The following is a 71,832-nucleotide window of genomic DNA, read 5'->3' as shown; positions in this document are numbered from 1 at the left end:
CCCTCAACCTCCATTTTCCCCCCACCCCTCCCGTACTCAGGCTATTTTTCAGTGGCTTCTGGGGTCACAGTCAATTTGCAAACACTACTTTGTGGCAATAGAATGAGCTGGTTACAAGGGTAGAGATACACAGACTAAGGATAAAGGGATAAAAAAAGATATTTCATGCAATAAAAGCAAAAACAAAACCAAAAAGGCTGGTATAGTAATTTTAGCATCTAAAATAATAGACTTTAAAATAAAGACTATAGGAAGAGACAAAGAAAAACACTACATACTCATTAAAGAACACAAGGAAACTATAAACAACCTATCAGAACAATAAGAAGAGAAAAAAAAATAAAAAGAAAACCACTTCTGGCCAAGATGGAGGCATAGGTAGACACGTTTTGCCTCCCTCCACATCATAAGAAGGAATGCAACGACCTCAAAACTAAAAGCAACCAGAACTACCAGAAAATCAGACTGCATGGAAGTCCAACAAACAAAGATATAAAGAAGTAATACTCATCCAGAGAGGTAGGAGGGGCAGAGCTGGGGTGAGAAGCCTCAGTGGCAGCAGTGGTGGCAGTGGCGGTGGCGGCAGCAAGGCAGTGACTGTGGCCGGCCAGTGGAGAGTGCCGTCACACATTACAAAAGTTGGAAGGGACACCTGGGAGCGATCCCAGCCCCGGACCAGATTGCTCAGCTCATGGTTCCAGCACTTGCGAAAGTAAAGCTTCAGTGCTTCTGACTGTGCAAACCAGTGGAACTTGGGGTGGCAGAAGAAACTGCCAGTCTCATAGCAGAGTCCATTTGTTAGGGGGCCCCCATGATCCTGGAACATCCGCAAACACATCCACCCTGGGAACCACAACCAGGGCAACAGCTAGAGAGGTGCCAGACCCATTTGGGAAGTGGGAGAAGTGACTGAAAAAGAGGCGAGTGCTGAACAAGTGGCATTGTTCTCTCTCTGACCCCTCCCCCAATTACAGGACCAGAAGTAAGTGAAATGTGTCAGCTGCACTGATGAAAACCTAAGGCTCTGCCCCTCACAATATAACAGGTGCAACAGCTCTACCTAACACACAGAAGCAATCAGAGGAGGCTGTCAAGTTGAGGAAACAGAGAAGTATGGCCAAAAGAGGGAGAAGATCCAGGTTGCAGTGGGAGAACTAAGCAATGAGGAGACAGCCATCCTAACAGACAAGGAGACAGTCAACCTAACAGACACAGAGTTGAAAACGCTGATGATAACAACGCTAACAGACTTGACAGACATGCTTGAGTATGGCAAATGTGAAAGGGAAAAACTGAAGGCTAAACTAAGTGAAACAAAGGAAAATCCACACAAAATTGATGGTGAAGAGAAGGAAGCTCGGGATCAAATTAATGATTTGGATCATATGAAAGAATTAAACACTCAACCAGTACAGAATAAAGAAATACGAATTGAGAAAAATGAGGAGAGGCTTAGGAACCTCTGGGACAACTCTAAACATACCAACATTTGAATCAGAGAGGTGCCAGAAGGAGAAAAGGGAGAGCAAGTAACTGGTAACTTATTTGAAAAACTAATGAAGGAAAACTTTCCTAATTTGGCAAAGGAAATAGACATACAAGTCCAGGAAGCACAGAGAGTCCCAAACAAGCTAGACCCAAGGAGGACCACACCAAAAAGCATCATAATTAAAATGCCAAAGCTTAAAGATAAAGAGAGAACCTTAAAAACAGCAAGAGAAAAGAAGAGTGTTATCTACAAAGGGGTTTCTATAAGACTATCAGTTGATGTCTCAAAAGAAAACTTACAGGTAAGAAGGGACTGGCTAGAAGTATTCAAAGTAATGAAAAGCAAGGACTTACAACCAAGATTAATCTACCCAGAAAAAGCTATCATTTAGGATGGAAGGGCAGATCAAGTGCTTCCCAGACAAGGTAAAGCTAAAGGAGTTTATCATCACCAAGCCATTATTATATGAAATGTTAAATGGACTTATTTAAGAAAAAGAATATCAAAATTATGAACATTAAAATGACAACAAACTGACAACTATCAACACCTGAATCTAAAAATAAAATAAAAACAAAATCTAACTAAGCAAACAATAATAGGAGCAGAATCATAGGTATGGGGATCATTTGGAGGGTTATCAGCTGGGAGGGGGAAGGGGGAGAAATAGGGAAACAGTGCAGGGATTAAGAAGCATAACTGGTTGGTACAAAATAACAGGAGGAAGTTAAGAACAATATAGGAAAGAGTGAAGTCAAAGAACTCATATGCACGACCCATGGACATGAATTAAGGGGTGGTGGGATGGCTGGAGGGAAGGAGTTGCTGGGAAGAGGGGAGCAAAGGGAAAAAAATGGGACAACTGTAACAACATAATATACAAAGCATACTTAAAATGGCAATAAATACATATTTATCTACAATTGAATATGAAAAAATGTACTAAGGAAAGTAGAAAAACAGAGAGTCATAAAATGTGCAGAGTGTTTTGACAGTTGCCAGATGGGAGGGGGCTGTGGGAAAATGGGTGAAGAGGTGAGGGGATTAAGAAGTACAAATAGGTAATTACAGAATAGCCACGGGGATGTAAAGTACAGCATAGGAAATGGAGCAGCCAAGGAACCTATATTCATGATCCATGGACACAAACAGTGGTGGAGACATTGCATGAGGGAATGAGGGTTGCTGGGTGAGAGGAAAAAGGAGGAAAAATTGGGACAACTGTGATAGCATAATCAATAAAATATAATTTTAAAAAAACAAGAATAATGTGAGGAGCCTCTGGGTCAACTCCAAGCATTCCAACACACATGTATTAGGGGTGCCAGAAGGAGAAAAGAAAGACAAGGAATTGGAAATCTATTTGAATACATAATAAAAGAAAACTTTCCTAATTTGGTGAAGGAAATAGACATGCAAATCCAGGAAGCACACAGAGTCTCAAAATTTATTTTATTTTTATTTATTTTATTTTTTTTTTACTTTTTATTTTTTGGTTTTTCAATTACAGTTGTCCCATTTCCTCCCCATTTCTCTCCCCCACCCTGCCCACCCCTTCTCCCGCAATCATATCCCTCCCCATTGTCCGTGTCCATGAGTCATTAATACACGTTCTTTGACTAAACCTTTCCCTTCCTTATCCCCCTTCTCTCCCTCCCCCCTCCCCCCTATTGACTGCTATTCTGCTCTTTGTTCTATTTAGTTCTTTTGTGTGTGTTGTTCTTCAGTTTCCTATATTAGGTGATATCATATGGTATTTTTCTTTCTTTGCCTGGCTTATTTCACTAAGCATAAACTCAAGATGGATCAAAGACTTAAATGTAAGCCATGACACCATAAAAGTCCTAGAGGAAAACATGGACAGGAAAATTTCAGATATCTCACATAACAATATCTTCACGGGTATATCTCCTAAGGCAAGAGAAATAAAGGAAAAAATAAACAAATGGGACTACATCAAACTAAAGAGTTTCTGCTCAGCAAAAGAAAACATCAGCAAGATGAAAAGGAAACCAACCATATGGGAAAACATATTTTCCAATGACATCACAGACAGGGGACTGATTTCCAAAATACATAAAGAGCTTATACGACTCAAAAAATTTAAGAAGATTGAAATAATATAGCTTTTTCTCTGATAATGACATCTCCCTGGTATAGAAACAAAGTCTTCTCTGTAAGACATTCTTTGAGGCTACTTACTAATATTTTTACTTTTATGCATTATGCAATAAGGTCTTCCTTCTTGAAAGATGAGGACTCAGCTGCTTTTATTCTCATCACCAACACACACACACATCCAAACTTTCCATTCTGTCTTCCCAATATTTTTTAAAGACCAATATTTAGTGTAGAGTGTATTGTGTCTCTTTAATGTTATTCACACTTGAGTCAACTAACTGATTTCTTTCCATTTGAATCTCTGAAGTACATCAGAGTTAAAGAACCTCCCTTCTGTGAGCTACGAAGATGAGGGTGAAGTTGTTCTGCTCATTAGACACCTGTAATGACACAAATAGAGTAGGAAAAGCCCAAAACTCCTCCAATCCCTTTACGTTTCCTCCTGGTTACCTTGCATTGGTGCCACCTTCTGGTGCTCCCATTATAAATTGTTCCTCCCAATAGGGTCCAACTATTGTTTCCAACCCAGGGTCATTTTTAGGAGCCAAATGAGAAAAAGTCAGTGTCACGGTAAAATGCAGGGTTCCCAGTTGAAAAGTCGTTAAGAATTTCAAGATGGCAAAAGCAGAGCATTAAACCTAACACAGGCCCTCCTAAGTGACTGCACAGATTGCAAGCCCATGAAGCTGGCCCTCCCCAGCAGGGCAACTGAAGTTGTTTATCTTCCAAATCAATTCCAGGTCAATCCAAGTCATAAGTTCCCTGTAGACTTACTACTAGTGTCATTGTTAATGGTTGAACTATAGACTTTCTTGCCAAAAATGGCAAGTTCTTTAATTGTCTTAGAAAGACACATGTGCTTTGAAGGATGGGAGTGGACACCTGCTAATGTTGATGCTCTCAGACAATGACATCAGTGATGACAGTGATACCAGAGATAAGATCAGCTCTGACCATGGGAAGTTTAAGTAAACATGAGCTGTGGGGACATTCACATCTGTGACCACTCAGGAATCTGCCACATCTGTGAGGCTTTTATGACTTCAACAGTCTTGGCTATTTCTGGATGTATCCATCAGAGTAAAAAGACAAATTGCTTCTTGTACCTCCATCTAATCAATGTTGGAAGTATAAAAGCTGCTTTTTGAAGCCTCTGGTGAGACTTAATAAGAGAATTACTTGCAGACTTCCAGGGCTTGGGGTGAGGCCTTGCCTTCTACAGCAATAGTACAATAGCTCTTGACCAGTTTCTAATCCTTAGGAGACAGAGGGTCTGAACATGGGCTGTCATGTGATCCGGTAGCCAGAACTCCTCATCATGATCAGGGCTCTATCACACCCACCAATGTATGGTCAGGTGGGGAGAGCAGCATCCAACACAACTAAAAGTGACAGATCCTGGATTAGACAAGGACAGGTGGCCCAGACCATTGGCATCTACTGCTTCAGCACTGTGACCTGTCACATACCTTTTACCATAGAATCATAGAAAGTTCACTGTGACTAGTCAGCAAAGAAGGTAAATGCTCCACTCACTCCAAATTCACCCAGCCCTCAATTCCACCCCCATGCCACACACCGTCAGCCACTTCTTTTCTCTCCCCAGGCACATAGTCAGCCTTACTCACTGACACACCAGCCACCTGGCCCATGGCTAACTGGTTGACTCAGCTGAGGCAGGTTTCATGGTATGGGGCTGAGTTGTAGCTGTTCACAGCTCTCCCAGGCCATGTGGACACTGCAGCCCTCAGACCACACTTTGAGAGCCTGCTGCACATGCTTCCACTGGGTAGGAATAAAGACTGGACCCCTCTGGCCTTCAGTCTGGTCCTCACCCTAAAGCCTGCCCTGCACTCCCCACCTTTCTCAGGCTTCCATCCCAACCATTCAGCTACTCTGACTACCCCATACTCCAACAGCCTTTCTGACTAAATCTTCTTTATTCTTGGTGTCCCCAATCTTATAAACCTTCATCACTCTCAGATTCCTCCCTCCCAATGAGATGTTCATCCTCTTGTTTCTTATTTCATGTCCTTTGTTTCATAAATTCTGCTTCCTGGTATGCTTGGTTTTTCATCTTTTTCTAATCTTAGAACACTAATCTTAGTTTTCAAGACATCCTCTTTGCCAGCCCTGTGTCTCTCCCCACATGACCATCCAAACCTGGGAGAAGGGCTTCCCTTTCTTAATTGCACAAGCTTCAGTGGCTTCTCCCTCAACACTTAGGTCAGCACCATAACAACACCCTCCTGCATGGCTTTCGTAGCTCACTTTGAATCAACGACAGTGCCTAATACCCGAGACACATAAGATTTGTCATTTTTCGTTCTGACTCTGACCAGACCCCATTCCTTTTTGTACCCCCTGTATGCACACCTCTGCTTACCCACAATCCACCTTTGACCAATTCTTCAAGGATTTTAGCCAAATACCTCAGAAGCCACAGGAGCATTAAAAAACATAATCAGCAAAAAGATTTATTCAATTTATCGAGTTTGATTGTATACCTATAAATACAGGCACATGGATTTTTTAAAGACAACTGAGAAATCAAAGAACAAGGACACTGATATCTGACTTGAGTTCCAAGTCACAGGAGGCACAAAACAGGGTCTCCCAGTGCAGGCCTGTGGGGGCTGATGTGACAGGAACCTGCATGTTTACTAGAGTTTCTGGGTTTCATCACAGAATAGTTGTCAAATCCCTGTAAACCTGCTCCGTGAAGGTGACTGAGGTGCAGTAGCAGGAGAGCACTGTTGATGGTGGGGCCGCTGCAGAGAGGCAGTGTCACAGCTGCACTTGCTACCAGACTCAGGACCAAGGCCACCTCCAGGCAACCCAGTCACCAGAAGTATCTGGGCTTTAGGTCATCTCTTGCTGTGGATGCCAATTCAGAAGGGAGGCAGGACAACTGGAATTTTTACTTGGAAAATTGCAGCAAGATTTTATAAAATTGGAAGATGTGAAAATATGGTAAGGATGGGCACTGTGAGGAAGATGACAGGGTCAGCTCACTACAAGCAGGTGATGGCAGAGTGAAGCATGCCTCACACACATTTAAAGACGGCAGAAAGACTTTCTGAAAGACCATGCATTCGTGGAGTGAGCCAGAACTAAAGTGGAAGGCTGTGGAGATTTTAAGAACAGGGGCAAGAATTATAGGAATCTCTGTTTGATAATTGACTATACAAGAAATTATAGTAAAATATTTCATAAAATTTTCACAGGAGATCTGTTTACATCATGACTTAAAGGTCCTCACCCAGGCTAGGCTTCTACCCTCCCACAAGGACTGAGACACAGAGACACCAGGAGGGTTAAATTGAAGGGATGGGCACAGGCCCTTGTGACATATTCCCTCTGAATCATAACACTGGGAAGAAAAATTTAAGGAGACTTATGTATATTTCTAAAGGACAGAAAAAAGAATCTAGAATTACAAATTGCAATTACAATTCTGAAGAAAATGCTCTGAGAAAATGGAGGTCAGAGGCCTGCAATCAGGAAGAACCTGTCTAAATGTTAGTGACTCTGAGGGAACATTAAAGCCTCTGAGTCATAACAAAAATGCTTTCTTCAGAGTGGAGGGAAACACATCTGCTATGTCTCTTTCAGCCAAGACACATTTTGTATCTACCAGGTCCTGCAATTTATAAATAGGTGAAAAATAACTAAGAGTCTCTGAACAGAGCCAGGATCTGATCTCTGAGAATGCTGTGCTTCTGGAGCTTTTCATTCAGACATTTTTTTTTCCTTTTCAGACACCTTCCCTTTCATTAAATGTAATCCAAAAGGAAGAAGTGTATTATTGATCCTGCAACATGGCTGGTGTCACTCGATTAGTTACCTAAGTGCAGAGGAGCTGACATTCATCACATAGTTCACCCTGATGGAGGTTTTTCTATAATAAATTAGATGGGAGATAATAGATTCTTGAAGCTAGGAAGCTTCACCCACACACTTCCCCTCAGTCTCTCTAGCTTTGGGTGAAGTCCACTTCTCCAAGAGATTTCAAAAGGCCCATCAGATCCTACTTAACTTCATAAAGGGTGAGGTCATCTCTAACTCCATGGGCATCAGTCTGAACTAGAATATTTGAGCTAAAGTCTTGGTTTTATTACCAAAGTTGTCAATTATATCTTATTAACAAAAGAAGAGAAATGTACTGAACTTATGCAAATAAATTTATTGCCATATAAATAAGATAACTCAAGAGAGTTTAGAAATATTTTGAGAGATATCAAAGAGAAAGACAAAGATCACTGTTTCTACCCACATGGTGTCCTCTTGTCCACTGCCCTTGTCTACAACAGTGTCCAGGTGCCTTCCACAGGTTTGTCTGCAGAAGGAACAGAGTTCAGATTCTGTGAACTCACCACCTGCTCCCATTGATCATCACACGACCACCGCTCATCCTCTCAGGGACACAATGTCACCTCCACTGTGGACATGGTAGAAATGAGACCAAATCAAGGCACGGTTTGGTCTGAAATGTGACCTTAAGTCAACAATAATGACAATGGCAGTTCACATTTTTGAGCGTTTGTTGACTCAATGCAAATCTTTTAAGGAATATTCTCCTTCAGAATGAATACAATATAATAATGCAAAAAACTTTAGAGTGTAATAATAACATAGAGAATGGGAGGAGGGTCACTTAAGATTCACATGCAGCTTAACAAACCAACTTTCAAAAGAACTGATGGGGTTGTAGACTTCACACTGGTAATACCCAGAATCTTCCCACTTGACGGGGTCTATGGTGAGACTTTTGCGGTCCTCGGACAGCTTCATCCTCTCATTGAGGTGCAGCTTCCAGCCATTGTACAACCACTGGAAGGAGACCGCATCTGTGTGGCAGGTCAGGACCACAGCAGTTGTATTCTCTGTGACGGTGGTGTTGCTGACTAGGAGGGTGGGCTTTGTCACAGGCTCTGTGTAGAAACAGAGGATGTGACAGACTGAGAATGGGCTTGAGACACGGAGCCATGCTGCTTCCTCAGAGATGACAGCCCCTCACAGCCCACAGTGAACTCTGTAAAGGTCACCCTTGTCTGCCAATGTGGTAGGTAGCAATGAGATAAAAACTTGGAAAAACTTAATATTCTTGTATATGTGAAAATTATTAATAATACCTCAAGGTTAAGACCAATTACAGGAAAGATTATTTTATTAAAGGGCAGAAAAGGGTCTGAGACATGGGTCTTAGTCCCTGGAGGCACAGAGAGCCTGTCCCCTATGGCCAGAAATCCAAAGAGTCTGCATACAGATTCCAGGCTCTGAAAAGATTTTTGATCTTTCATTCATTCGTTAATTCATTCATTAAATTACCATTTATTTCTCCAAATTTATCAAAAGCAACTGAGTGTGTTACGTGTTCGTTCCTGAGCTGGTTTCAGGAGTAGAGTAGGGGAGAGAAAAAGACATTTTTTTTTTCCTTTATACATCAGTGGGACTGACGGTAACACATCAAGAAACAAATAAATGATTTCAAGTCCAGCACAGGGAGGTGTGGACGGGCCACCCGAGGGGAGCCTGGGGATTCCCAGCACTGACTCTGACTGTTACTGCAGGTAATTTGGTCTTGGAGTAAAAACATATTAATTCTTCATTTCCTTTCAATCCTCAAAACAGAATGTATTCCTCTGAGCTGAGGATGCCTAAGAGAAAGGGATCTGAGCCAGAGGTTGGTTTAGGAATCCAGAGACCCCCCATGAGCCCCCAGGGTGGAAGAGAGGATGAGACCACAAATGACTGTGACCAGCTGCTCATGGTCTGTGTGACTCTGCTTCAGTGACTGTGTCCCCCTGTATCTCAGTTTATTCTCAGTGAAGGAGGATAAATATTTGGCTGCCAAGTTGTCAGTGTATTAACTGTAAAATATTGACAGTGTCTGGCCCAAATCTTAGGAGAGAAGAGCTGTGCAAGTAAGAGGCATGTGCTGCTGACCATCTCCAGGAGAGAGTCCCCAGAGTGACCCTGGTGGACAAGGAGCTGCCAGAAGCATTTTATCCTCCGCGTTTTGCTGGGGGTGCTGACTTTTTTCTGAACTTTGCTAAGTCCCCCAGGACAGTGAGCTAATAATAAAAAACATGGTCCAACTGTGCTTTGCACACACAGTCTCAGGTGTTAAACTAAATTCTATTTCTGCCAAGATGTGGCTCTTGGGCCTAAGCCCTGGATGGTGACCACATAAGGAAGCTGTGATTGGGCACCCATTGAACCCTTATCCAATTAGCCTCATAGGAGGTCAACCCCAACCTGACTTAGGCTTCCAGAGGTCCCTGGAGTCAAGATCCATGGGACAGAGTTCTGGGGAGGGGCTCTTGAGATGAGCTCAGTGAGAATTGAGGTAGGCTTCTCAGACCAGGCTTCGGCAGAGCCCTGCTGGGCCGTGTTCAGGGTCAAAATCACAGCGTGGGCCTCAGGGGGCTCCACTGAGATGGGTCTCTCTCCGCTGAGTTATGCCATCAGACTGTTCCTACTGCCTTCAGAGACTGCAGCACTGGACTTAGGGATGGGAACTGAGGTCTTAGGAAGTTTTTGTCCAACGTGTATTCTGTATTAAATGTGAAAACCCAACCTGGGAAGTGATGCAGAGGGGAAGGAAGGCAGAGTCTTGGGCTGTCATTCCTATGTGTGAAATAGAATTCACCCCACCAGACACCTAGAGGTCAGAGAACAATCACTCACCATATACTTTAAGCCATCCAAATCCTATTTCTTCCTCTGAATCTCGAGGGTGAGCCTCTACGTAGTAGAGTCCTGTGTCCTTCAGGGAGGCATTATTCACCAGCAAGGATCCATCATTGAGTATTTTCTGTCTTCCATTGTATGCAGGCCCTGCGGTACGTAGTCCTTGGCTGAAATCAAGAGTTGTAATTTTCTTATAGATATTTTCCCCTTCCTCCTTGTACCATATGAAGCTTTCAACATTTGGAGGTGTACTGCAGAGACGTAGGCGCACGTTTGTCCCTTTGACAGCAGTGACTGACACAATAGTAAATTTGGAGGTGGTGGGCATGCACCAGTGGTTTAATAGTGAGACTAGGGAAAAAAAAGATATTGATTAATATTTGTATCTATGCATTGAAATGGAAAGATGAGGGCCTGGATCCTGAGCAATCTCTTCAAGTTTTGAGGTGTGTGTGTGTGTGTGTGTGTGTGCGCGTGCGTGTCTCCCATGGTCAAGGCCAACAGCATGGCCATCATTACTTCAGCACCTCTGAACCTGCTATATTTTCAGTTTCAACTACTCTTCTCTATATGTGTCTGCCTGGCTCACCCCTCACTGTCCTCAGACCCCTGCTGACCCTGAGGGTGTCTTAGAAAGACACCTGTGCTGACCTCCTTCTCTGAAGATTCTCTGCCTTCACTTTCTGACCTGCCCCTGCTCTGTTCCTTCACGGCACCTATGGGTACCTGACATCACACCCAGATCCTCCCTTGTCCCTCTCTCTTGCATAGAATGTGAGCTCCAGATGCCCAGGGTCTTGTCTGACCTTGTACCTCCAGTGACTGCAAGACGCTACAAATAGCTGTGGGTGAGTAACTGTTGTCCCAGCGTCCTGTTTCTCGTGGGGTTTATTAAACGTATCTGAGGTTGGCGGTAAGACAATGTCTAGTGGTTCTGCTTATGTTTTTGTTTGTTTTTTTTCTGGTGTAACCTGACATAAATATTTATTGTTATCAGTTTTTCTACTTCAATCCTCAATGATTAATAACTTAGGAAAAGAACAGCATGAGGCTTTCCTGCCTCTCACCACTTCCAGGTTATGAGACCCTCCCCATGCTGGGTCCCCTTCCCCATCCTACTCTGCTCCTTTGTCCTCTACCCTCAGGTCCAAACAGAAGCCTTCCCTCTTTGCTCAGAGCCCTGGTCTCTTCAGGAGATCCCAGCCAGCCTCTGTGTCAGATCCTTTGTTACCCCAAGGGACTGTCTCCTACTCACCAACCAGCAGGAGTCCTGGCCAGTGGACCAGCCCTCTGGGGGTAGAGACTGAAAGGGATCCCATGGTGTCTGCCACCTGCTCTGTGGCTCCCGCTTTGAGAAAAGCTTGAGGTTCAGTAAGGCTCCCAGGAACCTCTGTGCTGATGGTGCAATCTGCTGTGAGTCCTACCTGTGCGCTGAGCTTTATTCTGGGGCAAGGTGACCGTTCTTGTCATGTGGGATGGGGGCAGGGTCTGTGCCCAGGACCCGCCCATTCCCTGCCTTCATTTATGCAACCCCTGTGCCTTCTTACCAGCGTATTAACTTCAATATTTGGTTGTTCTGGAAACAGCTGAGGCTTCTGAACACCACACACACACACAAGTACACACTCTCACGGTGTGTTTGGAGTAGCACAAGCCCGGGGTGTCTGGGATCCAGGCATCCCCCACAGCTCCCTGTCAGGTGCGCTGCAGCCTCTCCCACAGCCTCTCTTTCACATTTGACTTCTCCCTTCAGAGCAGGAATTCTTGAGCTACCCTAGGAAATCCTGTCTCAAGGATGTCCCCCCTGCTGTGCATCGGATCACACAGGAAACTGTAAATATTCTGATGCCCAGTTGACAGTTTCACAGGGTTTCTTCAGCAGCTGTCTAGCTAAGGTGATGTCCATTCAAAATGAGACCCCTTCATGTGAAGGCAGAACCATTTCTCCTGCTCTGCTGTGCACAGGGAAAGCCTCCAGATCCTGTTAAACTGCAGACTCAGATCAGCAGGGGTGCCGTGGGTCAGAGACCATGCATCTGCAAGGACTCAGGAAAGGTTGATTTTACTGGCCTGTGGGTACACTTGCAAAAGCAAGGCTGACGGGGGCACATGTACCCCTGAGAGGGTGACCCACTCACCTCAGCCTAGCCTCTGCTGTGCCTGGACTTGGGTCTGTAAGCACCACACAGAGAGCCCCTGGTGGCTTCAACAGTGGGGATTATTTCTGTTTCTGACACAGAAACTGAGCTGGGAATCCAGTCTGCTTCGTCTTCTCAAATGCCCTGAGAAGGTTTTATTTCCTCCCAGCAGAGATGAGAAGGGGTCAAGCTGGTTGGTAATTCCACGGAGACTATTCTTTTATGTCAGGGTGTCACTATCTTAGCTTTTGCTCCAAGACACCGAGACCCAGGACCAGAAGCCTTTTGGAACCTACAGTTTTGGATGCGAAAGGGGAGATGTCCTGTGTCCCTGGAGGAAAGGACTGGGGTGAATGTCAGGGGCCTGTGCGGTTCCTGGTCCTTGAGGGACAGTTTCAGGGAGAGCATCCCTCTCCATGTCTGATTGTTGGGCCTGTCCTTGTGCTCCCTGGCTGTTGGGACAACCCCTGGTTGCTGCCTGGGAGGCTTTCATGTGATCACCAAGACTTGCCCATGGGCGGTGCCAGGCATAAAGTAGAGAGTTGCAGAGAGACCTCTAGAGAGGAGGTGCTTCTAGGCCCTGTGAATGTAAGAGAGTGCAAACCTGTAGAGCAATTTAATGAATGTGTATGAGCCAAACTGAGTTCATATGACTTTGAGAAAGGTCTCACATCCTGTCAAGAATGGCAATTTGGGATATTATTTTATACATTTTAATCAAAGGAGAAGATCAAAAAAACTGCATGAAATACATTAAAGGGTGAGAGAAAGCATAGCAGGGCAATCTTTAGAATGCGATAAAAATCAAAATGGAGAAATACACACACACACACACACACACACATATATATTTTAGATGAGTGAGAACATAAAAGTAAAAATCAACATTTACAGGACATAGAGAGGGTGTTTAGGGGACCAGATAACATGAAGTGTTCTGGGGTCTAACACGCTGGTCCCAGAGTCTGTGCCTTTGAATGGTCTAGCAAAGAAAATCACTCTGATGTGTCAAAGTTATGCTCTTTAAGATGCATAAAAACAGGGATCAGAACTCACTTAAGGTAAAGATTGACTTTGCTAAGGAAGTTTACTGGCCTGGGATGTGATGACCTGCCGTCACCTGCCCAGTTAGAAATTTCTGATAAGAATATAGTGTTAGGTTACATGTGGTCACTGAGCTGTCAGGTGATTGCACAACCCCTGTTTGTTAACAGTCTCTAGAAGTAGCAGGTGGGGCAAAGCTGGCAGGAGGGAGGGCCCGAGAAAGTTGAAGCAGGGGGTGAAAATCAGGCTCCTCTGTCTTCTTAGCCAAAGCCAAGGTCACAGGTCTATTTCCTGTGTGTCTCAATGTTGACCCCTGGAGGACAAATGTAGACCTGCAGCCAATGTCAGGTGCCGCACAGGGGTGCTGACCAGTGCAGGGTAAGACCAGTGAGAAGTCAGGCACTGTCCACAGTGCTGTGAGTCCAGTGTCAGGGGAACTGTCCCACCAGGGGGATGTGCTCTTTCAGACACAGCTCTCTGCTTTCAAGGGTTCAAAGGAAGGGCCTGAAAACATTTTCCTTAGGTTTTAGGGGGAGGCTGCTGGCCTTCAGGGTTGATCTCCAGAATGTGCTGTGTGTCCTGCATCACTGCATTTGGCATAGCAGCTAAGTCATCTGTGTCCCTGCCTGTAATCTGCTCCAGGCCTCCTCCCAGGGCCCAGGATCTGGAGCAGCTCCACGTGAAGACTCAGTCAGGGGCCCTATGGGTTCTCCTCTTAGGGGAAGGGGGGCTCTTGTAGGACCCTCAGTGGTTCTGAGATGGAAGCAACCACATGTTCTGGTTCTCCTGTCCCATCCTGCACAGGGAGAGTCCCTTGTTCCCCAGGACATCAGGAACTAGAGATGTCTCAAAAACAGTGGGCACATATCTCATAAACCAGGAACTAATAAAGACTCATCCCTGATTCTAATAAGGTCAGGGTGTGTGTGCGTCTTCCTCCCTTGGTAGTAGCTCTACCAGGGGTTGAGGGTTCTGAATTGCTGTCCATCAGGTGTCTACGAGAAGAGGAAAAGCACAGCCTAGGGTGATGGGACATAACTCACAAGGTGGGATCGTGGAAGGCTGTGATTTTGGGGGAAATAAACGGTGGCCCAACTCCTCCCTGTTAGGAGGTGACTTTTCTTCCTTCTGAGGAGTAAAGACCTGACCCCGGATGTCCCCAAGCATGTGGTGGCCTCCTCTCATGTTGGCACCAATTTATTTGTGTCTATAAGAAACATAACTTGACTACAAGTGTCACACAGGGCAACTTCCATTGTGTCATTTACTTATCGATTTAATGAGTCTTTACCGGACATCTGTGATGTGTCAGGCTCTTATCTGGGCCCTGGAAACTCCAAAGTAACGAGACATATGTGGGCCTCTGCTTATTGAGTTCACCTTGTAACAGAGACAGGCTCTCAGATGAACCACGGCTCTAGGGACTTAGTTATAACAGCAAGAGAAAAGAAGAGTGTTACCTACAAAGGAGTTCCTATAAGACTATCAGCTGATCTCTCAAAAGAAACTTTGCAGGTAAGAAGAGACTGGCTAGAAGTATTCAAAGTAATACAACCACGATTTCTCTATCCAGAAAAGCTTTCATTTAGAATGAAAGGACAGGTAAAGTGCTTCCCAGACAAAGTAAAGCTAAAGGAGTTCATCATCACCAAACCTTATTATATGAAATGTTAGAGGTATTTATTTAAGAAACAAAAGATCAAAACAACTATGCGCATTAAAGTGACAACAAACTCACAACGATCAACAACAGAATCTAAAAATAAATACAAAAACAAACCAAGCAAACAACCGGAATAGGAGCAGAATCATAGGTATGGGGATCATTGGAGGGTTATCAGATGGGAGGGGGAAGGGGAAGAAATGGGGAAATGGTGCAGGCTTTAAGAAGCATAATTGGCAGGTACGAAATATACAGGGGGATGTCAAGAACAGTATAGGAAAAGGTGAAGCCTAACAACTTACATGCACGACCCATGGACATGAACTAAGGGGGGTGGGATTGCTGTAGGGACGGGGGTGCTGGAAAAAGGGGAGCAAAGGGAAAAAATTGGGACAACTGTAACAACATAATAAAACATGCTTAGAAATAAATACATATTTATCTACAATTCAATCTGAAAATGTACTAAGGAAACAAGGAAAGCATAGACAGAATCATGGATGTGCAGAGCGTTTTGACAGTTGCCAGATTGCGGGGGGGCTGTGGGAGAATGGGTGAAGAGGCGAGGGAATTAAGAAGTACAAATAGGTAATTACAGAATAGCCATGGGGATGTAAAGTACAGTATAGGAAATGGAGTAACCAAAGAACCTATATTCATGATCCATGGACACAAAACAGTGGTGGAGACATTGCATGAGGGAATGAGGGTTGCTGGGTGAGAGGAAAAAGTGGGGAAAATTGGGACAACTGTGATAGCATAATCAATAAAATGTAATTAAAAAAACAAAAACAAAAACAAGAGTAGTGTGAGAAACCTCTGGGTCAACTTCAAGCATTCCAACATTCATGTGTTAGGGGTGCCAGAAGGAGAAAAGAAAGACAAGAAATTGGAAATTATTTGAAAACATAATAAAAGAAAACTTCCCTAATTTGGTGAAGGAAATAGACATGCAAATCCAGGAAGCACACAGAGTCTCAAAAAATTTAAAAAGTTTGAAATCATATAGCATGTTCTCTGATGAAAATAATATGAAACTAGAAATTAACTGTAATTAGAAAATGAAAAAAGCACAAAATTATGGAGGCTAAATGTCATGTTACTAAACAACAAAATGAGATTAGGAAAGAAATCAAAAGTTACATTGGAACGAATGGAAATGGGAACACAACCCAAAACTTATGTTACAAAGCAAAAGCAGTCCTAAGAGGGGAATACATAACATTACAGGCTTACTTCACAAACAAGCCCTAGCTGGTGTGGCTCAGTGGACTGAGTGCCGGTCTGTGAACCAAAGGGTCCCCACTTTGATTCCCCATCAGGGCACATGCCTGGGTTGCAGGCCTGGTCCCCTGTTGGGGGCATGTGAGAGGCACCCACACATGGATGTTTCTCTCCCTCTCTTTCTCCTTCCCTTCCCCTCTCTGTAAAAATAAATAAATAAAATCTAAGCATAAAAACAAGACAAAACTCTAATAAACAATTTAAAATTTTACTTAAATAAACTGGAAAAAATTAACAAACAATGCACAAAATAATTAGAAGGAAAGCAATAATAAAGATTAGAGCAGAAGTTAAAAATATAGTCTAAAAAATAATACAAATACCATTGAAATCAAGTGTTGATTTTTTAAGAAGATAAATAAAATTGATAAACCTTTAACTAGAGTCATCAAAAGTAAATGAGAGGAGACTCACATAAATAAAATCAGAAATAAAAAAGAAGTAAAAACAAACATCACAAAAATACAAATAACTGCAAGAAAATATCATGAATGAGTATATGCCAACAAATTGGACATCCTGGAAGAAATGGGAAAAATTTAAAAAACGTAATACCTATTCTTCTCAATGTATTCTAAAAAGTTTAAGAGAAGGGAAAACTTCCAAGCTCATTTTATGAGGTAAGCATTATCTTAATTCCAAAATCTGATGAAGACACTACAAAGAAAGGAAATGATACATCAATCTCTTTGATGAATACAGCTGCAAATTGAGTCTGCTTCCCATACATAAAAATTAATTTAAATAAGTTGTACTTTTCTACAAAATGAAGGCAGATCACTCATGCGCTGGTTCACAAACTGAGGGTCATAATTTTTATAAATTCTATGCTTCAGATATTTTAGAAAACACAGAGAACATGTCCCTGCCCATCATTTCATTTGGATCAAGTGCCAACATGTTTGGGCTTCTTGAACACACCTTAATCAGCATGAAAGGCCCAGAGAGGGCATATTTTTTATGTGAGCACCTACAACTGTAAGTAGATTTTGACTCACACATCATTTGAAACATAAAGTCAATATTTCATGTTTGTATTCACACTGTGAGTGAAGCCAGCTCCCAGTTCCCTCCTGTTAAATGCCCTTTCTTGTGTTTGTGACAACACTGGATGTTGCCGTACAATCCTTGTGTCTCTGTGTGTTCTGCTCAGAGTAACCAGAGAATGAATGTTCTGGCTTCTCTGTCTGGGACCCGCTTAAAACACCTGCCACAATAATGACATCTCCTCGGTATAGAAACAAAGTCTTCTCTGTAAGACATTCTTTGAGGCTACTTACTAATTTTTTACTTTTATGCATTATGCAATAAGGTCTTCCTCCTTAAAAGATGAGGACTCAGTCTCTTTTTTTCTCATAACCAATGCAAACACACACACACATCCAAACACACACACACACACACACACAAACTTCCCATCCTGTCTTTCCGATATACTTTTTATTAAATGTTTTTTTTAATTATTTATTTTTTGTTTTGTTTGTTTGTTTTTTATTTTATTTTTAGAGAGAGGAGAAAGGAGAAAAATAGGGAGAGAAACATCACTGTGTGACTGCCTCTCACTAGTGCCCAATATTTTTTTAAAGGTCAATATTTAGTGTAAAGTTTATTGTGTCTGTTTAATGCCATTCACATTTGAGCTTACTAACTATGATTTCTTTCCATCTGAATCTCCGAAGTATATCAGAGTTAAAGAACCTCCCTTCTGTGAGCTACAGAGGTGAGGGTGAAGTCTTTCTGCTCGTTAGACACCTGTAATGACACAAATAGAGCAGGGAAAGCCCCACACTCCTCAAATCCCCTTACTTTTCCTCCTGGTTACCTTGCGTTGGTGCCGCCCTCTGGTGGTCATATTTCAAATTGCCCCATCCCATTAAGGTCATACTAATTTTTCCAAACCAGGGTCATTCCTAAAGCCAAACGAAAAATGTCACTGTCACGATAAAATGCAGGGCTCTCTGTTGAAGTCACTAAAAATTTTAGGATGGCAAAAGCAGAGCATTAAACCTAACACAGGCCCTTCTAAGTGACTGCACAGATTGAGAGCCCATGAAGCTGGCCCTCCCCAGCAGGGCAACTGAAATTGTTTATGCTTCAAGTCAATTCCACACCAACCCAAGTCATAAAATCCCTGCAGATTTACTACTAGTGTCATCTTTAATGGCTTTAGCTACAGGTTCTCTCTCTAGAAATAAACAAAATGGTAAGTTTTTAAAATGCCTTAGAAAGACACATGTGCTTTGAAGGGTGGAAGTGGACGCCTGCTAATGTTGATGCTCTAAGACAATGACATCAGTGATAATGTGACACTAGTGACAAGATCATCTCGAGTGGTGGGCAGTTTAAGTAAAGCATGAGCTGTGGGGACATCCGCATCTGAATGACGTTTTTATGGCTCCAATAGCCTGGGCCATGCTGAATATACCCTTCTGAGTAAAGGAAAAATTGCTGCTTGTACCTCCATCTAATCAATGTTAGGAGGACAAAAGCTGCTTATGAAGCCTCTGGTGGGACCTAATAAGAGAACTCCATGCAGACTTGTAGGGGGAGGCTGTGCCTTCTACAGCAATAGTACAATAGTTCCTGACTGCCTACTAATCTTTAAGAGAGACAGAGGCTGTGAACGTGGGCTGTAATGTGAGCAGGTAACCAGATGTCTCATCATGATCAGGGCTCTATCACACCCACTAACAGAAGGTCAGGTGGGACGAGCACCATTCATCACAGATGGAAGTCATACATCCTGGATTAGACAAGGACAGGGGGCCCAGACCATTAGTACCTACTGCTTCAGCACTGTGACCTGTCACATAGCTGTCACCATGGAATCACAGAAAGTTCACTGTGACTGGTCAACAAAGAAGGAAAAGTCTCCACTCCAAGTTCATCCCACGCCTCAAATCCTCCCCCAACCACTCACACCATCAGCCACTTTTGTCCTCTCCCCAGGCTCCTAGGCAGCCTTACTCCCTGACACACAAATCCCCTGCCACGTGGCTAAGTTGCTGACTCAGCTGAGGCAGGTCTCATGGTATGGGGCTGAGCTGTAGCTGCTCATAGCTCTCCCAGGCCACGTGGACACTGCAGCCCTCAGACCACAGTTTCAGAGCCTGCTGCACGTGCTTCCCCACTGTAGGAATAAGGACCGCACACCTCTGTCCTTCAATCTTGTCCCCACTCTCCAGCCTGCCCTGCATTCCTCACCTTTCCCAGGCTCTATACTGACCGCTTTGTTAGTCTGACTACCCTGCACTCCACCAGCCTTCCAGACTAAATCTGGAACTACCTTGGCTCATCTTCTGTATTCATGGTGGCCCCTATCTTATAAACCCTCCTCGCTCTTCAGATTTTTCCCTTCCCATTGGATGTTCATCTCCTTGTTTCTTAATTCATGTCCTTTTTTTTCATAACTTCTGCTGTCTGGTACATCTTGTTTTTCATCTTTTACCAACTTTAGAAAACTAATCTGAGTCTTCAAGACGTCATCCTCTTTGCTAACCCTCTGTGTCTCCCCATATGACCATCCAAGTCTGGGAGAACGGCTCCCCTCTCTCAGCTGAACCAGCTGCAGTGGCTCCTCCCTCGACCCTTAGGTCAGCCTCTGACTCCTATGCCTCAGCCCCACCTTGAGCTTCCTTAAAAATCTCTCCTGCATGGCCTTTGTAGGTATCTTTAATCCATACAATGCTTAATATACCCAAACCCACAAGCTTTGTAATTTCTCATCCGACTCCTAGCAGACCTCGTTGCTTTTGACTCCCTCTGCATGCACAGCTCTGCTTACCCAAAACACACTTTGACCTATTCTTCAGGGATTTCAGCCAAATACCTCAGAAGACATAAGGAGTATGAGGAAACAGAATCAGAAAAGAGATTTATTTCCCATTTTCAAGTTCTGACTGTAGAGTCTCTAATGACAGGCACGTGGATTTAATAAACACAACAGAGACATCAAAGAACAAGGACACTGATATTTGACCTGAGTTCCAGGTCACAGGAGACACAAAACAGCATCTCCCCGTGCAGGCCTCTGGGGGGCTGATGTGACAGGGACCTGCATGTTTACTAGAGTTTCTGGGTTTCATCACAGAATAGTTGTCAAATCCCTGTAAACCTGCTCCGTGACGGTGACTGAGGTGCAGTAGCAGGAGAGCACACTTGATGGTGGGGCCGCTGCAGAGGGGCAGCGTCACAGCTGCACTTGCTACCAGACTCAGGACCAAGGCCACCTCCAGGCAACCTGGTCCCCAGAAAAACCTGGGAAGTCAGGTCATCTCAGGCTATGGATACCAATTCAGAAGGGAGGCAGGACAACTGGAATTTTTACCTGGAAATTTGCAGCAAGATTTTTAAAAATTGAAAGATGTGAAAATATGGTAAGGATGGGCACTGTGAGCAAGATGACAGGGTCAGCTAACTACAAGCAGGTGATGGCAGAGTGACGCATGCCTCACACACATATAAAGAGGCCAAAAAGCCTTATGAAAGACCATGCATTCATGAAGTTAGCCAGAACTCAACACCCTTGAAACCAAAAGCTATGGAGATTTTAAGAACAGAAGAAAGTATCATAGGGATCTCTGTTTGCTAATTGTCTTTACAGAAAAAGAAAGTGAAACATTTCATAAAATTTTTACAGGAGGTCTTTTTATATCATGGCTAAAAGGCCATCACCCAAGTTACACTTCTACCCTCCAACAGACTGAGACACAGAGACACCAGGAGGGTTACATTTTAAGGGATGGGCACAGGCCCTTGTGACAGATTCTTTCTGAATTATAACACTGGCAAGAAGATTTTAAGGAGACCTATCTATATTTCTAAAGGACAAAAAGAATCTACGATTACAAATTTCAATTACAATTCTGAAGAAAATGCTCTGAGAAAGTGGAGGTCAGAGGCATGCAATGAGGAAGAACCTGTCTAAATGTAAGTGACTCTGAGGGAACATTAAGGCCTCCAGGTCATAACAAAGGTGCTTGCTGCACAGTGGAGGGAAACACAACCAAATCTCTTCCAGCCAAGGTACATTTTGTATCTGTTCGGCCCTATAGTTTATGAAAAGCTGAAAAAGAGCTGAGACTCCCTGACCAGAGCCAGGTACTGATCTCCCAGAAGGCGGTGCATCTGGACTTTTCCATTAACGCATGATATTTTTCTCTTCAGTCACAGGTCACATTCCCTTTCATTAAATGTATCCAAAAGAAAGAAGTGTATGCTTGACCCTAAAACATGGCTGGTGTCACTCGGTTTGTTCTGATTAGTTACCTACTTGCAGAGGAGCTGACATTTACCACATAGTTCATCCTGATGCAGGTTTTTCCATAAAACATAAGATGGGAGATGATGCCTTCCTGAAGTTAGGAAGCTTCACCCAGACACTTCACCTGCAGTCTCTCTATCTTTGCATGATGCCCTCTAATATAAGAGATACCAAAAGGCCCATTAGGTCTACCTTAGCTTCATAGAGGATGAGGTCATTTGTAATTCCATGGGCATCAGTCTAAAGTAGGACATTTGAGTTAAAACCTCGGTTTTATTACCGAAGTTGCCAATTATATCTTATTAACAAAAAAACCAGAAATGTACTGAACTTAGGCAAATAATTTTGTTGCTATAAAAATGAAACTATTCAAGAGACTTTAGAAATCTTTTGAAAGATATTAAAAAAGGAAGAAAAAGATCAGTGTTGCTGCCCACATGGTGTCCTTCTGTCCATTCCCTTTGTCTGCAACAGTGTCCAGGTGCCCTCCACAGGTTTGTCTGAAGAAGGGACAGGGTTCAGACTCTGTGAGCTCATCATCTGCTTTCATTGGCCATCACACAACCACTGCTCATTCTCTTAGGGACACAATGTCACATCCACTGTGGACATGGTACAAATGAGGCCAAACCAAAGTGGGATTTGGTCTGAAATATGACCTTAAGTCAGCAATAATGACAATGTCAGCTCACAGTTTTGAGTGTCTGTTGACTCAATGCCAATCTTTTAAGAAATATTAACCTTCAGAACAAATCCGTTATAATAATGCAAAAAAGTTTATTTAGAATTTAACAACATAAAGGAAGAGAAGAGGGTCACTCATGATTCACACACAGCTCAACAGCCCAACTTTTGGCAGAACTGATAGGGTTGCAGGCTTCACACTGGTATATCCCAGCATCTTCCCTCTTGACGGGGTCTATGGTGAGGCTTCTGAGGTCCTCAGACAGCTTCATCCTCTCGCTGAACTGCAGATACCAGGCATTGAGCCACCACTGCACAGAGACTGCATTTGTGTAGCAGGTTAAGACCACAGCATTCTTGTTCTCTGTGACTGTGGTGTTGCTGACAAGGAGGGCGGGCATTGTCACAGGCTCTGAGGAGAAACAGAGGATGGGACTGGTTGAGAATGGGCTTGAGACATGGAACCATGCTGCTTCCTCAGACATCTCAGCCCCTCACAGTCCCCAGTGAGCTTGTAAAGGTCACCCTTGTGGGCTATTTCTGTTAGGTAGCCACTAGACAGAAATTTGGAAAAACTTAATATTGTTGCATATGTGAAAATTATTGTTATTAATACCCCACAGGTCTAAACCCATGACAAGAAATATTATTTCATTAGAGAGCAGAAAAGGGTCTGAGACATGGGTCTTAGCCCCAGGAGGCAAAGAGAGCCTGTCTCCTACAGCCAGAAATCCAAGGACTCTGCATCCAGGTTCCAGGCTCTGAAGAGATTTTGGATTTTTTAATCACTCATTAACTCATTCATTAAATCACCACTTATTTCTCCTAACTTATCAAAAACAACTGAGAGTGTTACATGTTGGTTCATGAGCTGGTTTCAGGGGTAGAGTGGGGAGTGAGAAGGGAACATTTTTTACTTTATACTCCAGTGGGAGTGACAGTAACACAGCAGGAAACAAATAAATGATCTGACCAATGGTTGGTTCAGGAATCCACAGACCCCTCATTCGTCCCCAGGGTGGAGGAGAAGACAAGGCTGAGGCTGCAGAGAGACCTCGAGTGACTGTGATCAGTTGCTCATGGTCTGTGTGACTCTGCTTCAGTGACTGTTTCTCCCTGTGTCTGTTTACCCTCTGAAAAAAGATGAAGATTTGGCTGCCAGATTGTCAGCATATTAATCATGAAATATTGAGTTTCTGACCTAAATCTTGAGATAGACAAACTGTTCAAATAAGAGGCATCTGCTACTGATCAACTCCAAGAAAGAATCCCCTGGGCTGATCCTGGCGAATGAGGATCTGCCTGGAAAGTCTTTTTCTCTCAGTTTCCTTCTGGGGACACCGATCTTTCTCTGAACTTTGCTAAGTCCCCCAGGACAGTCATCTAAAATCCAAAGACATTGTTTAACTGAGCTCTCACGCACAGTCTTATTGGATAGACTGAACTCTATTTTTGTCAGAATGTGAATCTTGGGCGTGATCTCTGACTGGTGACTAGTTCAGGGGCCTTGTGACTTGGGCACCCATTAAACCATTACCTGATTAGCCTTTCCTGGGAGGCCAAACCGAGCCTGGCTCAGGCTCCCCAAGGTCTATGGAGTCCAGATCCCTGGGACGAGGTTCTGGGGGAGGGGTTTCTGAGCTGAGCACTGTGAAAATTGCAGGGACCTCTCAGTTCCTGCTCTGACCTAGAACAGCAGGGTCATTCTCAGTGTCACAGTCACAGGGAGGTGCTCAGGGGGCTGCACTGAGACCGGTCTCCCTCGTCTGAGTTACACTTGTCAGACTGGTCCTACTGCGTTCAGGGACTGTCTGCAGGGCTGGAATTTGGGAAGGGAACTAAGATCTTAGGAAGGTTGTCTGCACTCTGGATCCTGCATTAAATACCAAAACCCAACCTGGGACGTGATGCAGAGGGGGTGGAAGCAAAGTCCAGGACTGTCTGTCCTTTGTGTGAAGAAGAATTCACCCCACCCAACACCCAGAGGTCAGAGAAGAAACACTCACCATACACATTAAGCCGTCCAAATCCTATTTCTTTTTTTGAATTTTCAAGGTAGGCCACTACGGTGTACATTCCTGCGTCCCTCATGGTGACCCTCCTTATGATCAAGGATCCATTCAAGTCTACTATCTCTCGTCCTCTGTGTGAAGGCCCTTTTTCATATCTTCCCTCCATCAAAAAAATACCTCCGATTTTATTATCGTTGATTTCTCTTTCTCCTCTGAACCACCTGAAGCCTCTAACGTCGGGAGGTGTATTGCGGAAACGCAGGCGTACAGCCCGTCCTTCAGCAGCATAGGTGGACACAACAGCAAACTGGGCGCTGGTGGGCAGACCCCAGTGGCTTAATAGTGAGACTAGGAAAGAAGAAAGTATTGATCAATATTTGGATCTATATATTGGGATGGAAAGATGAGGTCCTGGACCCTGAGCAGGTCTCTCCATCTCTCCCCCTTGGTCTGCATGTGTGTGAGCTGCCTCCCACGGTCCAGGTTGGTAGTACACAATGCCTAGCACGCCTGGTTAAGGTTTCTTCTTGTGTTATCTGACATAAATCATTATTTTTTTAATAAGTTTTTAAAAATTAATTAATTAACTTGTTTATTTTATTTGTAGAGAGAGGGGAAAGGAGAAAGAGAGGGAGAGAAACATCACTCTGTGGTTGCCTTTCACTCGTGCCCCCCAACTGGGGACCTGACGTGCAACCTAGTCATGTGTCCTGACTGGGAATCGAACCAGCGACACTTGGCTCGCAGCCGACGCGCAATCCACTGAGCCACAGCAGCCAGGTTACATAAATCATTATTATTATCAGTTCTCATAATTCAATACTCAATGATGAATAACTTTGGACATGAACAACAATGGAAGTTTTCCTGCCTCTCATCACTTCCACGTTATTAGAATTCTCTCTTGCTGAGCTCCCTTCCCCATCCTACGAGGCTCAACTTTTTTTACTTTCTGGTGCAAACAGAAGCCTTCCCTCTCTTCTCAGAGCACTGGAACTTTAAGAGGTCCAACCAGTGTCTCTGACAATTTTTTTCATCTACCCCATGAGATTGTTACCTACTTACCAACAAGCAGGAGCCCTTGCCAGTGGGCAAGCCCTCTGGGAGAAGAGACTGAAAGGGATCCCATGGTGTCTGCCACCTGCTCTGTGGCTCCCTCTTTGAGAAAAGCCTGAGGTTCAGTAAGGCTCCCAGGCACCTCTGTCCTGATGGTGCAATCTGTGGTGAGTTCTACCTGTGCGCTGGGCTTTATTCTGGGGCAAGGTGACTGTTCTTGTCATGTGGGCTGCGGGCAGGCTCTGTGCCCAGGACTGTCCCACTCCTTGCCCTCATATTTGCCACCAGTATGTCTTCTTACCAGTTTATAGTCCTTCAACATTTTGGTTTCATGGGCACTGCTGAGGCCTCTGAACACTACACACACACACACACACACACACACACACACACACAAGCATGCACACAAATACACACATATACACTAACCCACACTTACACACATGATGCTTGGAGAAGCACAAACCTGGGGTGTCGGGGATCCAGGCATCCCCCCCAGCTCCCTGTCAGCTACACTGCAGCCTCTCCCACAGCGTGTCCCTTTCACATTTCACTTTTCCCTTCACAGCAGGAGTTCTAGGGACACCCCAAAAAATACCTGTCACAGGGCTGTCATTTCTTCTGTGCACTGAAACACTTGTGAAACTTTGTAAATGTTGTGACCCAGGTGACACCTTAAAAATACAGGTTCAACAACGATCCAGCTAATGCAATGCCAATCAAAAAAAAAAAAAAAAAAAAGATCCCATCATGTGAAGGAAGAACCATTTTTCCTGTGCTCATGAGCACAGGGGAAGCCTCCAGATCCTGTTAAACTGCAGATTCAGGTCAGCAGGGGTGTGTTGTGCCGGAGACTCTGCATCTAACAAGGACTCAGGAGAAGTTGATCTTACTGGCCTATGGGTACACTTGCAATAGCAAGGCTGATGGGGGCACATGTATCCCTGGGAGGGTGACCCACTCACCCCAGCTTGGCCTCTGCTGTGTCTTGATCTCCAGTCTCAGTTTCACACAGAGAGCACCAGGCGTCCCCCAAGTGGGGATCATTTTTGTTTGTGACAAGACACTCAGCTGGGAATCCAATCTGCTTCATGGTCTCAAAGGCTCTGAGAAGGTTTTATTTCCTCCCTACAGGAAGGTCACAGAGATGACTCTGGGGGTGCGAAGGGGTCAAGCTGGGTGACAATTGCATAGAGACCCTCCTGTTATCTCGGGTTGTCACCAGACTGGCTTTGGCTCCCAGGGACAGAGACTCAGGACCAGGAGTTGCCAGAACCTGAAGATTTGGGTGTGAGGGGGATATTCCTGCATGTCCCAGGGATAAAGGGCTGTGGTGAAAGTCAGGGGCCTGTGGGCTTCCTGATTCTTGAGGGACACTTTCAGAGAGAGCATCCACCTCCATGTCTGTCTGTCAGGTCTGTCCTTGTGCTCCCTGGCTGTTGGGACAGCCTCTGGTTTCTGCCTGGGAGGCTTTCTTGTGGTCCCCCAGACTTGCCCATGGGTGGTGCCAGGCTTGGGGTAGGGAGCTGCACAGAGACCCCTGAGAGAGGAGGTGCCCCTAGACCCTGTCTATGTAAGAAAAGTCCAGATTTATTGAGTGTATCTGAGGCATGTGCCTGGAAGCAAGATCTCAAATCCTGTGAAAAACAGCATATTTACAGCTTAATTTATACATTATAATCAAAGGAGAATATGAAATTGTTGTGTGCAATCCATTAGGATGTGAGAGAAACCGTAGCAGGTAGGTCTGTAGAATTAGATAAAAGTCAAAGTGGAGAAACACATAAACTTTTTATGTTAATGAGCACAAAATAATTAATATTACAGGGTGGGACTGTGGAGGGCTGTGATTCTGGGGGGAATAAAGAGTGGCCCAACCCCTCAGTGTTAGGAGGTTCCTTTCCTTCCTCCTTAGGAGTAAAGACTTGACCCTGAGTTGTCCCCAAGCACGCGGTAGCCACCTCTTATATTGACACCTATGCCTTTGTGTGTAGAAGTAACCAACTCTGACTGCAAGTGTCACACAGGGTGACAGGCTTCTATTGGGTGGTTTCCCTATCGACAGAGCGCATGTTTATGGAACATCTGCGATATGTCAGGCTCTTGGTTGAATATTTTTTCTTAATAAACAGCTTAAAATCAGTAGCCTCAAACCAACCTTCAGGCTGACAGAACGTTGGTTTCCTTCACTAAACACAGGTTGCTCACATCCCTTTCCAGCTCTGAACTTCCCAGTGGCTCCCATGTTCACTCAGAGTAAAGCCGAAGCTCTGGCTGGTGGCCTCGTTCTTTCTGACTTCATGTCCTCTGATCTCCTGCTCTCTATGATCCAATCAGTTCACATCTTCCTTGCTGATCCAACATTTTTAAATTGAAAGAAAAAAGACCCCAAGCATGTCTCATTTTATTCTAATATACCATAACACATTATCATTGTTGTTTGGATTCTTGTGCTGCTTCCCACCAGCGCGTCAGGACTATGGGGACTGGGATTTTGTCTACTCTATTCCACAACTGTATTCTAGTGATTGGAAGAGGGTCAGGCAGATGGGAAGCACTCGGTTGGTGTTCTTTGATAAATGAATAAAAACATTATAAATATGACAATAGTTAAAAGGGTGAAACATAGAACATTATGACCTCACAAAACTGGAACTCTGACCTAGACTAAAGGACAGTTAAAACTTTTCTAAATAGTAGCATCTAATAGAGAATGAGCTTGGGCTAACCTAGAGCTGATGAGGGGGCAGGACGACAAGGTGCGGGCAGAGGACACAGCATGTGCAGTGGTCAGAAGGTGGGAAATTGAAGTGAATGAGTATAAGTCATTAACTCGGGTGATTAAATGAGCTACTATGCCTGAAATGCGCAGTACACAGTGAGGGCTAAGGAAAGGCCAGCTGTTGTCACTACAGTATTCCCTCACTTATCGCGGGTACTACGTTCTAGACTGCCCACAATAGGTGAAAATCCACGAAGTAGGAACCTTACATTTATTTTAGTATTTATGTATATTTTAAGGCTTTATAAACCTTCCCACACACTTATAAACCATTCCCAGTCCCTCATTAACCTTTCCCATGCCCCTATTAACCTTTTCCCACATTTTATAAACACTACTTACGTTTTTAAACATATTCTACACTCTTAAACCTACATAACTCTAATGACATACGTATACAGTACCGCAAAATCCTGCGATATAGCGAAAAATTCGCAATAAATAATTAAATATAATATTTTTAAAAATCCTGCGATACAGTGAGGTTGCGATAAGTGAACTGCGATATAGAGAGGGACTGCTGTATTGCACTTTTGTGGGCACAGATCCGGGGTCTGTCCACTTGGAAACAGCAGCAATAGAGAAACAATATTCTCTCCTCTTGAGCTCACAAGGAATTCATGACATCAAGCCTTGATTACAGCTTGCCTGAGGTGTAAGTGACAGACAACAAACCGCACACGTGTAGCGTGTACAATGTGATGCGATGACTTGCATATACACTTGATGTGTATCCATTTCACCCCACAGTTTCTTATGCCTTTGTGCTCCCTGCCCGACGCCCCACCCAGCACCCACAGTCTCCGGGCAGTCACGCGTCTTCTTCCTTTCACAACAGACTGGTTTTGGATTTTCCAGAATGTTATATAAATGAAACTATGTAGTATGTTTGCTTTTTTATCTGGCTTCTTTAGTTCAGTGTAATATTTTAATGAGGTGAAATTTCTATATCAAAATGTAATCATTTTTAAGTAAACAACTTGGTGGCATTTTGTTTAGTCACATGATTGTCCAGCCACCACGTCTACCTAGTACTGAAATATCTTCGTCACCTTATTAGGACCCTGTTCCCATTGAGAGGTTGCTCCACATTTTCCTAACCCCTAACTTTTGGAAAATACCAACCTTAATCCTGTCTCCTTCTCCCCCGTGTCCCCTTGTCCTACGTACCCTGTCTAACGGCCCCTGACAGCCTGTCCACTTGGTGTTCTGGTTTGTCACAAAGTGAGGGAACTAGTCTGACTCTTCAAGACAATATCCTTATTTCCTCCCTTGTGTCTTACCCATAATGACCATACTAGTCTGGGAGAATGGCACCCTCACTTCACTGCACCAGCTCCAGGGACTCCTCCCTCAGCAGGGAGGATGGAACTTTCATTACTCAGTCCATTCTGACCACCCAGAAATGCTCCTGCACGTCACTTTAGGCCCCCTTGGACACATATGTCTAACATCCCAAATCTCTCAGGCTTTACAATTTTTCATCCAGACTCTGAGCAGACCCCATCCCTCCATGGCTCCCTTCTACGTTCACCTCTGCTTACCCACAATCCACCTCTGACCAGGTCTCCAAGTAACTCAGCCAAATGCAACAGAAGCCCCCCAAAGCAGTAAAGGAATAGAACCAGAGGACAGATTTATTTCCCATTTCCCAGGTTCTGGTTGCAAATTACCCAAGGACAGGCATGTGAAGTTTATAAAAATAAAAAACAAAGAATGAGGACAGTGACGTCTGCCCTGAGCTGCGGGTCAGAGAGGGCTTGAAAGAGGCTTCTTCAGTGCAGGCCTGCGGGTGGCTGACGTAACAGACCTGCATGATTACTAGAAGACTTCAGTTTTACGTCTGAATGTCCTTTAAAATATCTGTGATCTTGTTCCCTGAAGGTGCAGTGAACACAGATGTGGGATGAGAACACTGCTGATGGTCTGATCAGCACGTAAGTGCATTCTTTTCTGCTGGCACATCTCAGATTCTGAGACAATGGCTGCTTTGAGGCAACCTGGGGTCCCAGGAGAGTGTGGTGGTCAGGTCATCTCCTGCTGTGGATGCCAAGCCAGAAGGTAGGGAAGAAAATGGAAACACTTATTTTGAGGATTGTAGCCAGATAAGGAGATAAATTGAAAGATTTGAAAATATGGTGAGGATGGGCAGTGTGAGCAAGACAGGATCAGCTACTTAAATGTAGGTGATGTCAAAGTAAGCATGCATTGGACAAATTTAAATATAAAATAAGACTTTACTTAAGACCATGCAATAGGGCTGTGAGACAGAACTCAGCACCCCTGATAGAAAAGGTTTTGGAGATTTTAGGAACAGGAGAAAGAACCACGGGCGTCTGTGTTTGCTCTTTGGTTTTACACAAAAGATAAGCACAACTTCTCATACAATACACACAGGAGGTCCTTTTACATCTGGTCTGTAAAGGTCCCCAACCAAGTTGAGCCCTTACCCTTCCTCAGAGACTGAGGCACAGAAACACCAGGAAGGTTAAAATTCAAAGTAATGGGCCCAGGTTTTTTAGACAGATCTCCTCTGGTTTGTAACACTGGCATGAAGCTTTCAAGGAGGCTTATGAGTATTTCAAAAGACCAGAGAAAATCTGCAATTACCAAAATGCAATTTTATTTTTAAAGAAATGGTTTAATGTACATGACTATTCAGAAAGAACCTGTCTAAAGGTTATAGGCTCTGAAGCAACTTTAAGGCCTCTATATCATAACTAATCTGCTTTCTTCAAGGCCCAGTTTGCATCTCCATCAGTTTCTTCAATTTATAAAGATGTGTCAGTTCCTAGCAATGTAGGCTAAGGTACAATATCGCTGAGAGTCCCTGAACACAGCCAGAATCTGTTCTGCCAGAATGCTGTACTTCTGGAATTTTCCATGGAGATATTATATCTTCTACATTTGACTTTTAAAAAAACCAAATGTCATCACATGAACAAGATTATTCTTGATCCCACAACACGGCTGTTGTAATTTGATTTGTCTTGATCAGTTACTGAAGTGCAGAGAAAGTGACATTCAATACATAGTTAACTCTGACGTAGGTTTTCCCATAAAACATAAGATGAGATTTTTAATATACAGCTTATTTTTTAAATGTATATTTTATTTATTATGGTGTTACAATAGTTCCAATTTTTTCCCCTTTGCTCCCCTCCACCCAGTATTCCTCTTCCTCCAACAATCCCCCCCCCCTTAGTTCATGTCCATGGGTTGTGCAGATAAGTTCCTTGGTTTCACCCTTTCCTGTATTATTCTTTTTTAAGCAATTCAATTAATTAATTTTTTATAACAATAAAAAATAACAATTGCCCCCTCTCAGACTTAAGACCCTTTATAATCTTACAAAGGACAATGGGAGAAGGTTCCATGCTCCTCTAGCTGCTTCAAGCTGGACATGGTCGTCATCCTACCTACCATTGGGTCCAGACATCCCTAATAAGGGTGGGGGTGTAGTTGGGAGGGTGGCCTTCCCACATGCGGAAGGATCTTACAAACTCCTGGTCAGTTGGCTGTTTCAGGACAATGGCATGCTTGATTTAACAGGCTGGCATCCTTGTTGTATTCTGGAAGCAACAGATTAGGCAACAGGGTTAAAAGGCATCATTCAATCCATAACCACCAGATGACAAAAGGCAAGAATTAATTTTTCAATGTCCCACATTAGGGAAAGGAAGGGCTTCTTTGGAGGAAGATGTGCAAGGGACATCACACCTGTCCAAAACCCTTTTGCCCACTATACTTAGTTTCGGCTGAAAGGAATATTTTAGGTTTCTCCTCCATCAGACTTCTGGGCCCATTCTGTCCAAGCCATTAGGATCGAAAAGAGAAACCAGTTTTAAAGTGAAGCCCACAGACCACCCCATGCTTCACCAACCCAACCAGTTAGTTCAGCCAAACTATTGAGTCTCAGGAGGCAGCGATGCAGACAGGATTGAGTGAGGCCTATACGTATGGGCAGTCACTCAGGTAATGAGATCATAGGCTTATGCTCTCTGGTTCAGTTTTCCTCATTTGTTTGTGTTGTTCATTAGTCTCCTGTATCAGGTGATATCATATGGTATTTTTCTGGCTTATTTTACTAAGCATAATTCTCTCTAGTTCCATCCATGTTGTTGCAAATGATAGAAGTTCCTTCTTTCTTTCTGCTGCATAGTATTCCATTGTGTAAATGTACCAGTTTTTTGATCCACTCATCTACAGGTGAGAATCTAGGCTGTTTCCATCACTTGGCTATTGTAAACAGGGCTGCTATGAACATAAGGGTGCTTAGGTTCTTTTGACTTGGTGTTTCAGGATTCTTCAGATATAATCCTAGCAATGGAATTGCTGGTTCAAAGGCAGTTCCATTTTTAGCTTTTTGAGGAAATTCCATACTGTTTTCCACAGTGGCTGCACTCATCTGCATTCCCACCGACAGAGCACTAGGGTTCCCTTTTCTCTGCATCCTCACCAGCACTTGCTGTTTGTTGATTTGTTGATGATGGCCATTCTGACCAGTGTGAAGTGGTATCTCATTGTGGTTTTAATTTGAAGTTGAGCATTTTTTTCATATGCTCTGTGTATTTTAGAGATCAATCTCTTCTCTGCAGTATCATTGGCAAATATATTTTTCCATATGGTTGATTCCATTTTCATCTTGCTGATGTTTTCTTTTGCTGAGCAGAAACTCTTTAGTTTGATGTAGTCCCATTTGTTTATTCTTTCCTTTATTTCCCTTGCTTTAGGAGATATATCAGTGAAAATGTTGCTATGTGGGTTATCTGAAATTTTCCTGCCTATGTTTTCCTCTAGGATTTCTATGGTGCCATGGCTTACATTTAAGTCTTTGATCCATTTTGATTTATTCTTGTGTATAGTGTAAGTTGATGGTCTAGTTTCATTTTTTTGCATGTCCCTGTCCAGATCTCCCAACGCCGTTTGTTAAAGAGGCTCTTTTCACTTCATTTTATGTGCCTTCCCATTTTGTCAAATATTACTTGACCATATAGACCTATGTTTATTTCTAGACTCTCTATTCTGTTCAATTGATCTATATGTGTGTTCTTATGCCAGTACCTGACCATTTTGAATACTGTGGCCTGTAGTATAGTTTGGTATCAGGTATTCTGATTCCTCCTACTGTGTTCTTCTTCCTCAAGATTGCTGTGGCTATTCGGGGTCTTTTTTGGTTCCATATAAATTTTTGAAGCATTTGTCCTAGGTCTGTGAAAGATGTCATTGGTATTTCAATAAGGATGGCATTGAATCTATAAATTGCTTTGGGTAGTATGGAAATTTTAATGATGTTGATTCTTACCATTCATGAATATGGTATATGCTTCCATTTATTTGTATCTTCCCTAATTTCTTTCTTCAGTGTTCTGTAGTTTTCTGAGTACAGGTCTTTTACCTCCTTGGTTACGTTTATTCCTAGGTACTATAATTTTCTTGTAGCTATAGCAAATGGAATATTTTTTCTAGTTTCTATCTCTGATATTTTATTGTTGGTGTACAGAAATGCCTTCAGTTTCTGAATATTGACTTTGTACCCTGCTATTTTGCCAAATTCACTTAGGTTGAGTAGTTTTTTTGTGAAGTCTATAGGTTTTTCTTTTCTTTTTTTATATTTTTAATTTTTTAAATATGCTTTATTGATCATGCTGTTATAGTTATCCCAATTTCTTTTTCCTTTGTTCACCTCCACCCAGTGACCCTCCTCCCTCCAGTTGTCCCCCCCCTTAGTCCATGCCCATTGATTGTGCATATAGTTCTTCTCAAAATATTCCTATCTACTCCACTCCTTCCTATTATGCTTCTTAATTCCTGTACCATCTCCCTCCTTTTCCCTCTTCCCCTTCCCAGCTGATCTTCTCCCAATATGTTCCCCATACCCATAATTCTTTTTCCACTCTTGTTGCCTACTTAGTATGCATTTATTTTGATTCCCTGCCTTCTGTTATTGTTTGTTGTGATACAGTTTTCATTTTAATGTTTATAGTTTCGATCCTCTTTCTCCTAAACAAGTACCTTTAACACTTCATATAACAGTGGTTTGGATCTGATGAACTCCTTCAGTTTTACTTTGTCCTGGAAGCACTTTCTCTGCCCTTCTATTCTGAATGACAGTTTCTCTGGATATAATAATCATGGTTGTAGGTTTTTGCTTTTTATTACTTTGAATATTTCTTGCCAGTCCCTTCTTCTCTACAGAGTCTCCTTTGAGAAATCAGCTGATAGTCTAATTGGGACCCCTTTGTACATAATTCTCTTCTTCTCTCTTGCTGCTTTTAGGATTCTCTCTTTATCTTTAATATTTGACATTTTGATTATAATATGTCTTGGTGTGGTTCTCCCTGGGTCCAGTTGTTTTCGAACTCTCTGTGCTTCCTGGACCCGTAAGTCTATTTTCTTCCCCAAGTCAAGGAAGTTCTGCTTCATTATTTTTTCACATAATTCTTTAATTTCTAGTTCTTCTTCACCTTTGGCAGCCTTATGATGCAGACGTTGGCCCACTTATAGCTGCCACATAGGTTTCTGAGCCTCTCCTCAGTTTCCTCACTTTTTGTTTCCTCTTTCTGCACTGGTTGACTGTTTGTTCCTTCCCTATGTTCTGATTTGATCCCTGGTTTTCTTTCCCTCATCCCTAGTTTTGTATTTGTTTTTGTTCATTTCAGCAGGACTAGCCCTCATTCCTTCTCTGTCTTGTTTAAGATCTGCTGTTAGGTCTGTAAGCATTTGTATAACCAAAGCTCTGAACTGTGCCTCAGAGAGATTTCCTATCTGCTGCTTCATTAGATTAGACATTTGCTGTCTGGTCAGCTGCATCACCAGGATCTCTATAATGATCTGTGCCATCCTGACAGTTTTGTGTTTACCTTTGATTCCTGGGCGGGGCTGTCGCACCTTCTACTCTTAGGGGGCAGAGCCCCAGGAACTCATCACAACCAAGCAACTCTGCTCACCACACTGTGGTGTTTTCTGTGGGGGTGGGGGTTCAGGATGTGTTCCTGTCATTCACTCTGTGCTAAGAGACTGGGATCCTCCTCCTCCATCTCTACCCCCTCCAGGCCTCAGAGTTCAAGGCAATGTGGGTGTGCCTTCCCCGGCATTGCAATCGTGAACTGATGGATCTGGTCTGCAGCCGGGGGTGCTCCCCAGGCGTTTCTCACCTTCCCTTAAATATGGGTGTGTGTGCTTACCGCCGTCCTGCTGCCATTGTCACAGCTGCCGTTGCCAGCATAGCTTCACTCCTCCGCCCCAGCTTCACCCGTCCTATCCATCTGGACAAGCACCACTTCTTCGTAACTTCATACGTTGGACTTCCATGGAGCTTTATTTTCTGGAACTTCTGGTTATTTCTGGTTTTGCGGTAGTTGTATTCCTTCTTAGTTGTGGAGGGAGATGGAGCGTGTCAGTCTAGGCCTCCATCTTGTCCGGAAGTCTCTTGTATAGGGTTTTCTATGTACACTATTATGTCATCTGCAAATAATGACAGTTTTACTTCCTCTTTTCCAATTTGGATGCTTTTTATTGCTTTTTCTTGTCAGACTGCTGTGGCTAGAACTTCCAAGACTATGTCAAATAGAAGTGGAGAGAGTAAACATTCTTGTCTTGTTCCTGATCTCAGGGAGAATGCTTTCAGTTTTTGCCCAATGAGTATGATGTTGGCTTCAGGTTTCTCATATATGGCCTTTATTACGTTGAGGTATGTTCCCTCTATTCCCATTTTGATGAGTGTTTTCATCATAAATTGTTGTTGTACTTTATCAAATGCCTTTTCAGCATATATCGATATGATCATGTGGTTTTTGTCTTTCATTTTGTTTATGTGGTGTATTACGTTTATTGATTTGAAAATATTAAACCAGCCTTGCATGTATCCTGAGATGTATTCCACTTGATCGCAGTGTATGATCTTTCTAATATATTGCTGGATCCGGTTGCCAAATTTTGTTGAAGATTTTAGCATCTATGTTCATCAGTGATATAGGCCTGTAGTTTTCTTTCTTTGTTTTGTCTTGACCTGGTTTTGGAATTAGGGTAATACTGGCTTCATAGAAAGACTTTGGGAGTCTTCCCTCTTCTTGGAGTTTTTGGAATAGTTTGAGAAGAATAGGAGTTAGTTTTTCCTAAATGTTTTGTAAAATTCGCCTGTGAAGCCATTTGGTCCAGGGCTTTTGTGTGCCAGGAGTTTTTTGATTACTGCTTCAATTTCACTAGTTGTTATTGGTCTGTTCAGGCTTTCTGCTTCTTCTTGATTCAGTTTTGCAAGATTATATGTTTCCAGAAATTTGTCCCATTTCATCTAGGTTGTAAATTTCTTGTGATACAGTTGTTCATAATAATTTCTTACAACCCTTTTATTTCTGCGGTATCAGTTGTGATTTCTCCTATTTCATTTCTGATTTTATTTATTTGGGTCCTCTCTCTTTTTTTCTTGATAAGCCTGGTTAAAGGCTTGTCAATTTTATTCATCTTTTCAAAGAACCAGCTCCTGATTTTATTGGTCTTTTGAATTGTTTGTTTAGTCTCTATGTCATTTATTTCTGCTCTGATCTTGATGACTTCCTTCCTTCTACTTGCTGTAGGATTTCTTTGTTGTTTTTCCTCCAGTTCTTGTAGCTGTAGGGTTAGGTTTCTTATTTGACATTCTCTATCTGTTTCAGGTAGGCTTGTATTGCTATGAACTTTCCTCTCAGGACTGCTTTTGCTGCACCCCATAGATTCTGGGTTGTTGTGTGTTCATTCTCATTTGTTTCCAGAAACTTTTTGATTTTTTCCGTGATGTCACTGTTAACTCATTCACTGTTTAATAGCATGTTATTCATTTTCCATGAGTTTGAATGATTTTGAGTTTTTTCCTTGAGGTTGATTTCTAGTTTCAGGCCATTATGATTTGAGAAGATGCTTGATATAATTTCAATGTTCTTGAATTTGTTGAGGCTTGTTTTTGTCCTACCATGTAGTCTATCTTTGAAAATGTTCTATGTGCACTTGAAAAGAATGTATATTTTGCTTCTTTGGGATGAAAAGTTCTATATATATCAACTAAGTCCATTTGATCTAGAGTGTTGTTCAGTGCCTCAATATTCTTGGTGTTTCTTTGCTTTGAAGATCTGTCTATTGTGGACAATGGGGTGTTAAAGTCCCCTACTATGAGTGTGTTGCTGTCTATATCCTTCCTGAAGTCTTTCAAAAATGTCCTTACATATTTGGGTGCTCCTATGTTGGGTTGCATATATGTTTACAAGGGTTATAGCTTCTTGATGGAGACTCGTGGGGGCTTATGTGACACAGATGTGCATGTTTACTAGAGTTTCTCAGTTTCACGACAGAATAGTTGTCAAATCCCTATAAACCTGCTCCTTGACGGTGAGTGAAGATATAAGAAGAGGGAGAGCACAAAAGGCTGGTAAGGTTTTAAGAACAGCAGAAGGAATCATAGGCAACAGTGTTTGCTAACTGACTTTACAGAAAAGGAAAGTAAACTTATCATAAAATTTTGACAAGAGGTCTTTTTACCTCATGGTTTTAAAGGTCCTCACCCAAGTTAGTCTTCTACTCTCCCACAGAGACCGAAACACAGAGACACCATGAGAATTAAATTTGAAGGGATGGGCACAGGCCCTGTGACAGATACTCACTGAATCATAACACTGGCAAGAAGATTTTAAGGAGACTTATGTATATTTCAAATGGCAAAGAAATAATCTGCATTTACAAATTGCAATTATGTTTTAGGTGAAAATGCTCTGAGAAAGTGGAGGTTAGAGGTCTGAAATCAGGAAGAAACTGTCTAAAGGTTTTTGACCCTGAGGGAACATTAAGGCCTCTAGGTCATAATAAAACTGCTTTCTGCAGAGTGGAGGGAAACACAACTAAGTCTCTTTTAGCAAAGTCCCAGTGTTCATCTGTATCAGTTCCTGCAATTTATAAAAAAATTCAAGTTCCCATCAATTTATAAAGAGGTGCAAAATAAGTGAGAGTTTCTGAACAGAGCCAGGATCTGATCTCCCAGAAAGATGTGCTTCTAGAGTTTTTTATTCAGACATTATATTTTTTTCTATAGACACCTATGCTGATAAAATGTCATCTCCAAGAAAAAAGTGTATTCTTGATCCTAGAACTTGGCTGGTGTCATCCAATTTTGCCTGAGTAGTTACCTAAGTGCAGAGGAATTATATTCACCACATAGTTTGCTCTAATGCATTTTTTAAAATGAAGCCTGAGATGAGAGTTTTAGTAGTCTCTTGAGGATAGGAAACCTCACCCTCACACTTCACCTGCAGTCTCTCTAGCTTTGAGTGATGTCCTCTTCTCCAAGAGATACCAAAAGAGCCATCAGATCAGATTTAGCCTCATAAAAGGTGAAGTCGTTTCTAATGGGCATCAGTCTGAACTAGGATATTTGAGCTAAAGCGTTGGTTTTATTACCAAATTTCCAACTCTATCCTGTTAACAAAAAGAACAGTTGTACTGAACTTATTTCTGGTAATAATTTTATTGCTATATAATAATAATACTCAAGAGACTTTAGAAATCCTTTGAAAGACATCAAAGAGAAACACAAAGATCAGTGTTGCTACCCACATGGGGTTCTCTTGTCCATTCCCCTTGTATGCAACCGTGTCCAGGTCTCCTACACATGTTTGCCTGCAGAAGGGACAGAGCTCAGGTTCTGTGAGCTCATCACCTGCTCCCATTGGTTATAATACCACCTCATCCCCTGAGGGACACAATATCATCTGCACTGTGGACATGGCAAAAATGAGACCAAACTGTGGCCTGAAATGTGACTTTAATTCAACAATAATGACAATATCAGCTTACATTTTTTTGAGTATTTATTTACTCCATGCAAATATTTAAAGAAATATTTACCTTCAGAACAAATCTATTAAAATAATGCAAGAAACATTATTTAAAGTTTAATAATACAGAGGAGGGGAGGAGGGTCACTCATGATTTACATGCAACTCAAGGGGCCAACTTCTAGCAGAACTGATGGGGTTGGAGGCTACACACTGGTAATACCCAGCATCTTCCCTCTTGACAGGGTCTATAGTGAGGCTTCTCTGGTCCTTGGACAGCTTCATTCTCTCCATGAGCTGCAGATACCAGCCGAAGAACAACCACTCTGTGGAGACCCCCTTTGAGTAGCAGGTCAGGACCATGGCACCCTTATTCTCCGTGACGGTGGTGTTGCTGGCTACAAGGTTGACCGTTACCACAGGCTCTGTGGAGAAACAGAGGATGTGACTGGTTGAGAATGGCCTTGACACATGGAGCCATGCTGCTTCCTCAGACATCTCAGCCACTCGCAGCCCACAGTGAGCTATGTAAAAATCACCAGAGCATGGTCCTGACATTTGCAGAGGGACAATTGTCTAAATTCAGGTGACAACATGTAGGGAGAGAGCTGCATCTCCTCTCTGACCCTAGATAACCCCAGGGCGTTTCTATACTTCTTCCCTCAGTCATCTCTGTAGTAGCAACACACAAAACCCCTTTTCAGCTCATGTGTCCTATAACCTCATAATCAAGTGGAAATTTTCTGTATGAGCTTTTATTAATTTTGTCCTAGAACTTTTTGACTTCAAAAAACATCAGGTCCCACTATGTATGTTGGGGAAGGCAGGCTTACCACCTTTGTCAACCTCTGTGACCACAGAAAATTTATAGTAAGTGAGAAAGGATTTGTTAAACAATTTATTAGGCAGTAAAAATGGCCTAATGTGGTCTTCATGATCTTATATCTGGAGAAGTTCCATCTAAAAGTGTTCTCAGTCTGAGACTTCTGGCCAAGATGGAAGCATACATAGACATGTTTTACCTGCTTCTACACCATAGGAAGATTACATCTACCTCAAAACAAAAAACAACTGGGACTACCAGAAGATTGAACTGCATGGAAGTTTAATAAACAAAGCTATAAAGAAGTAACATTCATCCAGACAGATGGAGGGGCAGAGATGGGGAGCTGAGGTGGAGAGGATGCAGTGTGGTGGTGACTGCAGCATAAGGCAGTGGCTGTGGCTGGCTGGCTGGCAGAAAGCACAGTCGCACATTACAAAAGCCAGGAGGGACACCTGGGGAGCGATCCCAATCCCAGACCAGACTGTGCAGCTCATGGTGCCAGTGTCTGGAAAATAAAGCCTCATTGCTTCTGGCTGTAAAAGCTAGTGGGGGTTGGGGCAGTGGAAGAAACTGCTGGTCTCACAGGAGAGTCTTTTTAGAGGGTCCCCATGGTCCTAGAACATATACAAGCCCACCAACTCCAGGAACCATCACGAGTACAAAAGCTAGAGGGGCACCAATTACAAATGGGAAAAGGTGAAATGACTGGTAAAGGGGTGAGTGCTGAGCAAGTAGCATTATTCCCTCACTGACCCCTCCCCAACATACAGCACCACAAGGTGGTGAAATGGGTTGCCCAGCACTGATGAATACCTGAGAATCCACCCCTTATAATGTAACAGGTGTGACAGCTCTACCCAATACACAGAATCAAACAGAGGAAGACTGCCAAGTTGAGGAAACAAAGAAATATGGCTTAAAAGAGGGAGGAGATCAATGCTCCATAGGGAGAACTAAGAGAGGAGGAGATAGCCAGCCTAAGAGATGCAGAATTTAAAATACTGGTGATAATGATGTTCACAGAAATGACTGAGTATGGCAAATGCCTAGGGGAAGAAGTGAAGGCCGTACTAAGTGAAATGAAGAAAAATCCACATGAAAGCAATGCTGAAGGGAAGGAAGCCAGGATTCAGATCAACAATTTGGAACATAAGGAAGAAATAAACAATCAGTACAGAATGAAGAAACAAGAATTGAAAAAAATGAGAAGAGGCTTAAGAACCTCTGGGACAATTTTAAACATACCAACAAATGAGTCATAGGGGTGTCAGAAGGAGAAGAGGAAGAGATAAAAATAAAAAACTTATGTGAAAAAATAATGAAGGAAAACTTTCAAATTTGGCAAAGGAAATAGATATACAAGTCTAAAAAGCACAGAGAGTCCCAAACAAGCTAGACCCAAAGAGAACCACACCAAGACAAATCATATTTAAAATGCCAAAGGTTAAAAACAAAGAGAGAATCTGAAAAGCAGGAAGAGAAATGCAGAGTTACCCACAAAAGGGTTCCCATAGACTGTCAGCTGATTTCACAAAAGAAACTTTGCAGGCAAGAAGGGGCTGACAAGAACTATTCAAAGTGTGAAAAGCAAGGACCTACAACCAAGACTACTCTAACCAGAAAAGCTATCATTTAGAATGGAAGGGCAGATAAAGTGCTTTCCAGACAAGGTAAAGCTAAAGTTCATCATCACCCAGCCCTTATTATATGAAATGTTAAAGGGGCACTTTATGAAAAAGATCAAAACTATGAACAGTAAAATGACAACAAATTAACAACTATCAACATACGGATCTAAAAATACAAAAAAAAAAAAAAAAAACTAAGCAAACAACTGGAACAGGAAAAGACCATCGATATGGAGATCATATGGAGGTTATCAGTGGCGAGGGGGAAGGGGGTGAACTGGGGAAAAGGTGCAGAGATCAATAAGCATGACTGGTAGGTACAAAGTAGACAGAAGGATGTTAAGAATAGTAAAGTAAATAGAGAAGCCAAAGAGCTTATATGTATGATCCGTGGACATGAACTGAGGTGGGGTGGTGAGGATTGCTGGAGGGAAAGGAGGTACTGGGCTGAAGAGGGTAAATAGAAAAACAAATTGGGACAACTGTAATAGCATAATTAATAAAATATACTTTAAAAAATAAAAGTTTTCTCAGTTTGAACAATACTTTATTCCTTGGCCTGCTGATGGAATATCATGGTGAAGTAAATCACTAGAGGGAAATGGTTATGGTTTTACCAAAAGACAGAGACTGTAGAAATAGAAGAAAACTACTTGCCACAATAAAGGCCATACATAAAAGCCCATAGTTAACACATTTGATGGAGAATACCAAATAAACTTTACTACAATCATGAACAAGACAAGGATGCTGTTTCTTCCATTTATTCAACATAGTTCTGGAAGTCTTGACCTGAACATCTTTGCAAGAAGATGAAACAATTTGTATCCAAATTGGAAAGAAATAAAAAACTAATTTTTTAAAAAAGAACTGTAATCTTACATGTGGAAAATTCTAAAAATTCTACCCCCCACACAAAGAAAACTATCAGAACTAATAAATAAAGCAAAGTTGCAAGGAAACAAAACCAACACTCAACATTACTTCCTTTTTTGCAACAACACTGAACAATTTAAAAATGGAGTTAAGAAAACTGTTCCATTTACAATAGCACCAAAAAGACTAGAATATGTAGGAGTAAATTTAATAGAGAACTTATACACTGAAAACTACCAGACACTTCTGAAAGAAAGTAAAATAGAAACAAATCAATGGAAAAACACCAATTCAAAAGAACCTATGCACCCCTATGTTCATAGCAGCACTGTTTACAACAGCCAAGTGCTGGAAACAGCCTAAGTGCCCATCAGTAAATGAGTGGATCAGAAAACTGTGGTACATTTACACAATGGAGTACTATGCAGCAGAAAGAAAGAAGGAACTCCTACCTTTGTGACAGGATGGATGGAACTGGAAAGTGTTATGCTAAGTGGAACAAGCCAGTCAATGAAAGACAAACATCATAAGATCTCACCTGTAACAGGAACCTAACAAACAAATGAGCAAAATAGAACCAGAGATGTGGAAACAAGGAACAGATGACAGTGACCAGAGGGGATGGAGGAAGGGGAGAAGGGGGAACAGAAGGGGAAGGATCTAGACAAGGAATGAGTATAAAGGACCCATGAACATGGACAACAGGGTGGGGATTCACTGTGGGAGCAGGGGGTGACAGGGGAGTGGAGAACAATGGGGGAAATTGGGACAACTGTAATAGAACAGCAATAAAAAATAAAATAAAATACATTTAAAAAAGAAAGACATCCATATTCCTGGATTGGACTATCACCAACTACCTACATATTTAATGTAATCCCTATCAAAATCCCAATGGCTTTCTTGTAAAAATAGAAAAATATGTCCTAGAATTTGTAAGAAATTTTAATGAACCCCAAATTGTTGAATCATCTTTAAAAAACAAAATTGGAAGTGTCATACTTCCTAATTTCAGAGCTCACTGTTGAGCTAATGTAGCCAAAACAGTGTGATACTGGCATGAAAACTATTTATCAAAAGACACAAATGGTTTCAATGAAAAAGCGAAGACTGTTCAATGGAGGAAAGACAGTCTTTTCAACAAATGGTGCTGAACAACAACACCCACGTGCAAAGAAATGATACGGACTTTTGCCTTATATGTACAAAACTTAAATCAAAATAGATTAAATACTGAATACTAGATTTAAAACTATAAAAAACTCCAAAAATATACAAAAATCCATTATGACACTGGATTTGGCGATGAATTTTTGAATATGACACTTAAAACATAAGCAAAAAAAGACGATTGGGATTTTGCTGAAGTTAAAAACTGTTCATCAAAGAACACAGAGTGAAAGGTGACCTATGAAATGGGGGAACATATTTTGCAAATCATATATAGGATAGAAGGTTATTATCCAGAATATATAAAAAACTACAATTTGACAACAACAAATCCAATTTATCTGATTTAAAAATTGACAAAACACTTGAATAGATATTTGTCCAAAGAAGATACACAAATGGCCTAAAAACTCCAAAAAACATGCTCAATACCACTATTATTTTTAATAAATGCAAATGAAAACTGTTGACATTGAAGTTGTTGCTTGTGATGTTGGGCACCATTAACTTTGCTCTGCAGGTAAGAGAAAGAAATTGCCCTGCGTGATACCTTTGATTTCTCCAAAAGCTTCTTCAACCAGAGTAGGCACCTCTCATCTCTTAGCTAACTTGAGTCTTTGAAATAACAAGGCAAGTCTGCATATTCCAAGCAAATGCATGGAAATCTGAGTGCTCAGAGAACGTATGGCCTCCAGCTATACACCTGGGGGAAAGTACAGACTTTCTCAGGTGACATGTAAGTATGTGTTTGGTTATGGAAAGACATAAGCCTGGTGCTTCACTGACCACCTGCCTGACTGGTCAATCGGAAGCCAATATTTCCAGCTTCATAGATCTCCATTGCCCAGCTGAAGTGCATTTCTATGAGGTACCATTTCCCAAAACATCCCAGAGACTGGGATGTTTGAGCAGAAATAATATATGCGGATTAGGAACAAGCCAGCGACAAATTGAATACCCAGGCCTCTGGGACAAGAGCTGGATGAAATGTTTCCAGATGAGTGTGAGTGACATAAGCCAGTGAATCAATAAATAATAGAGCAAAGTCTAATAAATTATTTAGAAAAGAGTAAAAAGGACAGGCAGAAGCTGATTGTGGTAGCAAAATCATGTGCTCTGCCCTTGGTCGTTAATGTTATTCTCCCTTTGCTGACGGCAGGCGAGGACGTGTGCAAATGCAAAATGGGTGTTGGATGGCAAGTGGGGCGCATGGACTCGTGGCAATTCTGGCTCTTGTGGGCCATTTGTGTTAAGTGGCTATGAGATGAAAATTTGGAAAAAACTTAAAATTATTCCATATGTGGAAATTATTACTAATACCCCAAGGTTTAAGAACAATTACAAGAAAGGCTTTTCATTAGAAAGCAGAAAAGGATCTGAGGTATTTGCCTTAGACCCTAGAGGGACAGAAAGCCTGCCTCCTATGGCCAGAATTTCAAGGACTCTGCATCCAGTTTCTAGGTTCTGAAGAGCTTTTGGATCATTCATTCATTCATTCATAAAATCACCATTTACTTCATCCTAGTTCATCAAAAGCAACTGTTTGTTACATGTTAGTCCCTGAGCTGGTTTCAGGGGTAGAGTGGGGAGTGAGAAGACAAAGTCCTTTCCTTTATATCTGGAAACAAATAAGTAATATCAAGGTCAATGCAGGGAGGTGGGATTGGCCCCCTGAGGGAGAGGCCTGTGTGTTGTATGCACTGACTCTGATTGTTACTGCAGGTAATTTGCTTCTCGAGTAAACACAAATTATTTCTTCATTTTCATTCACCCCCCCAGACCAGAATGTATTCCTCTGAGCTGAGGATGCCTAAGAGAAAAGGATCCGAACCAGTGGTTGGTTTAGGAATCCACAGGCAGGTCATAAAGCCTCTGGGGTGGAGGAGAAGACAAGACTGAGGCTACAGATAGACCTTGATTGACTGCTTTAGATACTGTATCTTCCTGGTTATTCTCAGTGAAGAAGGTTGTAAGTGTATTAACTATAAGATATTGATATTATATAAAGTAATTTTGGGAAAGAAGAGCTGCTCAAATAAGAGGCATCTGCTACTGATCGACTCTAAGAGAGAAGTCCCTGGGCTGAACCTGGTGAATGAGAAGCTGACAGAAACATCTTTTTTTTTTTTAAGTTTCTTTTTGGAGATGCTGACCTTTTTTGAACTTTGCTAAGTCCCCAGGACAGTTGGGTAGTATTCAAGGACATGGTCCAACTGTGCTCTTCACACACACACACTCAGGTGATAGACTGAACTCCATATCTGCCAAGATGTGGCTCTTGGGCCTGAGTCTCAATTGTTGACCAGCTCATAAATCTGTGAATTGGACATCCATTAAACCACTACCTAATTGCCCTTCCCAGGAGGCTAAACCCAACCTGACTCAGGGTCCCCCAGATCCCTCAAGATCTCTGGGACAGAGTTTGGGGGAGGGGCTCTTGAGGTGAGCTCTGTAAGAATTGCAGGGGCTCTTCAGATCAGGCTTTGACAGAGCTCTGCAATCATTCTTGGGCTCATGGTCATGGGGAGGATCTCAGGGGCCTGGACTGAGACTGGTCTCCCTCTGCTGAGTTATTACCATCAGACTGGTCCTTCTGTCTGTAGGGACTGTCTGCAGGGCTGGAATCTGGGAAGGGAACTAACATCTTAGGAAGGCTGTCTGCACTCTGTATATCTTGCATTAAATGCCAAAACCCAACTTGGGACATGATGCAGAGAGAAATGGGGGCAGACTCAAGGGCTGTCAGTCCCATGTTTGAAAAAGGATTCACCCCACCTGACACGCAGAGGTCAGAGAGCTATCACTCACCGTACACATTAAGCCGTCCGAATCCTATTTCTTTTAATGAATTTTGAAGGTGGGCCACTATGGTGTACATCCCTGCATCTCTCATGGTGACCTTCGTTATCAGCAAGGATCCATCGAAATTAACCTCCTCGTGTCTGCTGTGAAAAGGATCTCTTCCAAATATTATTTTGGGCTTGTAAAGAGTTGTAATATGATGGTGGGGTTTTGCCCCTTCCCCCCTGTACCAGTTGAAACTTTTAACATTAGGAGGTGTATTGCAGAGACGTAGGCGCACATCGTTTCCTTCAGCAACATTGGTCGACACAATAGCAAATTGGGCACTGGTGGGCAGGCTCCAGAAGTTTAATAGTGAGACTATAAAAGAGGAAAGAAATTGATCAATAACTTGATTTATGTGTTGGGATGGAAAAATGAAGCCCTGGATCCTGAGCAGGTCTCTTCAGCTCTCAGCCTTGGTTTGCATGTGACTCTTAGTGTGTGTCTCCCGTGGTCAAGGTCAGCAGCATGGCCACCATTACTTCAGCACCTCTGAAGCTGTTACTTTCTCTGTTGCCAGTACTTTTCTCCAGGTGTTTGTCTCACTTACCAACCTCAGTGCTCAGACCCCTGCTGACACTCAGGGGCAGTTTTGAAAGACACCTTTGCTGACCACCTTCTCTAAAGATTCTCTGCCGTCACTTTCTGACCTGTCCCTGCTCTTTCTTTCTATGGCACTTGTGAGTACCTGACATCACACCCAGATCCTTCCTTGTCCCTCTTCTCCATAGAACATGGGCTCGATGAGAGGGGGGCCTTGTCTGATCTTGTCCCTCCTTCAATGCAACAGGTTGCAGATACATGGGGTGGAATGAACAAGTGTGACCCCAGAGTCCTGTACCTCACTGAGTGTATTGGATTTGGTAAAGACAATGTCCAGCACCCCTGGTTAAGTATTTTTCCAGTGTTACCTGACATAAATTTTTATTATTATCATTTTCATAATTCAATATTCAATGATGAGTAACTTAGGAAATGAACAGCATGAGGCTTTCCTGCCTCTCACCACTTCCAGGTTATGAGACCTCTCCGTGCCGGGTCCCCTTCCCCATCCTACTCTGCTCCTCTGTCCTCTACCCTCAGGTCCAAACAGAAGCCTTCCCTCTTTGATCAGAGCCCTGGTCTCTTCAGGAGATCCCAGCCAGCCTCTGTGTCAGATCCTTCGTCTACCCCAACGGATTGTCTCCTACTTACCAACCATCAGGAGCCCTGGCCAGTGGACCAGCCCTCTGGGGGTAGAGACTAAAAGGGATCCCATGGTGTCTGCCACCTGCTCTGTGGCTCCCTCTTTGAGAAAAGCTTGAGGTTCAGTAAGGCTCCCAGGCACTTGTGTCCTGATGGTGCAATCTGTGGTGAGTTCTACCTGTGTGCTGAGCTTTATTCTGGGGCAAGGTAACTGTTCTTGTCATGTGGGCTACGGGCAGGATCTGTGCCCAGGACCCTGCCACTCCCGGCCCTCAATTTTTCCAACTTTGTCCCTTCCTACCAGTTTACATTCCTTCTATATCTTGGTTTTCTGGGAACTACTGGGGACTCTTAACACCACACACACACACACACATTCACTAGAACACACTCTCACGCTGTATTTGGAGAAGCACAAGCCCGGGATGTCCGGGTTCTGGACATCCCCTATAGCTCCCTGGCAAGTGCACAGTAGCCTCTCCCACAGCCTCTCTTTCACAGTTGACTTTTCCCTTCAGAGCTGGAGCTCTTGAGATACCTCAGGACAACCTGTCACAAGAATGTTGCCCCTCCTGTGCATCAGATCACCTGTGAAACTTTGTAAACATTGCCATCCCCCTTTGACACCTTCACAATCCTGCTTCGGCAGCTGTCCAGCTAATGGGATGTCCATTCAAAATGAGATCTCTTCATGGGAAGGTAGAACCGCACTTGTCCTGCTCTCCTGTGCACAGGGGAAGACTCCAGATCCCATTAAACTGCAGATTCAGATCAGCAGGGGTGCATTGGGTCAGAGACTCTGCATCTAACAAGCTCTCAGGAGAGGCTGATCTTACTGGCCTGTGGGGTACACTTGCAATAGCAAGGCTGATGGGGGCACATCTATCTCTGAGAGGGTGACCCACTCATGCCAGCATTGGCCTCTGCTGTGTCTTCATCTCAGGTCTCTTATCACCACACAGAGAGCACCAGGTGTCCCCTAAAATGGGAATAATTTCTATTTGTGACACAGAAACCCCACTGGGAATCCAGTTTTCTTCATGTTCTCAAATGCTTGGAGAAGGTTTTATTTCCTCCCAGCAGGAAGGTCACAGAGATGACTCTGGGGGTGGGAAGAGGTCAAGTTGGGTGATAATTGCAGAGGGGATTATTCTTTTATATCAGGTTGTCACCAGCTTTTTATTTTATTTTTTTGCTTCCAGGAACAGAGACCCAGGACCAAAAGTCTGCTAGAACCTGCAGATTTGGGTGTGAAGGGGGAGGTGGCCTGTGTGCCCCAGGAAGAAAGGACTGTGGTGAAATTCAGGTGTCTGTGGGCTTCCTGGTCCTCGAGGGACAGTTTCATCCCTCTCCATGTCTGTTTCTTGGGCCTGTGCTTGTGCTCCCTGACTCTTGGAACAACCTCTTGTTTCTGCCTGGGAGGCTTTCTTGTGGTCACCTAGACTTGCCCATGGGTGGTACCAGACTTGGGGTAGAGAGCACACAGAGACCCCTGAGAGAGGAGGTGCCCCTAGTCTCTGTCAAAGTAAGAAAAGTCCAAACTTTATAGAGCAATTTAATGAGTTTATCTGAACCAACCTGACATCATACGCCTAGGAGAAAGGTCTCCAACTCTGCAAAGAATGGCAGTTTTGCAACTTATTTTATACATTATAACCAAAGGGGAAGATAAAAAAAGTTGAGTGAAATTCATTAGGAAGTGAGAGAAAGCATAGTAGGGAAATCTCTGGAATAAAATAGAAGTCTAAATGGGGATATGCATATTTCCTTTTTTGCATTGGTGAGTACAGAAAAATTAACATTTACAGGACATAGAGAGGGTAGGCAGGAAGCTTGATGACATGAAGTGTTTTGGAGTCTCTTGTATGCTGGTCCCAGAGTCTGTGCCTTTGAAAGGTCTAGCAAAGAAAAACACTCTATGTGTCAAAGTTATGCCATTTAAGATGTACAAAACCAGAGATCCAGTCTCATTTAAGGTAAAGACTGACCTTTACTAATCACCTACTCAGTTAGAAATTTCTGAAGGAATATTCTGTGGGGTCACATTTGGTCACTCAGCTTGTTAGGCCTGACATGTGGCCCACTGAGCCTGTCGGCTTATTGCAGAGCCTCTTTCTATTGAGTCTCTAGAAGTAGAAGGTGGGATAGAGCAGGCACAAGAAAGGCCTGTTGAAGCAGGGAATGAAAATCAGGCTATCATGTTCTGGGAATAAGGGGTAGCCCAACATTTCACTGTTAAGAGATTCCTTTCCCACCTCCTGAATGTACCAAAATTAAAGACCTGACCCTTGGACTCCCCAAGCATGCAGTAACCCCCTGTCTTATAGACACCAATGTCTCTGTGTCTATAAGAAACATAATTTGACTACAAGTGTCATACAGAGTGACAGGCTTCCATTGTGTGGTTTCCCTTAACGGATTTAATGAGTGATTACTGAGCTTTTGTGATGTGTCAGGCTCATGCCTGGGTCCTGGAAACTCCAAAGAGAATGAGACATGTGTGGGTCTGTGCTTATCGAGTTCACCTTGTAACAGAGACAGGCTCTCAGATGAACCACGGCTCTAGGGACTTAGTTACAATCCAGTGGAGGGGCGTGAAGGAAACTTCCGGTGCGTCCACACCATGTACATTGTCTCTGTGGTCTGGGGATCACCGAGAGCACTTCTGAGAAAGTGGCCTCTTGGCTGAGACCTGAAGAGTTAGCGGCCATTCTCCCCTTGAGGAACAGAGGGCGTTAAAGAAAAAAGCAGCCTGCAGAGGACAGTTTTGGTGGGCTGACCCTTGGCTGGATGGAGGAGCAGATGGAGTCCCGTGTGGGGAGCCGGAGAGTGAGAAAGACTGAGTGATGATTGATGCTGGTGAGGTTGGACCTTCCTGAGCTGTGGGGGCTGCTGAGGTGGGGTCAGCGGTGCCCCAGAAAGGTTCCAGCCTGCAGAGCCATTCTTCCGCTCCCTAGTGGAGAAGCAGAAAAATGGGCAAGAAATCATCATAGCTAATTTTTTGAGTTTTGTATTTTCTATTCAACTTACACTTTAAGCAATATTTTCATTTGTATATATAATTTTTACATATTTATTGAGTTATAGTTCAATATGAAAAACTTAAAATATTGAAAGTACACAATTTATGAAGTTTTTTCAGTTGCAGGCACCAGAGAAGTTGATATAAGGTGGATACTGAACACGTCCCTTACTCTTAATGTCTCTTTATGCCTCTTGTAATCTCTTTATTCTGCCCCTATCTACCTCCTAACCCAGTGTTAAGAAAAATTTCATTTGCATTCTGTCATTATTAATTCATTTTCTAAATTTTTGAAATTTGAATCATACAGTATGTAATTTTAGGCAGAATTTCGCTTCTTGACGCAAAATAATTATTTCGATAAATTCTTTTTAACCTTTAGTTCTATCTAAGTCCGGGGATGCGTGAACTTGTTTATCCATTCATGGACATCTGTGTTGTTTCCAATTTGGGGCTATTACAGGTAAACCTTCCATGACCACTTATATGCTTTTAAAACAACCGAAGGGCTAGGAAAATGGAAGCGAGGGAGTTGCCACTGGGAATCTGGTCTCAAGTTCGCACTGCTACAGCCTCGACCCATCCTTCAACACAGCTGCAAAAATAGCGACCCCACTTCCCTCCCAGCTTTTAAATTACACATAAACGCATCTCAGAAGCTGAATTAATTTGCATTTAAACTCTCAATTACAACAAGAGGAAAAAGAATCGTATTCAACCTTTTAGTTCCCCTGATATAGGAGGAGACAGAGAAAAAAATGGAGCATAGATGCCAAGCCCCATAGACAATACGTGGCATGTCTGAGTTCACGTGCAGGCTGTGTGACTCCAGGTGAATGAGCCCATCTCAGAAAGCCTCAGTTTCGTCCTGTGATGTCAAAAAAAATATTTGGGATTCTTTCTTGGATCTTAGATTAGAGCAGCTAAAATGCTTGGAATTTTCTGAGTGATAAGGTAAAAAGAATCTCTGTTTTCATGTTGAGGCAACTCTTGGAAGGCTTTTACGTAATTGCAGGGTGTGGATGGGTCACCAGAAAGGCCAAAGCTTGATTAGAAGCTTGGAATTTTCAGCTGTCAACACAAGAAATGTTTAAACCTGTAGAGAATTTTTACGATTTTACCTGAGCCATAGTTGACGACAATTGCCAGGAAGCAAAATCTCAAGGGATCGAGAATATGCTCCAGAGAATGGCAGTTTTGCACCTTATTTTATTGATTACAACCAAAGCTGGAGGCCTAACGGGTAACATGAAATCCATTGGCACCAGAAATTAGGGAGGCTGGAGAAGATACCTGCCCAGGACATGATTACCAACCATGACTTGTGTTTAGTTAAAAGTTGTATTTTCAGACCATCTTGTGTGGTTACTTTAGGTGTTTGTTTTTGCAATGCTACCATGCAGGTCTCTCCTGAGCTTGTCAAGTTTAGTATGTGGCCCCTTTCTTTTTTTCAAATATCCCCTTTTTGGTCATCAATCAACCTAAAGAATGCATTGATGACCAATCATTTGATTAAACAATGTGGTTTCATAATGCTAGGAAGGCTCATTACTAGGAAGTCTTAGAGTCAGGACTGTAACTTTGAATAAAGTCAAGGCCACATTTTCTCAAAATTGAAAAATGGGTAAATGAGAGGCAGTCTTATTCCACAGGACTTTATTAAGAATAAAAACACTCTTGATTATTTTTAACCTATACCACTCATGATCCATGTTTTGCTGTCTCATTTCTCAGTATTTTGTATCAGGAATAACACTTACATTTTGTAGGCACACTATACATCTCTTCAGTTTTCATAATCTGATCATGAGATGAGCTCCCTTTTACTATGGCTCATCGACTTCTCACAGAAACACTCAACTGCCACTCATTATTAATTTATTTCCTGCTAGTTGTGTAGTTTGGGTTTATTTGGGGACCAGGCTGTAAGATCACAATGCTGTAAATTACAGTTACCGTCTAGCAGCTCCAGAGACCAGGACAGTGAGAGTTTCATAAGTAAATCTTTTGTTCCTTAGCAGCAATTTTGCACATGTTTCTATAGCCACTTCAGCTTCCATTTGAATTGATATGTTGATAATTATTAGGCCTTGTTGGATTAGGGTGTAAGGTCATTCCCATAATTATGTTCTAGCTTTTATACGTAGAATTCCTTTCTCAATATTTTCTTTTCATTAAGGCTGCTGTTAGCGCCTTGGAGAGTGAAAGGAAGAAACATCTTGGACGCAGGTTTAGAGGCTTAGCCTGGGACAAGCTGCCGCTGCTCTCACTACTCTTCTGGTTCTGAGCCTAATGGGGTCCCTTCAAATTTAGGAGGAAAAAGGCAGAAAAAGAAGGGGTGGGCACACTGCAGCCAAAGCCCAGCTGCATCCTGTGTTTTGAGGTTTCTTTCTATCTTTAGCTGGAATCCTAGAGGGGATCTTATTGGAGAATCTAAACAAAACATTCATTAGCTTTTCAGGTGTGTTTTTCAATAAATTGAGTCATCAAACTGTGTGTACAAAAGAATCAGGATTATTTTCTGATTATTTCTATTTTTACAGAATGTCATAAAAAAGGGACTAGGACTGAGATTGATATGCTCTGACATCTGGAACGTGTAAACCATTCGCTCCTAAATGTCTTTAATTAAAAAGGATAAAACCTTGGGATTCATCAGCTGGTTGTAAATTGCTCAAATTGTTTGGCCTCATTTAAGTATTTGTCTCAGTTTCCCTTATTTCACTTGTCCAGAAATTTCCCTGGCTTCTTACTATTCTGTCCCACCTGAGCAGGGCCTGAATCTGATCTCCCAGAAGGCGGTGCTTCTGCATTTCTCCATGGAGACATTACCTTTCTCTCTGCAGCCACCTTCCCACTGATCAAACGTCATCTTCAAAAAAGGAGAGTGTTCTTGATCCTACCACATGGCTGTTGTCACTCGATTTGGCCTGATTAGTTACCTTAATGCAGAGGAACTGACATTCACCATACAGTTTGGTCTCATGAAGATTTTCCTATGAAACCTAAGATGGGAGTTTAAACAGCCTCTTAAAGTTTAAGAGCCTGACCCTTACGCTTCGCCTGCAGTCTATTTAGCTTTGAGTGATGCCCTCTTTTCCAAGAGGTACCAAACTATTTATCAAATCAAACTTAGTTCCATAAAGGTTAAGGTCATTTTGAATCCTGTGGGCCTCAATATGAACTATGAAATTTGAGCCAAAACCTTGGGATGTATTACAAATGTTTCCAGCTCTATTCTACTAACAAGAAGGAAAGAGTTGTACTGTACTTTTGCAAACAAGTCTATTGTCATGAAAGTAATAATACTAAGGAAAACTTTAGAAGAAAATTAAGAGAAGCCAAACAGGGAGAAAAAGACCAGTGTTGCTACACTCATGGGTGTCCTCCTCCTTATTCCCACTGTCCACACAGTGCCCAGGTGTCCTCTACATGTCTCCCTGGAGGAGGGACAGAGCTTGGATTTCGGCAAGCTTGTCACATGCTCCCACGGATCATCACAGGACCATTGCTTGCTCTCTGAGAAGCTCTGTGTCACCTGCCCTGTGAGGATGGTGCGACTGGGACCAACTGGAGGTGGGATCTAGTGTGAAATGTGACCTAGTCCATATACTGACAGTGTCCATATACTCACAGCTTCGAGTATTTTCTGACTCAAAGAAAGTGTCCTAAGAACTTACACATTCACAACAATTATTTAAAGAGCAAAGCCAAACCCTTTATCCTGAAATTAATAACATAGGAAAGAGAAGATGGTCACTCATCTGTCACATTTAGCCCAAGGGGCTCACTTTCATAGGAATTGACAGGTTGGTGACTTCACACTGGTAATCCCCAACATCCTCCCTCCTGACAGGCTCTATGATGAGGGTGCTATGGCCCCAGCACAGTTTAATCCTCTTAAAAACCTGCAAACACAAGTATTAAAGAACAACTGGGTGGAGATCCCACTTGTGTAGCAGCTAAGGACCATGGTGTCCTTATGCTCTGTGACTATGGTGCTGCTGGCTAGGGGAGTGGTCACCTCATAGGCTCTGGGAGAAACAGAGGATGTGACAGATTGACAGGGGGCTTGGGATCTGAGGCTACCCTGCCTCCTCAGACACCTCAGCCATGCATGGTCCATATTGTATTCTATAGAGGTCACCAGAGGATGGTGACCTCAGTAAAATGATGAAGGTCTTAGTTCAAGTGACAATGTGTAAGAAGATGGCTGCACCTCTTCTCTGACCCCAGATCACCTCAGGGTAAGAGTTGACATGTTCCCATGAACATCTCAGTGGTATCAGCAAAAGAAAAGACTCTATCCCAGCCCAGGTGCCTCATAACCTCATCATCAGGTAGAAATTTCTTCTCATGAGTTTTAATTGATCCTTTCCTAAAACTTTTTTGACTTCGAATAAAATCAGGTCCCATTATTCATGTAAACTATTGTGCATGTAGGACAGGATAGTAACCTCTGTTTAGCTGTGGGGCAAGGAGAACTTTACAGTAAATGGGAATGCATTTACTTCTTGTTAAGTAATAATTAAAAAATAAAAATAGCCCAACCCATTTTTATAACCTTGGACCTGGAGAAATTTGATATAAAGTTTTCTCTGTCTGAACAGAACTTTATTATCTGTCTTGCAGATTGAATTTCATAGTGAAATAAATCTCTAGAGCAGCGGTTCTCAACCCGTGGGTCATGACCCCTTTGGGGGTCGAACGACTCTTTCACAGGGGTCGCCTAAGGCCATCAGAAAACACATATATAATTACATATAGTTTTTGTGATTAATCACTATGCTTTAATTACGTTCATTTGTAACAATGAAAATACATCCTGCATATCAGATATTTACATTATGATTCATGACAGTAGCAAAATTACAGTTATGAAGTAGCAACGAAAATAATTTTATGGTTGGGGGTCACCACAACATGAGGAACTGTATTAAAGGGTCGTGGCATTAGGAAGGTTGAGAACCACTGCTCTAGAGAGAAGCTAACATAATATTCCATGAAGAAACACCAAAAATGTCACTAAGATCATGAACGAGAAGAAATTCTGCTCTCCCTACTTATTCATCATAGTAATTGAAGTACTGGTCAAAATAATTAGGCAAAAAGATGAAATGAGGGTGATCAAAATTGGAAAGAAGAAAAACTATCTAACACAGAACATAATCTTATATGTAGAACACACTAACAATTCTTACACACACACACCTCCAAACCTATAAAACTAATAAAGGTAAAGTTGCAGAAGACAATATTAACCGTCAGCATTATTTTAACTTCTTTGCATCCACAATGAACAAACCTGAAATGGAATTAAGAAAACAGTTCTATTTACATTAGCAGCAGAAAGAATAGAATACTTAGGAAAAAAAATTAACAACAACAACAAAAAAAATGGTAAATGTATACACTGAAAGAAAATTAAGGAGAAACACATAAATGGAAAGACACCCATGTTCATTAATTGGAAGAAAATCTCTGCTAAATACCCAATGACCCAGAAAGCTGCAAGGACACCCTGTCTCTATGCCCTCTCATCAGGTACCCCAACGCCCACCTCCAGCTTCTCCTCAGCCTCCCCTCGGTGCCTGTTTTGTGAGCACTGACTCCCAGGTGCAGTCTCAGCACCAGGAGACATAGGGTACTGAGGAGGGAGATTTTGAGTCTCTAAGCTGAAACTGCCTGACTCGGATGAGCCTTGGGGAAGGAGCAGCGCCAATCTCACCCTGGTCAGAGCAGGACACTGAGAACCCTGGCCCTCAGTCTGGAAACAGCCATCCCTGGACTCTAGCCACGTGCTCCCCTTAACACCAGCCCACCCTCCTTCCTCACCCTTTTTCCAAACTGGGGTTTTACAACCCTTGTTGGATCTGACACCAGACACTCTGACATTCCTTCACCTTGAAACCTTCTCTCGCCTCCTCTCCAGCCATCAGTGGAACGTCCCTATCCTGTCTCACCCCCTGCCCCCCTCTCACCCTGGTGCTCCCTCTCACCTCTCTCTCAGGGTCCCAAGGGCCCAGTTTCTGAAGCCAGCAATTCCTGAACCGCCTGCTCTTGCGCCCCTGTAATGAGAGCCCACATGTTTTTCTGTCTATCTCTGCTTAGGGACTAATTGTCTCCCGTGAGCTTACCTGCCACTTATTAAAGGTATCTCAAGTATTTAAATTTACATTAACCAAAAAAGATTATTTATTGCTTGATATTGTAAGGAGGAGATCATGAAGCGTTAATATTCATTGCACATAGATTTTCAGTTTTACTGATAAAAAAGTAATAGAGATCTGTTTTACTGTAATGAGAATGTATATACTACTACTGAACTGTACACGTGCTATTGATTAATGATGGTAAATTTAATGTTATGTGCTTTTTAATACAATTAATTTAAAACCTTTTAAAGGAAACATTTGAGGTTAAGTACCCTGAGGATTTTGAGCACATCCAGCCTCAACAGGGGAACATTTGGGCAGGATAAATATAAAGTGTGTGTATTTTATTTCCTATTTCCAATCATTCTTGTCAGCCTCAGACCTAAAGCACCAATAACTCTCCGTAGCTGAGAAGCCCAGGTGAAAGGGGAAAGGTGTGTAAGGAGTACTGATAGAGGAGATAGAGGAGGTAGAGAGTGAAGGGAAGATGGATCAAAGATTCAAAAGAATTGAAGAATCTAAGGTGTAAAATAAACAACCAACGAAGACAGGGATGTTGAGGAAGAAGACATCCCAGAGGAGCAGTGTTCGAAATATTTTAAGTTAGTTTCTCAGTGTGGCTACTGAAGTTCTCCTTGCATTCAAGAAACTGCTTTTCTTTTCTAAAAATCTTAAACTGAGTTAGTGCCTTAATGTTGAAGCATGTAGTATATGGCAGAAGAGGAAGGAAAAGGAGAGTTACCCATGGTGTTAATTGATTTTTAAGGGAAAGGGAACAATTTTAACGGGCACAAACAATGTCTCACTTGATCAGCTTTTTCCCATGAACAGGCTCCAGTTTAGGGCAGCAATCAGTCCACTCAGAACACCTTGAGAGCTGTAAGGTAAAAAAACACACCAACCAACAAACAAAAAACAAGCAAACAGGAGATAGTTTAAAAAAAAATCAACCACCCTTGCCATCAAGAGAGCCAGATGGTGCATTTAAGACTGCCTTCACTCTGTATTCAAATGTACTGTTAAAAAATCTATGGTGGTAAACTATGCCTAACATAAATTTGCTAAGGTGAAGTTCAATAGTATTAAGTATATTCACATTGTTGTGCAACCATCACCGTACTGCGGCATTTTACATTTCCACCAACAAAGCACAAGACTTCCAACCTCTCCACACTGTTGCCAACACTCGTTATTTCCCACTTTTTGATGATAGCCATCCTAGTGGGTGTGAGATGGAATCTCATTGTATTTTTAAGTTTTTTGGTAATTGAGGTATATTGACTTACACTATTCTATTGGTTTCAGGGGTACAATGTAGTAACTCGATGTTTACATGTACTACAGAGTGACCACCACAATAGGTTCAGTTACCCTCTGTCACCACACAAAGCCATTACACTATTATTGATTACATTCTCTTGGTTCAGCTGATGACTTATTTATTTTATAATTAGAAGTTTGCACTCTTTAAAACTTTTTACCTTTTTCCTACCATTTCCCCATTCTTGTCTCTGCAGAAATCACCAGTTTCTTCTCTACCTATGAACCTGTTTTTATTTTGTCTCGCTTGTCCATTTGTTTTGGTTTTAAGATTCCATACATAGTAACATCATATGGTATTTGTTTTTTCCTGTCAGACATTTTATTTAGTATAGTACTCTTCAGGACCTTTTATTTTGTCACAAATGGCAAGATTCCATACTTTTTAATGTTGAGTGATATTCCATTGTTTTATATATATGTGTGTGTGTGTGTGTGTTTTCATTATATATATCCTATTTACTTTATTTGTTCATCTATTAATGGACACCTAGGCTGCTCCCATATTTTGACCATTAATAACAATGCTGTAATAAACATAGTGGTGCATATTTCTCTTCAAATTAGTGTTGACATTTTCTTTCAAGAAATTTCCAGAAGTGGAATTGCTGGGTTGTATGTGAGTTCTACTTTTAATGTTTTGAGGAGTCTCATTGTTGTTTTGATTAGCATTTCCCTAAGAGACATGACTTCTCGTTACAGTTCCTGAACCTGACCCTCAGCCCTGGGCAGTGGCCCCCACACTGGACTCACCTGCCCTGGGTCTGTTGAACCGATCTTCCTTTTCCTTAGGAATCTCTGCAGCCCATGTCTCAGTAAACTCTAGCATCACCATCTGTCAGTGGTCTGAGCACCTAACTTCACAGAGGCTGCCCTTCTAGATCCATGTGTGGAGGTGCAAGGTGGTGACAGATCTCTGAAGTGACAGGGGAAGGAAACATGCATGAGTCAAAAAAAGACTGAAGAGGAAAGGATGTCAGTGAACAACCATTCACTGGGGACACCTCTCCTGGTCTAACCTGGAATGGGCCTCCGCATTCAGAACCAAGAGTGTAAATACCAGCCTCTACAGCAACAATAGAAAGCACTGTCACTTCAAAACCAAACAGAGGGATCCTGTCCTGGTGTCCTTTCGTTCTCTTGGAGACTCTGCACCCGTATCATCAGCACCTTGTCATGGGTGTAAGAGAAGTGCACTACATGCCCTCGAGGGTGAAATGTCTTTAAATTGGATGATTTGGGGCACAATGAATGACACAGTTTCTGAACCTTAGTAGGTTTAACGTTAAACTTATCACGGAGGAGAAAGTATGTCCTAAATGGGAAAGTTTGGGTTAGTGTTTGAAATAGCATGTTATACTTTAGAGAGAACCTTTAGTGTCTGAAGAAGGAAGACAATGTGGAAACAGCCCAGAAGCTTAGAGAGATACCCTTCTTCCCTTTTTGTCCCCAGTCCTTGGGTGTTTTCTTTTTCTTTTCCTTTTTATTTTTCTTTTCTCCCCCTCCCCCCCCTTTTTTTTTGTGTGTGGTTTTTTGATTTTCACACAAGGTCTTGTGAACTTCAACCTCCTCCATTTCTTTCACCTGTAGCCAGGCTCCTCTTAAGCAGCTCCTGGGACTTTAGTCAGTTTCTTTTCTTCCCAACTTCATGGCTCTTGCAAACTCAAAGTCATGACCACAGGGTACATGGGTGATAAGGGTGAAGAGTTTGCTGCTCTAACGCTGCAGGGTGACACTTCAACGGTCTGACCCCAGGTGTCCTCAGCCACAGCTTTGAGAACCTCCCGCCCAGCTCCCCAGGTCTGAGCTGAACACTGGAAACTTTGTCCTAACTTTGCATCCCGGGTTCTTCCACCTGGTTCCACCTGATTCAGCCTCCACTCCCACTGCTCGTAGCCCCTTCATGGTCAGTATCCTTTCCTGGAACATCTCCAGATTGAACTCACTCACCAGGCCCCCTATTCGTTTCTTCTTCGCTGAAGATGAGGCCTTCAAGGCCTTGACTCCAGCCTTAGTCTCTGCCTATCCCCAAACCCAGAAAATTTTTTGCTCTAGATTCCTAGTCCCAACTGGATTCTGTCTTTTCTCGTTCTGTCTCACCTCCGTTTTACTTAGGGACTGTGGCCCTGGACGCTAGTGCCTGCCCCTCCCTCCAGCTCACTCCCCTAAGGGTACGGCCCCGATCCCCACAGGCAGTGCCACCACATTCCACCCCCTTCACCACATTCACCTCCTTTAAGGAGATGTCCTCCTAGGGACTCCCTGGACTTTCCTTTGTGCCCGAGGCCTTGAGCGCTCCTTTAGAGGCACGGACAGCTCATCAGAGCGCGCGCTTCCTCGGTGTCCGTCCTGAGACCCCAACCCCATTCGAAACTAGACTTGATAACCTCTGTGCCTCGGAGTCCTTATTTTATCTAGAGCTCACAGCTCAGACCGTATTGCTTAAAAATAAAAACGATGTTGCGTTCCTACTGTAAAAAGAAGTTTTGAAGAGCAGTTTATGTCTCGAAGGGAAAACATTTAGGACGGTATACTTGTTGCTGTGTTATTGGCATTTGGGTTTCCTGTGGCTGCCTTCCCTTCTCCGGGCTGAAATCAAGACATCCGTGCTCGTGCGCCCTCTGGAGGCTGCAGGCCGAAGCGTCTCTTTGACAGTAGCTTTGGGGATGGTCTTCCTCGGGCAGCATCATGCAGCCTTTTTTCTTCGGCTTCTATCCTCACATCTCTTCTCACTCCGGCCTCTGCCCGATTTCTATAAGGACACCGTGATTTCATTCATAATAACCTAGGACATTCTTAGAATCTCAAAATTCTTAAGGTCATCACTTTTGCAAAGTCCCAGTTGTCATGTAAAAGACCAATATAGATATTTTTGGTGGCCATTATTCAAGATAACAACTATAAAAAAAAACTTCAAAATGTTGAGAATTCATATTTAAAGGCTCTTCAAAGTGCTATCCTTTTCAAAGCCTGTTTACTTGGTCACTTAGAGTGTTGTCTTTTTATTGGCACATTTTGTGTGGCCCCCATGCTGTGGGAGAGTCCCCCTTCCCTCACACTTCCTGGAAATTTGCCCTTCTGACGGTTCTCCCTGCCAGGGTTGTTGGAGGAGGGTGATGAGGGTGGTTTCAGGTGCTGGGTGATGTGGCACATGCTCATTGGCCAGGAGCACAATCGCCCTGTGTGAAGAACATACATGTCTTCCTAGTTCTTTCATGCCTGACTCTCCAGGGATAAATTCATAACCAAAACTGAGGCAAGAAGACACACAAATTGTGTTGCCTACGCATCTGATTATTTCATGTCCAAGTACACAAGTACAGAGCCATGGAAGTTGTCAATAGATACGGCTTTGTTTCTTATGGATGAGAGAAAGATACCACTAACAGTCTAATAACATGGCCAAACAGAGAACCAATGCTGTTTTCAAACCAGGTGTCTAATTGCTGAGAGCTGCCTGTATGTGTAGTGGGAAAGAGGGCTCTAGGTTTGTAGAACCAGTTGGTGGTGCAACATTTAAGAACAATAATATTCTTTTAGGTGATGTATCGTAAACCAGTAACAATGACTGTGATTTAATTACTGCTTACAAACTGAGCACAATATCTGCACAATGAGATCTTTCTGAAAAGTTTAAATGACAAAATCCCATTAGGAATAAATAGTGCATATGGATACACAACATTATGGATGTACTTAGTACTAAAAATTGGGCACTTTAAAATGGTTACAATGGCAAATTTTTTAATGTGCATTTTAACACAATAAAAATAAAGTTAAAAAAAATAGTGTCCTCCTGCTAGCTGCAATGGGCTCGACACTTAAAACTTAATAGCGAGTAAAATACCCAAGACAAGTTGGCATTTGGAGTATGCATTCTTTAGAGATTGAGAATACAAAATCTAAAGTTCAGTCTCTAGATTTAGTATAGATGACAATACCAAAGTAAATAAATTGTGGGAAAACGTTTACTCCTGGGGTCAAGAAAAAGGTTTGTGGCCAGGACTGTATCGAGGGGCTCTGAACGCTGGCAATGAACTGTCTTCTGACTTGGGTGGTTACCAAGGTGTCAGATTTATTATATTTTCTTAATCCATGTGTAAGTGGTATAAATTCTCTCAGGCTCTCTAAATAAACTAGCTATAAACTAACATTAATAATTTTGTTTCATAACCATCTTGGCTTTAAACATAATTGCTTTATCTTTAATATGAGTAATATTTGTACAAAAACATAATGACCCATTTCTAATAAATGACACTTTGCCCTTTATAATTAATAAAGCCATCTATTAAAATAAGATTATCTGCCTTTGGGTTTTCCAATTATGTCTGTCACCATGATCTTCTTGTTCTTAAATAAGTCCCTTTAATATTTTGTGTAATAATGACTTGGTAATAATGAACTGTCCCTGGCTGGTTTGGCTCAGTGGATTGAGCGTCGGCCTGCGAGCTAAGTGTCGCTGGTTCGATCTTCCAGTCAGGGCACATCAGAGAAGGAAAACTCTGACTCTAAAAAACCTCCGCTGCCTTGCGGCATACCTCTTCAGGGGAAAGGCTAAGGGAGTAAACCCCGACAGAAAATCCGGAGCCGGAGTCCCTAAGGCGGTTTGACGCTGTAGTCAACACCGGCAACTCCTGCGGCGCACCTGAAGCCAAGCTGTATTGACTCCGTCTTTCCCTTGGACCCTTCAGCTGCGAAGAGAGGGGGGGTCTGCTGCATGGGCAACAGCAGACCCTCCGTATCACCCTGCCCAGGCTCTGTAGCTTCAGCTTCACTGGAGAGGACACTCCAGCGTCATCGCAAGATGTCGATTCAACACGGGAGGAGACAGATACCGTGTCACTCCCGAGTTGGACTGCACAGCCATTCTCGGCGGTGCAGATAGACTTTTAAGAAGCTACACCATCGTCTCTCGAGACGGACGGCTGCCGACGACGACGACGATGTCACCATGTCTGACATGCAGCAATTTTCAGTTTGCTGTTTTTTGTTACATAGTAATAGATATCAAGAAGGAAGACCGTGTTTACATGATTCCTGCACATAGACAGGGCTGAAATTATTCACATTGTACAGAAAGTAAAACTGAAGAAACTGTACTCGCTTAGTAACATGTAATCATTAACAACTAAGTTAATTTCCTTTCTAAACAATGAATGCATAGTTTGCACAGGCTTATGGGGGTTGTGGGGACACAGTATTGGACCTGACAGCCACTGTTTTCATGGAGCTGATATTCTAGTGAGGAGGGAGAAGCAATCAGAAACAAACAAGTAGTGTTTGGGATGGTGATAACATTCACAAAAGGGTAGTAAAGTGAAGTGAAAAAGATTAAGAGTTGATGGATGGGGGTCACCTTCTTATATAAGATGATTGTAGAAATCCTTCCTGATCTTTGATCTTTGAGTTAGAGCTAGAAAGAGAGGAAAGGTGTCATGTAGGTTTCTGGAGAAAAGTTATTTCAGGGAAAGAAAACAGCCAGTGCAAAGACCCTGGGGGAGAAGGTTGCTTGCCGTGTTGGAAGTTCAGGAAGCCCCTGTGACCAGAACAGATGGGATGAGGATTATGACATGAGAAGTGTAGGCAGGGGCCATATCTTCTTAGGGCAGTGCTATCAAAGGGTGATCTTCAAGGAGCTAAAGAGCCTGGGACAGAAAGTAGACCCGGTACATCACTTTGTGTCCCATTGCCTTCAGCTGGCACATTCTTTATTGCAAGTTCTCAACTAAAGCACTGAGTTGCTTGACCTTCTAATGGAAACTCCTTGTCTTGTGCAAACAAGCACCGCGAGAAGCACTAAGGTAGGGCCTTGGGGGCTTCGGTGAAGACTTTGGATTTTGGTATGATTGAGAGGTGAGCAACAGGAGTGCTTTGAGAATAAGGAGGACCTGGCTTGTATTTTAAAAGAATTCATCTCTAAGGATTCACAGGTCGTACTCTGGGGTGATTGTTATAAGGTGGGTTGAAAAGGTGACAGGAAGACCAGTTAGAGACTGTTGCAAAAATTCCATGTAGAAGTGCTGGTGGCTTGAACCTCAGTGTTTGTGTTCTCTCTATACATCGTTGTCCGACTGCAGGTGTGCTGATGGATGAGAGGCTACTGCAGAATAAGATAGGCATCAAGGATAGCGCCAACATTTCTCACCAGAGAATCTGGAATAATAGAGTTGACCTTGACTATGAATGCGACAGTAGAAAATTTTAACAATGGGAAATTGTAGCCTACCTCACCATTCTTTTGACATTGTGTATGTTAGTGCTGACTCCGATTAATATGTAGTTTATAGATAAGCAGCATATTTGTATAAGAATCCTAGGAACTAACTGCTTAGAAGATACCGACTCCAACTTTCAGGCTTCCCAGCTTCAGGAGATGTGCTGACCTTCAACCATGAAGCCAGGATGACATGAAGCCAAGATGACTAAACCGGGATGACGTACACAGAACCATCAGTTGTCTTATCAGCGTGGACTGTGCTCTTCTGCACGTAGAGAACTTTTCAACTTCCTCTCTTGATCTCTTTGTTCTGTTCACCTCTCCTTCCTTATAAAAACCTCTGCCTGCATTGAGATGTGGAGATGGGCTTTGAGACAAGAGTCCTGCGTCTTCCAGGCGGCCATCACCTGAAAATGAACCACTGTCCTTTACACCAGCACCTGCCCCTCGAGTATTGACCTCTGTTGCAGCAGGCAGCTGGACCTGCTTTTGGTTACAAGAAAAGAAAGGCTCTGGAATATTAGGTTGGAAGGTGGAAGAATAAGAATCTTGGTGGTGTACATGTTACATTAGAGGTATCCCAATGATGTCTGGGATAGATACCCCAGGTTGGCTTAGCTCATTTTTCTCCCACACCCCCTGGAAAACACAAAAAATCCTAGAAGCTGAAGACACCAGTTCTCAGAATCTTTAACAACGTCAATGTGTGTGTTCAGGAAGAGGAATGTGAATTTGTGAGATGTGTGTCGTGCTTCTCCTGGCACTTGGGGCCTTACACTGTTGCCACAGAGGCTGCAGAGGGACACCAGACACCAGTGCAGCATGTCCCTTTCTCAATGTTCTCATCCAAAATCTAGCAGCAGCATTTTTAGTGAGCTGGAAGCTCCGATTTCAGTCTGCTTCCAAATACATTAAGTAAAAAAAGAAATAAAATTTAAGTTAAATAAGTAATGATTGTTTTTAAAAGGAAAGGCAGAGCATGTACGAACTGGTGATAATACTGGTTCATAAACCAAGGGTTATAATTTTTTATTCAATAATTCTGTGCTCCTGATATCAAAAACCAAATAAAACAAACACGAAGACCATGTCAGTGTCCATCACATGTCACTCAAATGAAAAGTGAAGAAGTTTTGTTTTCTCAGACAAATCTTAATGAGTGTATAAAGCCCAGAGACGGCATGTTGTTGTAATGTGATCACCTACAACCCTATGAAGTTTTTAACTCCCACCGTGGCTGGAACATGAAATTATTATTTTTGCCTAATATTTACACTGTGAACAAAGTTCCTGGCTAGCTCCTCTTAATGTTCTTTATTGTTTTCATGACAATACTTTAAGTTGCCATGACAAGCCCCGTGTCTGTGTGGGGTTTTTTCTGAGTGATTACGGGAAGGTTCTGGCTACTCTTTCTGAGTCAAACTGAGGACATCTGTCCCAGACAATAACAGCTCTCCAAGATGGAACAAAATTCACTTCTAATAACTTGCTATAGTGCTACTTGCTTGTTCTTCCCTTTTAGACATTATCTAATCTAAGGTCTTCTTTCTTGAAAGATGAAGACTCAGCTGATTTCTTTCCCAACACAAACACACACACGCACGCGCTCACACACATTCTTCTGGTTCCGTCACTCCAGTATACTTCTAAAGACCAATATTTAGTGTAGACTTTATTGTGTCTGTTAAGTGCTATTCACATTTTAGCCAACGCTGTAATTACTTTTAAATTTGAGTCTCTGAAGTACATCATAGATGGAGAACCTTCCTTCGGTGAGCCACAAAATTTTGAGAGGGGAGGTTCTTCTCATTAGACACTTACAATGAAATAGAGTAGAAAAAGCCAGTAACACGTCTACAGCCCCTCACAGCCCCTTCTGGTTACTTCGCGATGGTGCTTCCCTCTGGTCGTCACATTACAAATTGCACCTTTCAATAAGGTCAAACCATTTTTTTCAGCTCATAATCACGCCTAGGAAAAGCACTAGGAAAAGTGTCAAGTGAAAATGCAAAACACTTTGTCCAAATGTAATAAGAATTTAAAAATGTTGAAAACAAGGTATTATACCTATCACAGACTCTTCTAACTGAACACACAGATTGCGAGTCCATAAAGCCAGCCCTCCCTAGCAGGGCAAATGGATATGGTCATTCTCAAAGTTAATTTCACACCAAATTCAAGTTATAAAAAAACCTACAAATGTACAGTTAATGTCATCCTTAATGGCGAAGACAAGAAGCTCTCCTGCTTAAGATGAACAAAATGACAAGTTTACTAAATGCCTTAATAAGACACATGTGCTCAAAAGAATGGAAGTGGGTATCTGCCAGTATTGATGCTCTAAGACAATGACGTCAGTGATGACAGTGGCACCAGCCACAGGATCAGCTCCAGTGATCAGAAGTATAAGAAAACCATGAGCTGTAGGGATATCCACATCTGTGACCACTCAGGGATCTGCCACATCTATGAGGCTTTTATTGTTCAATAACCTGGGATATGCTGAACATACCCTCCAGAGTCAAGGACAAGTGACTGCATTTCTTACCTCCATTTAATACATGTTAGGAGGATGAAAGGTGCTTTGTGAAGTCTCTTATGAAAACTAATTTTAAAATTACATTCAGACTCCTAGGGACTGGAGCAAGGCCATGTTTTCTACAGCAATAAAACAACAGCTCCTGATAGGCTTCTGGGCCACAGGTAAGTTGGAGATTCTTAACATGGGTTGTATGTGACCAGGTAATCAGGCCTCCTCATCATGACCTGGGATCCATCACACCCACTAACACATGGACAGGTGGGGACAGCAGCACCCATCACAGGTGGAAGAGATGCTCCCTGGGTTAGACAAGGACAGGCGTTCTAGACCATTCACAGCTACCCCTCCAGCACTGTGACCTGTCGCCTAGCTGGCAACTGTGAAATCACAGAAAGTTTACTCTTACTAGACTACAAAAAAACAAAACAAAACAAAACTCTCCACTTACTTTATGTTTATCCCAGTTCTGAATTTTCTCTCCAACATCCCCTGCCACACGCACACCCTATCAGGCACTCCTTTTCTTGTCCACAAGCTTCTAGTCAGCCTTACTCACCGACATATCACGAGACATAGCTGACTTGCTGATGGAGCTGAGGTGTGTCTGGGAACATGGGGTTAAAATCTGGTTTTTCACAGCTCTCCCAGGCCATGTGGGCTCTGCTGTCCCCACTCCCCAGAGCATACTTTGAGAGCCAGTTGTACATGTTTCTATTGATGGGAACTGGAGACTCGGCACTTCTGGTCCTCAATTTTGCCTTCACTTTCAAGCTATACTGTATTCCCACTTTTTCCAGGCTTCATCCTAACTACTTTTTTAGTTTGACTATCCTTCACTCAAACTTTCTTCCTGACTCAAATTTCCAAACTTCCTTGACTCATCTGCATTCATGGTGTCCCCAATCCTATAAGTTCTCATTGTTTTCCAGACTCCTATTCACCCCCTCAACAAGATGCTGATTTTAAAATCTGCTTGGCCCTGTCCCATGTCCTCTTTCCCAGGTTGTCTGCCAGCAGGTATATCTGGTGGTTTCTCTTGTCCCAAAGTCCAAGCAATAATCTGAGTCTTTATGAATCTTACTTCTTCCCCCATCCTGTGTTTCATCCCTCATGCCCATCCAAGTCTGAGAGAACGGCTCCCCACTGCTTACCCACGATTCACCTCTGACCAGGCCTCCAAGTATTGGGTTGGCCAAAAAGTACGTACGGTTTTTTTCCCCATAAAATAAAAAGACATATTTTTTATTTTCATCAATAACTTTAATGAATGGATATTTTGAGTATGTTGGCTATCTCCCACATGGTATAATGTTGATTGTTCTCAATAAATGTCTCGAGTTGATTGCTATCAACTTCAACTGGTCTACCCAACTGTGGAACATTGTAAAAGAGAAATCTGCAGCATGAAACTTCACACACCACTTTTGACACATTCAATCAGTCACAGCACCTTCTCCATACACGGCTCAAATCTTTTTTGTGTTTCAGTTGTGTTTTTACTATTCTTGAAATAATAAACCATAATATGCTGAAAATGTTGCGTATTTTCTTCCATCTTTAATATTAAAATGGCCACACAAAATTCACCAATTTTGATCAGTTTTTTAAAATGCACGCTGATATGACAGCTGTCACAATACAATCTAAAAAATGTTGTTTCAAATGACACTTAAGTCAACTAAGCACTACTAGAGCTATCTCATGGAAAAAACCAAATGAACTTCTTGGGCAACCCAATATTTTAGCCAAATACCTCAGAGACAACAAGGAGTAAAAAAAAAAAAAAAGAAAAAGAAAAAAGAAGAAAGAAAAAAAGAAACAGAACCAAAGGAGAGTTTTATTTTCCATTTTTTGTATTCAGGTTGTGGACTCTCTAGGGACAGGCACATAGAGTTGGTAGAAGCAACAACAAGAAAACAAAATATTAGGACACTGGTGTCTGGCCTGTGTTCCAGGTAACAAAGAAACCAAAATACAGTATTCCCTCACTTATCCAGGTATTACATTCTAGACCCCCCACCCCCGCGATAAGTGAAAATCTGCGAAGTAGGAACCTTACATTTATTTTAATATTTATATATATGTTAAGGCTTTATAAACCCTTCCCACACACTTATAAACCATTCCCAGTCCCTTATTAACCTTTCCCACTCCCTTATTAACCTTTTCCATACTTTTATAAACACTACTTATGTTCTTAAACATGTTCTACACTCTTAAACCTACGTAACTTTAACAACATACGTATACAGTACTGCAAAATCCTGCGATATAGTGAAAAATCCGCGATAAATAATTAAATATAAGATTTTTAAAAATCCTGCAATACAGTGAGGCCGTGGTAAGTGAACCGCGATATAGAGAGGGACTACTGTAGTTCTGTCTAACGCAGACCTATGCATGGCTTATCCGACAGGGACCTGCATGTTTATTAGAGTCATTGAGTTTTATGACAGAATATCATTAAAAATCTCTGTGATCTTCTTCCTTGAAGGTGTAGTGAATATGGATGTGGGATGAGAATGCAGTTGATGGTCAGTCTGCTGCAGAGATGTGCTTTTTCAGGCCTGGACAGATTTTCAGATTCTGGGACAAAGGCTGTTTTGAGGAAACCTGGGCCCCAGAAGAATCTGGGTAGTCAGATAATCTTTGCTGTGGGTGCCAAGTCAGAAGCAAGGACAGAAATGTAAAAATGTTTATGTGGAAGATTTTAACCAAGTTAAAAAAATTGGAAGATTTGAAAATATGATAAAGATTAAAACTGTGAGCAAGATGACAGGATCAGCTAATTCCAGGTAGATGATGTTCAAGTAAAACATGCAACAGACAAAATTAAAAGGGGGGGGGAAGGCCTTCATTCAAGACCTTGCAAAAAGTCAGTGAGACTGAACTCAATAACCCAGAAACAAAAGACTGGGGAGACTTTAAGAACTAGTGTTGAATAAGGCAAATGAAGAGGCTCAAAGACTGTACCAAGAAAATCCAGATGGGGCCCTCGACCTTACTAAGACAATACCTTTAACCAAGCCTAACTGGGACCCTAATGGGAATGGCCTTCCCTTCTTAGAACATTATGAGTTTTATACTTGTGGGAATGAGGAAAGGCCTCCGTAAGCAGAAAAATCTGAATATGATGCAGTTGGTACAACAAAAGCCCACAGAGGACCCCTCTGAGTGTCTTGAAAGAATCTACCAGGCCTATAGAAAATATACTTATTTGGATTCAGAAGCCCCTGAAAGTATTAGAATGGTGAGTATGACCTTTATCTCTTAAAGTGCCTCAACATCAGAAAGAATCTCCAGAAGTTAGAGGGAGGAATAGGCATGTATGCGTCCCAACTAGCAGATGTTGCCTTCAAAGTTTATAATAACAGAGAACAGAAGGAGGCCCAAGTGGCCACCATTTTCTTGGAACAGGCTTTAAGACAATTTCATCAATGGGCAAGAGGTGTCAGACCCTCACTGAAAATGCTTGCTACTGATGGATGTGCATACAGTAAAGTAAAGAAGCACTGGAAAAATGACTGTCTCAAGCAAAGGAAGAAGGGGCCAGAACTTGAGAACTCAAGAGTTATGCTGGGAAAAGGAAATTATTCTGATGATAATTGATGGTGCCCAGAGGTTCTCTCATTACAACGACCTATTAAAGTCACTCCCCCAGGAATGTCTGGTAGGATTAACGTGGGAGAACAACCTGTAGACATTTTCATTTATCATAGAACAACATATTCCATGGTCAATAAACCTCTCACTGAGTACTTGTGGCAGGCTGTAACTGTAACCAGAATTTCTGGAGGCCATGAAAGCCTTTTTTTTTTTTCCCTTGAAATCATTGGAATGTGCCATGGGGATACAGTTTTTACTAATAATTTCTTACATATTGAGCGTCCAATATCTCTTCTAGGAAGGGGCTGGATGTCAGAACTGTGTCCAGACTGCTTTTTCTCCAGAGGAACAATAGCTTCACCTACAGGTCCCTCCAGAGCTTGCATGGTAATTCCTCGTGAGATCACGTGGGGAGCAGGAAGGAGCACATTCTTGGCCAGAAGAAATAGAGAACTAGGTAAACCCCATTGTGTAGGTTGTTGGAAGTCCAGAAAGAGCTAAGCAAGCCTCCCCTGTCAAAGTTGACCTCAAACCATGGGTGGGGGCTCCCAGGAAGAGGCAGTATCCCTTGCAGAAGGAGACCCTAGAAGGCATATGCCCAATAATTCAGAAATTTCAGGAATATGGACTTATTCAGCCTTGCTTTTCTCCATACAACCCCCCATATTAACTATTAAGAAATCTCACTCAAATAAGTGTCGGTTTGTGCAAGATTTAAGGGCCATAAATGAATGACATTGTACAGGACATTCACCCCACTGTCCCAAATCTTTTTACTCTGGTGAACAGAATACCCAGGAACAGCCTCTTGTATTCAGTATTGGACCTAAAAGTTTCCTTCTTTTGCATTCTAGTTAAGACTTTCAACCATTATTTGCTTTTGAATGGCAGGACCCAGAATCTCAGGTCAAGACTCAGTACTGCCAGACAGTCTTACCACAAGAGTTGAAGAACTCCCCCACAACTTTTGGGGAGACCATGAGTCAGAACTTAAAGTTCCTAAAATTAGAAGGAGGAACTCTGTTTCAACATGTAGTTGACCTGTTAGTTACCGGGACCTCATTTCAGCAGTTTAACACCACAGCTACCTGGAACCACCTGGCGTCTTGTGTCTATCAAGTATCAGCACAGAAGGTCTATATTTTCCAACAAGCAGTAAGGTTTCTTAGGTTTCTGCTTGAACCTGGCAAAAGGAGTCTTACTGGAAACAGAAAAGAAACCATAATCCAAACGAGAGCTCCCAATACAAGGAAACAGTTAGAATTCTTGGGCATGGCAGGCTACTGCCACATTTGGATTCCAAATATTGGGCTCATTGTTAAACCACTGTGTGAAGCTCTGAGAGGACCAGAATATAGCCCTCTAGAATGAACGAGGAAGTGCACTCAGGCATTTGAGACCCTGAAG

At 42.5% G+C, this 71,832-nt stretch overlaps 3 protein-coding genes across 3 annotated transcripts; all 3 read right to left on the bottom strand.

Annotated features, from left to right (window-relative positions):
• Positions 1–7,840: 7,840 nt before the first annotated feature.
• On the bottom strand, positions 7,841–10,651 carry LOC149995106 (cell adhesion molecule CEACAM21-like). The gene is made up of 2 exons (XM_090260631.1): positions 10,304–10,651; positions 7,841–8,544 (listed from the first exon to the last, which is right to left on the bottom strand). Exons 1-2 carry the CDS (start codon positions 10,632–10,634, stop codon positions 8,264–8,266), a joined length of 612 nt encoding a protein of 203 aa, XP_090116757.1. The 5' UTR covers positions 10,635–10,651; the 3' UTR covers positions 7,841–8,263.
• Positions 10,652–22,513: 11,862 nt separating this feature from the next.
• LOC149995105 (cell adhesion molecule CEACAM21-like) lies at positions 22,514–25,523 on the bottom strand. Its single transcript, XM_090261112.1, has 3 exons — positions 25,460–25,523; positions 24,389–24,742; positions 22,514–22,794 (listed from the first exon to the last, which is right to left on the bottom strand). The coding sequence occupies exons 1-3, from the start codon at positions 25,521–25,523 to the stop codon at positions 22,514–22,516; spliced, it is 699 nt and encodes a 232-aa protein (XP_090117238.1).
• Positions 25,524–39,175: 13,652 nt separating this feature from the next.
• Positions 39,176–47,633, bottom strand: LOC149995104 (cell adhesion molecule CEACAM21-like). Its single transcript, XM_090260991.1, has 3 exons — positions 47,570–47,633; positions 46,340–46,693; positions 39,176–39,456 (listed from the first exon to the last, which is right to left on the bottom strand). Exons 1-3 carry the CDS (start codon positions 47,631–47,633, stop codon positions 39,176–39,178), a joined length of 699 nt encoding a protein of 232 aa, XP_090117117.1.
• Positions 47,634–71,832: the final 24,199 nt, after the last annotated feature.

Source organism: Furipterus horrens, unplaced genomic scaffold, assembly GCF_987537825.1.
Source record: "Furipterus horrens unplaced genomic scaffold, mFurHor1.1.pri manual_scaffold_13, whole genome shotgun sequence".
Taxonomy (NCBI): domain Eukaryota; kingdom Metazoa; phylum Chordata; class Mammalia; order Chiroptera; family Furipteridae; genus Furipterus; species Furipterus horrens.
Note: the sequence above shows the minus strand (reverse complement) of the source record. Positions and strands in the feature narration are given on the sequence as shown.

Coding starts and splice junctions, on each gene's coding strand:
- LOC149995106 (XM_090260631.1), bottom strand. CDS start 10,634: ATGCCCACCACCTCCAAATTTACTATTGTGTCAGTCACTGCTGTCAAA. Junction 8,545..10,303: donor TGGATGGCTTAAAGTATATG/GTGAGTGATTGT, acceptor GTTTCTACACAG/AGCCTGTGACAAAGCCCACC.
- LOC149995105 (XM_090261112.1), bottom strand. CDS start 25,523: ATGGGATCCCTTTCAGTCTCTTCTCCCAGAGGGCTTGCCCACTGGCAA. Junction 24,743..25,459: donor GCAAGGGCTCCTGCTTGTTG/GTAAGTAGGTAA, acceptor CTTCTTTCCTAG/TCTCACTATTAAGCCACTGG. Junction 22,795..24,388: donor TGGACGGCTTAATGTGTATG/GTGAGTGTTTCT, acceptor GTTTCTCCTCAG/AGCCTGTGACAATGCCCGCC.
- LOC149995104 (XM_090260991.1), bottom strand. CDS start 47,633: ATGGGATCCCTTTTAGTCTCTACCCCCAGAGGGCTGGTCCACTGGCCA. Junction 46,694..47,569: donor GCCAGGGCTCCTGATGGTTG/GTAAGTAGGAGA, acceptor CCTCTTTTATAG/TCTCACTATTAAACTTCTGG. Junction 39,457..46,339: donor CGGACGGCTTAATGTGTACG/GTGAGTGATAGC, acceptor GTTTCTCCACAG/AGCCTGTGGTAACGGTCAAC.